The sequence below is a fragment of the Manis pentadactyla genome, chromosome 15 (genome assembly GCF_030020395.1).
Source record: "Manis pentadactyla isolate mManPen7 chromosome 15, mManPen7.hap1, whole genome shotgun sequence".
In the NCBI taxonomy this organism is placed as follows: domain Eukaryota; kingdom Metazoa; phylum Chordata; class Mammalia; order Pholidota; family Manidae; genus Manis; species Manis pentadactyla.
The window spans coordinates 61943041-62015129 of record NC_080033.1 but is presented as its reverse complement, the minus strand read 5'-3'; the positions used below and the strand labels follow the sequence as shown (position 1 = coordinate 62015129).

The window sequence follows — 72089 nt, the reverse complement described above, 5'->3', positions numbered from 1 at the left end:
TAGAAAAATGTCTATTATTTGAAAATCATTACAATTAAAAGCTGCCCACTTTGAGCCTGAGCCTAATAAAAATCAAAATCAAAAACATGTGAAAAGTGTGTTTTACAAGGTCATTATGAAAATTAACTCTGTGGGTACAGAGTATCCCCACAGAGAGCTGGCTGTGCATTTTCAGTGTGCCTCAGCGTGTCTACCTACAAAACTAGCACTTTCTGTCATATAACTTCTCTTAACTTAAGTGTAAAATAAACATCAATAAATAAAGATATAGAGGTATAAGTGTATGTGTGCTCATAATTTAACATTACAACAGTTAACACTGAAATAATTAAAAATATATTTCCTAAATCTAAAAAATGATTATAAATGAATGAACAAAGAAAATTAAAAACCAAATGATGACATATCAAACAAGGGAAATACTAAAACAGACATAAAATGCAGAATAAGTAATATATCACAGCAAATAGAAGTTCCCTATTAAAACTCTTACTGAGAAAAAGATAATAGAGTTCCTCTTCCCAACCAGACAGCTTAATACTAAAGTCTTTGTTTATGAAAACACCTTAAAGTCTTATCAAGAGTAACCCACATTAGCTCCAAAAGAACAATAACCCCTTTTTGCAAAGGGAAATTGTATAATACTAGAAAATGGGTATATTTTCAAGACACTCTCTATTTGAAGACCCCAAGACTCCAAGGATAGGTCACCTAGTTCAAAATAAACATATCAGAAACCAAGCAGCCACATGAAGAAAGCATGGGAAACATTTCAGAATTTTAGTTCCTGATTTAAAATATCCACTAGTCTCTCACTAACAATAAAACTAATTTCAAACTCACCATACACAGAAAAGCCTTATTCTTTCACACTGTCACCCACTCCTCCAAGTACATAAACTTGATGTCCAGGGCAAGGTAGTGTAACAATACCTTGCAATTTGCAATATTACCTAAGTCCTAGCTCTTGAGAAACCTGAAAAACTAGAAAATAGATGAGAGATTCAAATCAGAAACAACATCTTACAAAGAGTAAGAAGCAATGTGGCTCAAAATACTAAGTTGAACTGTTACAACTTGGAAAGATTTGTCAACCCTCCAATCTTCACTCATTTCACTGTAAACATAATTTTTTAAAAATTTTATTATCTTCTCAGCTTTCATCTCTTTAAAAAGTTACATTCTGTAAGCCACACACAGACACACACTCAATGGGATAGAAATAGGCAAAATCTATGATATCTGTTGCTTACTTCTTTATTTTTTTAAGATTGAAAGATTCTTTAAAAATCCATATATACATGCATATCTGGGAAATGGCACTAATAGTGCAGAACTCATAAAGTTGTTGGGCAGATGAAATGGGATCATAACATAAGACATTTAGCATTGTGCCTTGCACACTTAGTAAAAACTTGATAAATGGTGCTCGTTATTATCACCATTGGCTCCTGATGCTATGGACAGCCATGTGACACACTGAGGGTAAGGCTTGGGTGGTGCAAAAGAATGGTGTGATGTTGTCATTTGCAAATTTGACTTATACAAATTCGAAGTGAGCTGCCTGAGAAGAACAAGGAGTTGACAGTCTGTCTCTACTCCGCTCCGTGAACATATGCCACAGTGCAAGTGTGACCCCAGCAACAGATTCTGTTGTTTCCTCAGTCAACCCATCTGCCTCCAATGTTGTGAATATCTCAGCTCACTAAGTATGATTCTAGGGTTAAATATATGTATTTTCACATAGCATGAGGCCAAAACACAAGCCAAAATTCATCTGACACTCAGTTGAAGAAATGATTGAATCACTGCTGCAGGAAAAGGTGTCTTTGTTGGTCTTGCTGAGGTTATTCAGGTCCATGTACATTATGAGTGACCTGTGGGGGCTTTCAAGAGGAATGTTTTACTCTATTCCAGTTCCACTTCACAAAAAAGACTTTAGAAGCCTCCTATGGGTAGGATGTAGCTCCACTTCTCAAATATGAGAGGGAAAACACCCATGGGGAAAAGATAGGAAATATTTTTTCTGATCTCACTAAATCCAGGCTTTGCAACAAAACTCAAATCCAATCCAGAAACGTAAACACCAAAGATGGCTGATCAGAGTGAGTCAGATGAAAGCTTACCTAGTTCGTTGTTACAACAATAAGAATTCTGAGTGCAAGTATACCAAGCATCAAAAGCAAACCTGATTTCTAACCAGGAGGGTGATTCAGGGTAGAGGAGTCCTGGAAAATGCAAACAGCATCAACCCATGGACAGGAGACATGGCTAAAGACTCAGGAGACAGGAAAAACCTGAGGTGGTTTGCAGACAAATGCCTCTTCAGGTGTGCTCCTGGGGTGATGGGTGTAGGTACAGTGTATACACATGCACATGTTCCAAGCTCATTAGAAAGAGTAGTGGGAGTGGGGGTAGGAGGGAGACTTGAAAAGAATACTAGAAGCTGCTGCCAGATGATATAGCACTGAATATTTAGGGGTCTGCTACTTGGGGTGACAGCCTGGGCTATGTGCCTCCTGATGCAAGAAAGCAATCGCGAACGCCTCTTTGACTAGGCTCTCACTGGTTTTGGTTAGGGGTCAATTGTTAGATAATTATTGCAGACATTTAGGATGCATCAAGTGTTGTGACTAATAAGTTAACATTTGTTAAGTAGAGCCCTGGGATATCAGATGGTGAGCCGCCTGGCTCAGCAAAAGACCACAGGGGATTGAAATAGAGAAGTTTATTACTCACAGGTCCTGAAGGAAGCACACGGCATGCCTCAGGAACAACAGGGGGAGGTCAAGGTGGGATGCAGACAAAGGGCTGATGGACCAGGGCATATGCCTTTACTGGGGTCCACAGGTGGAGTGCTTTGGGGTTCCTGGGCTAAGATCAGTTTGGTCTATTCAAACCAAAAGGAGTAGGGCTTGGGTATACTTCTTGAAGGTCTTATCTAAGGGGCACACAAGGGGAAGGCCCTAGGAGGCAGGGGGAGAATGCTCATCACATAGCAGGAACTTAAATTGACTTGTGACTCTGCAGGCTGTTACCAAGGGCATGTGCTCAGGGAGAGACTAGAGTCAGTTCAAGGTCCCTGCATGCCACCCCACCACACAAAATAGGTGTGGGTGGTATCAGCGTCATGGAATAGTTTAAACTCTCAGTAATCAGGAAAAGACTAATCTGTCAAGAATGGGAAAGTAGGAAACCAAACAACACAATCCTTCTTACCAACCAGCTAGTTTAAAAGTTTGCCTTACTCCCAGAGACACACATGATGTCCAGGGCAATTTGCCAGCCAGACAGTCTGGAGAAGGAGTCCCCACACACTCTGGATGCCTGAGATGTTTCTTTATAGAAATCTGTGACACTGCAGGCCCTGGGCTATACTGTTAAATATAGATTTAGTCTCTTTCTGGAATATTCCTCTGCCTGATAATTGCTGTTGCTCTGTTGGGGGTAGGGTGGGAAAAGGTGGATGTGAGGCCCTCTGACCGGCACTCTATTTACAGGCACTCACTGTGAGGGTAAAGAATTTGGCTCAGAGGCCGAGATTTCTGATAAGTGTCCATTGATCCTTCCTCAACAAAGGCTTCAGGCTTAAAGCAAGAGAGAAAGAGTTACAAAATCAATTCCATGAAACTGGCGGCATCTTCCTGAAAGGGGCTAACTCTGTGTATTGAGGAAGCAACTTTTTGTATTCAAAAATCTTCAGATTTTGTAAATACACAGGAAGCAAACACTGCCAGTAGTCTTAATATTCCATTAAAGGGACAGCAATTATGTCAAAACAAAAATAGTCTATCCCCAACTAATACTGTCTACTTGCTATCATCCATTGCTGGCAGAAAGATACAGCCGAAATACTCAGTAGGACAGAAATGCTAAGCAGCTGGCTAATCATGGACTATGCAATTACTATATTTTCATTCTGGCTCTGAAAAGGGAAATACTTAAAATGGATGAAATATGCATCGGCGCCTCTAGCAATGAAATTAAGCCACCTTATTAACTGTGAGATTTTTACAAAGGTTTCAAGAAACACTCATTAGGCCTCTTGTTTGGATTGCACTTCATCTCCTACCTAATCTTAATTCCTAGAATATAAAGCAACTCGTATTTAAACACCTCGGTTTTTACTGAGAAATGGTAAATAAAATACTCAGATATTTGGGATAGGATACATGTTTTTTTTTAAAGGTCAATATTAACTGTTTCATTTCATATATAATTTATTCCTTATAGTGACTATCCTATTATTACTATTCACTCTTACCACTACACTCAAACCATTAGGTGAGGCACTTATACAGCATAACATTAATACTTTAAAAAACCAGGAAAGACAGAAATTACCATTGTCATTTACTAGGTAAGGAAAGAGTTTCAGAGTACAATTACCTTTCTGAAACTCTCACTGTTAATAAGTCCCAAAGCCTCTATTAAATCTCATATTGAAACAATTCCAAAGTTTACAGATATCCATCCCATCAGTCATGTTTCTATATAAAACTTGTCAAGGATCAATAAGAAATGCATAATTTATATTTTACTGTTAAATTAACCTAATAATACTAACGTAACAAGATATTTTCATTAAATGTTAGCTATAGTACCCGTAAAAGGTTTATAAATATTAATATCAAATTATTAAAGTCTCTAAATTCTTAATATTAAGTGCCCACACATTATTATTGCTTCTTCATCTCAAAATCATTCAAGGAAGTAGTCATAAAATAAGAACGTTTCTGGAAACTTTCATATCACCAGGTTTTTAATCACTCTGAAATGATATTTGGCATTCTCAACTAGGAGAATGGTATTATAAATTCAATTGAAGAGATTATAACTAAGAGGATTAACAGTAAATACACAGGAAGGAAGCAGCTACCTAGAAATTGTGTTTGATGTCAGGAATTTTTCTACCTCCCTCCCAAATCCTACAACCTACCAGGCAAAAATGGAACAGGTATAAAACACTTACCTGTAAATTAAACTGAAACCAAAAATCCTACTCTGAATAATAAAAGTATTAATTTGTCTACTTCACATTTTACATATCTTTATAAAATATTCTAAACTAGACATACTCCAAACCTATAAACAAAAAGTCTATAAGTAGAAAAACAGATCAAATCAAGGCTACTTAATTGCTCTAACACTAAACTGGTTGAACTCCAGGCAGCCAGCAGGTTGACAAACACCCTCAATGTGGATGTTATCACCTGTTCAAATAATCCTTTTGCTTGAAAGTCTCAAATCAACATAATCCAGTAAAGTTACTTACAAACCTCATACCAATTATAAAAATATTGAGCATATACTCCCTTCTTATAACTCTGGAGTGAATTAAATAGACAGTGTGAACCAGGTTCTTAGCTCACATTTACTTTGGATCAATTTTATTATTTGCATACTTTTGAAACTGAAAGATGTCCAGACTTCACAATTCAAAATAGGATAACAGAAGAGTTTCTGAACACAGTTTCAAAGGCTATATCTAACAGAGATGTATCGTTAGTAATTAAAAGTAATAGGAATCTGATATGTACTCCTTCAGGTCTGGGTGTTAACAAATCACTCCCACTCGAGCACAAGCTAATAAGCATGAGATAAGAGCTTGGAGGGAAGGCACTGCAGGTTCTGTAGAATGTGCATGATAGAATTTATTCTGTTCAGCATCATGACTTAGCTGGTGGAAAAGAGGGAATAGCAGGTGAGTCACCCAAGAAACAGGTGATCAGAAGTACCCAGGAAGAAATGGAAGACACTGTGGATTAGGAACTAGATTTTTATTATAGTCTTGGCTTTGACACAAACTACTTTTGTGATTTTAGGCAAGTTGTTTCCTTCTTTGGGCATCTATTCTCCTCTCTAAAGGGATATTTGGGGAAAGGAAGACTAATGAATTAGGTTTAGGGTTCCTTGAAGTTCAAGTTCTGAAGTTCCCAAGTGACAGAAATGCGGAACAGATTGTCTTCATGAACTGTTTCCTTCAGCCAAAGTTTCAATGGCCTGGTGCAAAGCATGGCGGGACATCACAGCACCACAGCTCATTACAGTCTGCTGGCCCGGTTCGGACCCTTCCTTCTTAACAAAGAAGCCAAGGTAGGGCTGCTGTTACCATTACACACTCCTTCACATTTGTGGACTGGTTTACTCAAAATAAAGATGGTGGGATTATACAGTTTATGAGGGCACAGCCACAACAGTCAGTTGTCTAGTTGATAACCTACAGGGCTGTATTCAGTTTTCCTGGGCTGGATATGACTGGAACGTGAAGTATACTAACCTAGATTGACTGTGGGGTGAATATTCATGAAATAAAAACATGTTGCATAAGAAAAAGCAGTACAAAGAAAGGCATCAGGTAGAATCACTGTTTATTTAACTATAAGCTGAATGCGATAGATAATTAACTGATGACTATTAACTCTCATTTTTGGAAATTTATGAATGACCATATGTTTAAGAGATAGATTAAAATTACAACTTTATATGTGCATTTTTGCCAAAATTCTTTTAAGATTAATCTAATATATAAGGAGAAAACTAAGGGTTGGTATCTAATAAGCATTTACTGTATTTCAAAAAATTAAATGCATAAATAACTCTATTTATTCATATACGAGTTGAAAGGCAGCTAAATCTCAGGTTTACCTCTCAGTATTAGTGACAATAATACAGTGTAAAAAGAAGAGTCTTCCATGTTCCAAATCAAATTTTAAAAACTTTCCAATGCATTTTAAATAACTATCTACATCTGCATATGCATATGAGTGTGCATGAATATTATGTGTGGATGTGTGCAGCTGAGTGTGAGTGTGTGAGTGGACTCAAGTGTGTGTTTGTGAAAGAAAGAGGAAAAAAATCATATGATTTACTGTGTAAGCATGTAATGTAAACGTCTCTGTATGTTTTTTTATACAGACGTAATTCACAAATAAACTATATAATATAGGCAAACAGTCAAAATAAAACAAAAGGCAAATGAGTTGTATCCCTTGCAAGGATTAAATGCTTTTAGAAATGAAGAAATTATTATGGCAAGTAATATGGTGGCAATGATGCAGCTCTAATTTTTCAATGGTTATTGGGAAATTAGGCAGTTAGATGTTAACGGTCATACTAAATCCATAATGAGGAGGCGAACAATCACATTAACACACACCATATGTTTACAATTGTTTTGCTATGGTTACTCTGCCATGTCTAAAGGGAAACAAAAAGTTCAATTTACAATGGGAGGGGAAATGAGAGTACACGCAATGTTGAAGCCACAGACAATAGCAATTCTACCTTCTCCCTTCAACCAGGAATCTGGAAGTCTCCCTATTTTGCTTCCTATTTTCTTTTTTTTTATTAAGGTATCGCTGATACACAATCTTATAAAGGTTTCACGTGAGCAACATTGTGGTTACTACATTCACCCATATTATCGAGTACCCCACACACTCGATTGCAGTCACTGTACATCACCATAGCAAGATGCCACAGAGTCAATACTTGTCTTATCTGTGCTACACTGTCTTCCCCAAGACCCCCCCATACTATGTGTGCCAATCATAATGCCCCTCAATCCCCTTCTCCTTCCCTCAACACCCACCCTCCCCCATCCCTCCCCATTGAAAACCGCTAGTCCCTTCTTGGGGTTTGAGTCTGCTACTGTTTTGTTCCTTCAGTTTCTAGTTGTTATACTCCACAGATGAGTGGAATCATTTGGTACTTGTCTTTCTCCACCTGGCTTATTTCACTGAGCATAATACTCTTTAGCTCCATCCGTGTTGTTGCAAATGGCAGGATTTGTTTTCTTCTTATGGCTGAATAACATGCCATTGCGTATATGTACCACATCTTCTTTATCCATTCATCTACTGATGGACACTTAGTTTGCTTCCAAATCTTGGCTATTGTAAATAGTGCTGTGATAAACATAGGGGTGCATCTGTCTTTTTGAATCAGGGATCTTCTTTTTGTTGGGTAATTCCTAGGAGTAGAACTCCTGGGTCAAATGGTATTATCATTTTTAGTTTTTTGAGGAACCTCCATATTGCTTCCCACAATGGATGATCTAATTTACATTCCCACCAGCAGTGTAGGAGGGTTTCCCTTTCTCCACATCCTCGCCAATATTTGATGTTGTTTGTTTTTTGGATGTTGGCCATCCTAACTGGTGTGAGGTGATATCTCATTGAGGTTTTAATTTGCATTTCTCCGATGATTAGCAATGTGGAGCATCTTTTCATGTGCCTGTTGGCCATCTGGACTTCTTCTTTGGAGAAGTGTCTGTTCAGATCCTCTGCCCATTTTTTAATTGGATTATTTGCTTTTTCTTTGTTGAGGTGTGTGAGTTCTTTATATATTTTGGATGTCAACCCTTTGTCAGATATGTCATTTATTAATATATTCTCCCATACTGTGGGGTGCCTTTTTGTTCTGTTGATGGTGTCCTTTGCTGTACAGAAGCTTTTCAGCTTGATATAGTCCCACTTATTCATTTTTGCTTTTGTTTCCCTTGCCTTCCCTTGCCCGGGGAGATATGTTCATGAAGAAATTGCTCATGTTTATGTCCAAGAGATTTTTGCCTATGTTTTTTTCTAAGAGCTCTGTGGTTTTATGACTCACATTCAGGTCTTTGATCCATTTTGAGTTTACTTTTTGTATGGCATTAGACAATGATCCAGTTTCATTCTCTTACATGTAGCTGTCCAGTTTTGCCAACACCAGTTGTTGAAGAGGCTGTCATTTCCCCATTTTATATCCATGGCTCCTTTATCATATATTAATTGACCATATATGTTTGGGTTAATATCTGGAAACTCTATTCTGTTCCACTGGTCTATGGGTCTATTCTTATGCCAATACCAAATTGTCTTGATTACTGTGGCTTTGTAGTAGAGCTTGAAGTTGGGAAGCGAGATACCCCCTACTTTATTCTTCCTTCTCAGGGTTGCTTTGTCTATTCAGAGACTTTTGTGGTTCCATATGAATTTTAGAACTATTTGTTCCTTCACTGAAGAATGCTGTTGGTATTTTGATAGGGATTGCATTGAATCTGTAGATTGCTTTGTGCAGGATGGCAATATTAATTCTTCCTACCCAAGAGCATGGGACGAATTTCCATTTGTTACTGTCCTCTTTAATTTCTCTTAAGAGTGTTTTGTAGTTTTCAGGGTATAGGTCTTTCACGTCCTTGGTTAGGTTTATTCCTAGGTATTTTATTCTTTTTGATGCAATTGTGAATGAAATTGTTTTCCTGATTTCTCTTTCTGCTTGTCGTTAGTGTATAGGAAAGCAACAGATTTCTGTGTACTAATTTTGTATCCTGCAACTTTGCTGAATTCAGATATTAGTTCTAGTAATTTTGGAGTGGAGTCTTTAGGGTTTTTTATGTACAGTATCATGTCATCTGCAAATAGTGACAGTTTAACTTCTTCTTTACCGATCTGGATGCCTTGTATTTCTTTGTTTTGTCTAATTGCCATGGCTAGGACCTCCAGTACTATGTTGAATAACAGTGGGGAGAGTGGGCATCCCTGTCTTGTTCCCAATCTTATGTGAAAAACTTCAGCTTCTCGCTGTTCAGTATGATGTTGGCTGTGGGTTTGTCATATATGGCCTTTTTTATGTAGAGGTACTTGTCCTCTATACCCATTTTGTTGAGAGTTTTTATCATGAATGGATGTTGAATTTTATCAAATGCTTTTTCAGCATCTATGGAGATGATCGTGTGATTTTTGTCCCTCTTTTTGTTGATGTGGGGGATGATGTTGATGGGTTTTCAAATGTTTTACTATCCTTGCATCCCTCAGATGAATCCCACTTGATCATGGTGTATGATCCTCTTGATGTATTTTTGAATTTGGTTTGCTAATATTTTGTTGAGTATTTTTGCATCTATGTTCATCAGGGATATTGGTCTGTAATTTTCTTTTTTGGTGGGGTCTTTGCCTGGTTTTGGTATTAGGGTGATGTTGGCTTCATAGAATGAGTTTGGGAGTATTCCCTCCTCTTCTATTTTTTGGAAAACTTAAAGGAGAATGGATATTATGTCTTCTCTGTATGTCTGATAAAATTCCAAGGTAAATCCATCTGGACTGGGGGTTTTGCTCTTGGGTAGTGTTTTGATTACCGCTTCAATTTCGTTGCTGGTAATTGGTTTGTTTAGATTTTCTGTTTCTTCCTTGGTCAATCTTAGAAGGTTGTATTTTTCTAGGAAGTTGTCCATTTGCTCTAGGTTTTCCAGCTTGTTTGCATATAGGTTTTCATAGTATTCTCTAATAATTCTTTGTATTTCTGTGGGGTCCGTTGGGATTTTCCTTCTCGTTTCTGATTCTGTTGATTTGTGTTGATTCTCTTTTTCTCTTAATAAGTCTGGCTAGAGGTTTATCTATTTTGTTTATTTTCTCAAAGAACCACCTCTTGGTTTCATTGATTTTTGCTATTGTTTTATTCTTCTCAATTTTATTTATTTCTTCTCTGATCTTTATTATGTCCCTCCTTCTGCTGACTTTAGGCCTCATTTGTTCTTCTTTTTCCAATTTCAATAATTGTGATGTTAGACTATTCATTTGGGATTGTTCTTCCTTCTTTAAATATGCCTGGATTGCTATATACTTTCCTCTTAAAACTGCTTTCACTGCATCCCACAGAAGTTGGGGCTTTGTGCGGTTGTTGTCATTTGTTTCCATATATTGCTGGATCTCTATTTTGATTTGGTCATTGATCCATTGATTATTTAGGAGCATGTTGTTAAGCCTCCATGTGTTTGTGAGCCTTTTTGTTTTATTTGTACAATTTACTTCTAGTTTTATACCTTTGTGGTCTGAGAAGTTGGTTGGTAGAATTTCAATCTTCTTGAATTTCCTGAGGCTCTTTCTGTGGCCTAGGATGTGGTCTATTCTTGGAGAATGTTCCATGTGCACTTGAGAAGAATGTGTATCTTGTTGCTTTTGGATGTAGAGTTCTATAGATGTCTATTAGGTCCATCTGTTCTAGTGTGATGTTCAGTGCTTCTGTGTCCTTACTTATTTTCTGTCTGGTGGTTCTATCCTTTGGAGTGAGTGGTGTGTTGAAGTCTCCTAAAATGAATACATTGCTTTCTATTTCCTCCTTTCTTTTAGTATTTGTTTCACATATGTCAGTGCTCCTGTGTTGGGCACATAGATATTTATAATGGTTATATCCTCTTGTTGGACTGACCCCTTTATCATTATGTAATGTCCTTCTTTATCTCTTGTTACTTTCTTTGCTTTTAAGTCTCTTTTGTCTGATACAAGTACTGCAACACCTGCTTTTTTCTCCCTATTGTTTGCCTGAAATATCTTTTTCCATTCCTTCACTTTTAGTCTGTGTATGTCTTTGGATTTGAGGTGAGTCTCTTGTAAGCAGCAAATAGATGGGTCTTGCTTTTTTATCCATTCTATTACTCTGTGTCTTTTGATTGATGTATTCAGACCATTTACATTTAGGGTGATTATCGATAGATAAGTACTTATTGCCATTGGAGGCTTTGGATTCATGGTTACCAAAGGTTCAAGGGTAGCTTCTTTACTATCTAACCATCTAACTTTAACTCACTTATTATGCTGTTATAAACAGAGTCTGATGATTCTTTATTTCTCTCCCTTCTTATTCTTCCTCCTCCGTTTTTTATATTTTAGGTGTTTTATTCTGTACTCTTTTGTGTTTCTCTTGACTGCTTTTATGGAGAGCTGATTTTATTTTTTGCCTTTAGTTAGTATTTGGTTGGTCTGCTTTCTTTGCTGTGATTTTATTTTCTCTGGTTACATCTATTTAGCCTTAGGAGTGCTTCCATCTAGAACAGTCCCTCTAAAATACCCTGTAGAGGTAGTTGGTGGGATACAAATTCCCTCAACTTTTGCTTATCTAGAAATTGTTTAATCCCTCCTTCAAATTTAAATGATAATCTTGCTGGATACAGTATTCTTGGTTCCAGGGCCTCTGTTTCATTGCATTAAATATATCATGCCATTCTCTTCTGGCCTGTAAGGTTTCTGTTGAGAAGTCTGATGAGAGCCTGATGGGTTTTCCTTTGTAGGTGATCTTTTTTCTCTCTCTGGCTGCCTTTATTACCCTGTCCTTATCTTTGATCTTTTCCATTTTAATTATTATATGTCTTGGTGTTGTCCTCCTTGAGTCCCTTGTGCTGGGAGATCTGTGGGCTTCCATGGTCTGAGAGACTATTTCCTCCCCCAGCTTGGGGAAGTTTTCAGCAATTATTTCTTCAAAGACACTTTCTATCCCTTTTTCTCTCTTCTTCTTCTCCTGGTACCCCTATAATGTGAATATTGTTCCATTTTGATTGGTCACACACTTCTCTTAATATTCTTTAATTCCTAGGGATCCATTTTTATCTCTGTGCCTCACTTCTTTGTATTCCTGTTCTCTAATTTCTATTTCATTTATTATCTCCTCTACCTCATCTAATCTGCTTTTAAATCCCTCCATTGTATGTTTCACTTCAGATACTGTATTTTTCAGTTTCTCTCTCTTTCTTGAAGTCCTCCCTGAGGTTTTGAATATTTTGCTGTAGCTTTCTGAGCATGTTTATGATTTTGATTTTGAAATCTGTATCAGAAAGATTGGTGATTTCAGTTTCACTTAACCCTCCCTCTGGTGTTTGTGGTATTTTGGTTTGCACCATGTTCTTTTGATGTCTCATATTTGTAATGATTACTATGGAATAATAACTTTGTGTAGGCAGCACCCCTTGCTGCCCACAAGCTCTACTCTCTGGAGCAGCCCAGCACCTGGAGGATGGCAGGGGTCACAGGTGAGTGGCGCCGGTGCCTGCTGGGAGGAAAGAGCTCTTTCCTGCTTCCCAGCTGCAGTGCCTGCCTCCGCTATCAGGGCCGGTGGGCTAAGTGCACAGGGAGGAGCCTCTATCCTATGCCCGTGTAGCTGCTGTAGACAGGGCCACCCTCTGGCTGACCTGGCATAATAGTGGGTGCAGCAGGTTTGCCAACCAATGCCAGCCAGGAGGAAGAAGCAACAGGCTGTGTATCACAGTGGGGGGCCTTGGCGCACATTGCCAGCCAGGGGGATGGATTGCATGAAGCTCCGGAAAGTCCCCAACCTGCTGGGCTGAGTATGCCAGGAAGATTTTGTCCACCTGTCCTTTCTCCTGAGCAGCAAGCTCTGTGTAATCTGCCACTTTAGCAGCCCTCTCATTGTTGGGAAGTCTGTCAAACTGCCTGCCTTTCTTTTGTCCCACAGTGGCCGTACCTGTTCTGCAAAAGCAGCTGGAATCTCAGTCTTTCTGAGTATTCCACCTGTCTTTGCCTTCCAACCCCTCTAATATCCAGGGCACCACATAATGTGGGTTTGTGCTCCCAGAGTAAATCTCCAGAGCTGCGCATTCAGCACTCCTGAGTTTCTACCCCCTCCCTGCTTCATTTCTCTTCCTCCTGCCAGTGAGCTGGGACAGGGGATGGACTTGAGTCCTGCTGGATTGTGGCTTTGCCAGTTTACCCTTTTCCGTGAGGTCTTCCCTTTTTCCTAGATGTAGGCAGTCTGTCACAGTCTTCTTCCTGTCACTCTTTCAGGATTCATTGTATTTGCTGTATTTTCTTATTATATATGGTTTTGGGAGGAGGTTTCTGTCTCACTTCTCATGCCGGCATCTTTAAGCATCTTATTTTCTTAATGAGCCATCAAATTCATTTTTCTTTAGTTTATCTGCTCTTCCATCTCTTCTCCTACATATGATCACTCTTTCCTCACCTTCTCATTCTTCTCCCTTCCTTGTCCTCAATTCTCCTATCCTATATCTGCCTTCTCCTCTTATAGCTTAGCTTAGCCATTTTAAATCCTTGGGTCCACCATGTATGCTGGGATGCATGGACTCATTCACAGTATCACTCTCAAGCCACACCTAGCCTCTTTATCTACCCCACACTCATATGATTAAATTCAAGACTGGTACATTCATGAAATTATTGTTTTCCATTTAATCACCACCCCCTCAACATGAACTCCCAGAAATCCATAGAATCTATACACATGTTTAAGGACAAAACTTGTAAGCATCTCTGAGTTAACTTAGTTTGGGAAAGTATGGTCAGCATGTCCCTATGAGGCATGACATATAAGTGACATAATAAAAATAGTTATTATTAAGTAGTATCCTTTCAATTGATGACAGCTGCTTTGGGCTGAACTGTCATGTGACACACTCAGATTTATGTTGTAGCTAATAAAACAATCCTGGGAGGCTTATAGCATCAATTTACAGGTAAGGAAACACAGAATCAGGCAAATGAAGCATCCCACAGACCTGGGATTCCCACTCAGGGTATTGATACCTGAGCTTTATTCACTATCCCATTTTAAAAAGTCAACAGACTAGCCATACTTGACTTTTAACTCTCCCCTTATTTTTGGTGGTTGCTATTGTTTGTTTTTTGCTTGTTTGTTTCATATGAATAACCATCATTAATATGGCACAAAGCTATCATGGGCATGGCCTTAGTGCAGAAGTTGTGTGGACTGTGCACATATTAGGGAGTGAACATGGGCAAAAACCTTCTTACCAACCTCTAATGGGTACACTTTTTTGCTATTGTTAATATATCCATCCCACTTGGATCAAAAAAAGAATGAAAGCAGGACTGAATAGATGACATCAGTGAAAAATGACAGTGTAGAACCTTCAAAAATCCTCTCCTCGGTAAAATACATGAAAAAACTTGTTGTAAAAATAAAAGGTCAGAATCAACACTTCAGAATTCTAGAATTAACCAATGGCTCACAGCAATCTGGAGAGCCTTTATTTAAGAAAAATTTCAAATCTCAGGAAGAACAGAGAGCTTTGTGGTGTTTTAATTTGCTCCATTCCCATTCCCTCCATACCAGCTCAGTGATAGCCTTGAAAACAACAGCTTCACAACCAATGAAAGCCAACAGCTTGGCAGCCACTGGAAAGAGAAGAACAGGATTGGAGTTCTTTCAAAGCTCCACTCAAGAGAATTTTCATTATTTAACCAGTCCGGTAGTTCCATGGAAGATTGCACTTGCAAAGCTGTCTTAGTCCATTCAGGCTGCTATAACAAAATACCACAGACTGGGTGGCTTAAACAACAAACATTTATTTCTCACAGTTTGGGAGACTGGGAAATCCAAGATCAAGGCACCAGTAGATTCAGTCTCTGGTGAGAGTTCAATTTCACCTCCTGGTTCACAGGTGGCAATCTTCTCACCATGTCTCCACATAGCAGGAGTGAGGAGTTCTCTAGAGTCTCTTTATAGGGGCAATAATCCTATTCCTGAAGGCTCTACTCTCATGGCCTAATCACCTCCAAAGACCCTACCTCCAAATACTGTCACATTGGGAATTAGGTTTCAACATATGAATCTGGTGGCTTCACAGACACTCAGTCTACAGCATTGACTCAGAGCTCACTGAAAGCAAACAGACTCTTTTGGAGAGAAGATTTGGAGTGGAGAGATTTGTTAAAAACAATTAGAGGCAACTGTTGAAAATCATGGATGCCTGAGGTAATGGATAACAGCTCAGACAAACAATTGACTAATCACTGAGTTTAAAAGGAAAAGCTGGGCAATGGGATGCCCATATAGGAGGTTGAAAAGCTCCAACATATTCCTGGAAATCTAGAAGGCCATACATGTGCCAAGGGCTGTGTACATGCTCAGGAAACAGGTATCTGAGAATATTTTAAGTTCTCACTTCTGGTTAACCTGAATGCTCTGCATAAGACAGCAGTAAAGGCTCATCATGAAATTCTTGCTGAGTACTGAAGGTTATGTCTTAAGACATTCCCTGATAAACAAAACTGAGAGAGTTCATTGCTAGTAGCTCTGTTTTATAATAAATACTAAACAGTGTTCTTCAGACTGAAATAAAAGGACACTAGACAGAACTCAAATATGTATGAAGACATAAAGAACAGCAGTAAAGGTAATTACCAGTGATGTTTTAAATCTATACAAGTGTCTCGATCACCTGACCTTTGACACCTCACAATTGAGATTATGTCATTTACACTATTTTTAAAAACAATTCAGATGCATATTCTCTTCATTTTCTATAAATAATTACACTACCTTTACAACATTCCACATGTGTACTTATGGAAGATCTTCTCAAGAAAATCGAAAATATATTCATAAAAATATTACAATAATTTTAGTAAAATTTATTGCATAATGAATGATTGCAATACATATGTATATATTTAAATATGTATACACATATAAAAGATATGATAAAATAAGTTGATGAGATGATTTTTAAATATTTAATTTTTTTCTAATTTCCATCTGATGGCAATCAATGTATTTCCATTTTATAAAAATATACTCAAGTAATGAAACATCTGGCACTTTAGAATATTTCCCTAGGCAATAATAATGAGGCACACAGTCTGTGGAACTATTTCGTTTGTCAATTCAGAAATAAGTTGACTTGTGCTCTATATTATTTGGTGATAGAAGCTTTACATGATACGTTTTATTTGTATCTTGTACCTCTTTTTAAAAGCATGTACTTTTCAAATTATTTGCTCCAAGATTATGTTAAAGATATGTCAAAGTTTAAGATAAGATACATTTCTATGTTTATGTCATGCTATTACCCAATACAGAAAAACAAGGAGCTCTGGGGCAATATCATCAGACAGGAAAGAGAGAAATACCATCCATAGTACTTCCATGATATAGCTCTTTTCCTTTGGTAAGGAAAGAAATTATGAATTAACAGATATTAACATCGGTGGCCAGCAGTGTTGCACAGCCTAGGTGTGGGTTTAAATAAGATGGGCAGTTAGATTAAAGTGTGGTTGAGACTTTGCCAGGCAAACAAGATGAAAGGATCATTGGATCACAAAGTGAACAGTGTTTCTAAGGACTAATGTTGAACTGAGATCAAGGTATAAAAGGAAGTGAAGCTATAGGGACCTGATAGCAATAACAAATATGCCCATATGTTCATAATTGCTCCTATGAGAGCTTATCTATTTTATCCATGAAAATATGAAATTATACCAGCTTTGTATCCTAAATCCCAAAGCAGTTCCTCAGAGTTTCCAGCTCTGTTAGTGGAGAGATAGATGTTCCTATCAAGTCATTAAATCAGAACAATAATCCTCAGGATTATGTGTACATGAAAGCATTTTGTAAACTATAATTGTTATTGCTTTGGAGGAAAAATACACTATTATTTGACAATTTTATAAAGATACTAAACAACCTAATTCCCTTTCCTAGAGAAATATCAAGATGAGGCAAGAACAGCTTAAAGAGTTACAAACCTGTCCACAGAGTTCAAGATTTAACTCATGGACTAGTGATGTAAAGTAGGAGTAAACTCTGTGGCATTATTGTATACTCATTATAAATTGCTTCTTGGATGATCAGACATTTGGGCTTAGTATTTATTTTTTATTTAAGCACCTGAAAATATATGTACTGGATTGTATGTTTTTCTTGCTTGATACATCATCTCCTAAGTAATAAATATCATTTTGTATCATCTCCATCCTGCATAGGAAAATGGAACTTTGTGATAAGTGCATTTTAGCAATTGAGATAAAATTTATCTGTTATAATTCAAGGTTTAAGTTACAGATTCAAGGATTTTCAACAGAGCAAAGCTTGTCTCTCAGTATCTAAGAATAAATACACAGACAATAATACAAAATTCAAGCACATAATTTAACTTAGAATATGACAAGATGAACTAAAATTGTACACCTTATCACTTATTCATCTTACCTAGGCTGTTTTAATTTCTTGCTTTGAAGGAACAGAAAAACAAAAAACACAAAGTAACATCCAGTGGACATATGTCTTGCAGAATATAAACATTAAAATTTATGATATTTCTCTGTTTTAAGGAAAATTTCGGCTCTTAGCTTGAGAAGCAAAAACAGTTTGTTATAATACTCTTTTTTAAAAAAATCAGGATTATAATCTTAATAATAAGATATTATGTTAGTCAAAATGTCAAGAGTAGTAGAAGTAAACCACACTTTAGTTAGAAAGTATTGAAGCTACTAGATATCTTCTCTCTCTTACCACAAAGCACTTATGAAACCTTGCTTTGGGAGTGCATATAAAGCTCTAAGCAGGCAAGCCAATGGAAAGGCCTCTATTTAAGATAAAAACTTCCAGCAATGGAAGCCTAAGTAGTTGTACTAGAAGGGAAAATATAGGGGAAAATGGGCTGGGGGGTGGGGAGCAGAGATTTCCCAATATACTAGAAGAGCAATTTTTAAATGATAATACCCAAAGTTGGGCATTTTTATCAGCAATTGTTTTGCCCAGTTTAATTTAAAGACTCTATGCTTTGACTCTAGAGACTTTCTATGTCAATTTTAAAACCACCCCCACCTGGAGCTACCATCACCATTTCCAATCATTTCCCAGGAGCTCAATGTTGAGACACTCTTTTCTATACTCAAGAGGTATTTTTCATATATTGTGATAATTTACACACTTGGTTTTTATTCTTATGCTGCTACATTTTCAGTGACCAAGTTGAAGACCCTTCAATATATTTGCATGGATAATACAAGAGTGTGATGAAATTTATTCCTTTTATAACAAAACACATTTCAACTAGCTCACTCAAGAAACCAGTCAATTCAGGGCAATAGTCTGAGAACTTGAACTGCCCACAATGCTGAGTTTTAGGAATAAAGTTATCAATAAAGAAGACACTGCCCTTCCTGTGTTTAGCTGGTACAGCAGAAGTCACAGGGGAGAATTCTGGCACATGCAGTGTTGGTTCAGGAAAACAAACAAACAGACTGCCTCTGCTAGGTGAATTCCTCCTTGAAGTATCAAGCTAGACACTGACTGTAGGAGTTCATGATAAACAACCTTCTTCTATTGCTAAAAAGCAGTGCTGTTTGACAGACAGAAGTGGGATGCACATGAGGTGCGTGCTTGGTACTATGAAGAACGTTGTCAGACCTAAATGGAAGTACCAACACTGATGGAGGTTAAATGACTGCAAAATAGGAAAGACTTGGTGAAACAAACATACTCATAATAAGCAAGAAACTAGTTACAAATGGAATATTATCCTCAGAAAAAATACAAGTCATATTCTCTTGTAAATTATTTTTTCAGTGTCTGTGGTATTATCAACTATGCTTTTCTAACTATTGTATATGTTTATCTTTTCAGATCTTCCATAATCAAACATGACAGGGTGTTTTGCTTTTTCTAACAGCCCAAGTTTTGGGGTATTTTTATATTTTTGATGATAAACTTTTCTTTAATTTTATCTTTAACATCACTAATTATTGCTACATTTATTCTTTCAGTATGTTGTTGCCATGCTTTTTCTACTTTCTTAAGTCAGTCATTATACTTATTAGGAGGTTTTCTTCTAATAATAATTTTCTCTGGATAAAGCAATGGCTGTCACATAAGTGATAATGTAAGCTTATCTTTTGTATTTGCTTATCAAGATAATTTGTGAAACTCTATAAATTTCTTTTTTGAGGGTTTGTTTTTAAATTACAAGTAGTTAATGTTTTACATTAATTATACTGTTGGTTTCTAGTTTTATTGTCCATAATTAGAAATGTGGCCTGCAGAATCTCTAAATTTTCAGTGTTATGGTCTTAACTCATTTCTGATAATTGTATACACCTATGAACCAAAACATAATGCTTGCACTTTGCTCATAAGCTAAAATGTTTCTTTAGTACATATTACTTTGAACTTTTAATTACATAAGGAAAATACAAGGCTCTTCTTTTGAATTTATCACTAATATTTTTCTGACAAGTTATATTGAAGCCCACTACTATAATTTTACTTGGTCCAAGACATTCTTATTTTTTAGAGCTTTGTCATTATGTTAGGTGCTTTTAAGTAATACTGTCTAAATAGTACTAATAGTTATTCTATCTTCTTTGTACACTTTACATTGTAAACTCCTATGAGAGTCTCTGACTTGTGCTATGGAAATCCAGTTAGTATTTTTCATATATTGTGATAATTTATGTACTTGGTTTTGTTCTTATACTTCAATCTCATGGGATCCTTTTATCATTGTTTGTTGTGTTCTTCTCATTTTTACTCTTTCTGGCAAGTTCATTTTTCTTTTTTACATTATTTCCCACACCCACCACCCACATGCCTGGTTACTTTGGAAAGATAAGCATACTCTTCAGTATTATTACTGGTTATATATCCATTCCTAATACTTATGATAAAACCTAAATTTCTTACTGAGGAATCTAGACTAAGTAGTCATGCAGCTGATCAAGACAGTTTACTTGCCCATTGTATTTCCCTGACACCAAATGAAAATATTTAAATGATTTCACTCCCAATCTGTCTCCACTTGACTAACTACCCACATCATATATTCATGTTATATTATCCTCACCCTTTTAGATGACTCAACCCATTTCTACTATACTTGAATAATTTCTTGTACAGGAGAGATGGGTGGCATGCCCATTGAATGTTGCATTCTCCAAAAAAATATTTTTTCTAAGAGAAGAATGATCCCTTGGCTATAAATAAATGTTCCAGAGTTCTGACCTTAAACTAATGAATCAATCTTATGTTGTTCTTACATCTCCCTCTTGATATTTGGGACCTTCAATTTCAATGCTACTTAGGAGCCATTAAGCCTGCTTAAATTTTAGATTTAAGTCATTCTTCCACCACCCAAGAGAAGATTCTGGTATTTCTTTCATTATGACCAATCCTCTATTTATTCTTTTTACCTCTTAGTCATTAGTTAACTAGCTTTCACTTCTGATTTCCCTTTCTTTTTATTTGTCTCTCCTGTAAACTACTTTATTCTTATGGTTTTCTAAGACAATGCTTGGGTTCTCACCAGGGACCTTTTTAGATTTTTCCTGAATTATGAAATATAGACATTTTTTCTCTCAGGAAGTAGTTTTGTTGCCCCATTTCATCAACTTGAAAGTTTTTATCTGTGTTAATGCTCCATGTTATTTCTCCACTGGTTTTTCCCTCAAAATTAATCACCTCTTTTAACTACTGAGCTTGTTCATCCTGAGTCATGTTAAATTAGCCCTTGGCAACTTTGTCCATACACTGGAAGCACATGGGAAGATTTTAAGATATACTGATACCTGGGTCCCCACAGCCCCAACTATTCTGGTGTATTAGAAGTTCTAATGTGCAACCAAAGACTGAGATCCACTGTCAAACAGTAACTGTGACCCCTGCATGCTTGTGCTCATAATTTCTCCAGCATCCACATAGGCTGCCAAGGTCTCTGGGCCACTGGCAAACCGGTGGTCAGTGAACAACTAAACAGCTTTTGCCGCAGAGTGAGACCAGCGAGCTGCTGCGCTATGCTGGATAACAGAGAGAAAGACTCACCGGAACTGTTAAGACGTAGACACCCCTTTCAGACAGGGGGAAATGCTGTAACTCAGCTCCCAGGCCTGCTGCTCTCTAGCTCTGCGCAGATTTAAACAGTGAGGAAGCCCATCCCAAGGACCGGAGGCCACAGGGAGCAGGCAGTGGCAGCTCTCTTCTGAGATGATCTGCCCATCTGCTCGCAAAGAGGCCTGGGCCGTCACTGCAGATAATCGCGTCCCCTGTACCTGCCCTCTTCCAGAGACATCGCGGGAAATCTCAGCACCAGAAACACACCTTCCAGGCTCCCTCTGTGTATGCTGAGTGGGTCCTGAGGTAAAGGGGGTCAGCTACGCCCATCCAGGCCACCATCTTTCAGATCCCTTTCCTAGGGTGGGGCTGTGTGCTCCATACGCTGCAGTACAATGTCTTGCCCAGGGTAGGGAGTGCGTATTCACCAAATCTTTTAAACAAAGTTTGAGTCATTCCTGCCTTTAATCCTTGAATCCCAGGATATCTTCCAATTTCAAAGTGGTAGAGTGACTGTTTTAAGAATGGCTATCTATACATCAATTATGCTCAGAAATCAGTGTGAATACTTCTTTATTATCGCTCCCCTACTTATAACAAACTATATTTTTTCCATTTGTATGTTGATGATCCCCATTCTCTGTGAGACTGCAGAAAGCAGACATCAAGTCTGAACTCTCAATGTTCTGCAGGATGCCTGGCACATAGTAAGTGGTCAGTAAATATTTGTTGATGAAAAAATAAGGTATTTTCCATTGAGCACCTCCTCACAGGTAAAATGCTTCAAGTAGTTTCTTGCACAGCTTAAATAATAATAAACTGTAGCCCTGTTTCACTTGAAATTCCTGCTTCTTTCAAAAAGACCTAAGCATTTCATACCATTTGCTCTTTGTCATTCCATCTTCTCTTTCACTAGTGTCAATAATGGAGAATTAATAACAAATATATATTAATCATTTTATTATTTGACAGTAGCCCCTTGTACTCTCTTCCCACCTCCTTCTTACATTGCAGAAATGTTATAATATTACTCCATAAGAAGAGAAAACACTGAGTTTCCATGCTCATTATTTTTACCATGGTCCCTAAATTCCCTCAAACACTAAGAATGACTATGTCAGATTAAACTACATTGTACACATGAACCGTTCTACTGATTGTGCAAAATGTCAATAGCACCAAGATTGAGTGTAGTTAGGTAATTCACAAAGCTCTTATTCTAAAAGCTAACAAACTTCTCTGAAATGCCCTTACAGTCACATCCTCCCAAGCTAAGCAATGTGGGATTTTTTTTTAAAGAAAAACAAATTTCATACAGTATTTTTACTAGTTTTCTGTCTGATAACATCTTGGTAGAAATCTTAAGGAGAACAAAATAACCGATTCTATTTATTTATTTTCCAAATATCCCTCCAGCACTTTGTGATAATTATGTGAAGTACTAATGGCATTTAAATTTTATTTAGTCATTAGACTTCTTGAGAGCTTTAGCTCCAGAATCCAAAGTGCTTTATGAAGAATTGATAAGCCCCATTATCCAGAAAGTAAGGAGCAAAAGAACTCATTTAATTGTGCATAACTGTGTACTGATGTTTTTGCCTATATTTGTGGAGGAAGGAAGTCAGAATTCCACTAACTTTAACGTCAAGAACAGCAGAAGGATTATAACCAGGAAATAATACTATTGTTTATTGAGCTCTTACAATATGCGTGACACCATTCTAGATATTTAACCTCACAATAACCCTGTAAGGCAATGATTATTAATTAAATTTTACAGATAACAAAACTGAAGCTCAGTGAGTTTTAGTAACTTGCCTAACAGTGCACAACTACTGAGAACTAAAGCCACTGTTAAAATTCAGGTCCGACTCCCACACTTGTTACACTAACAATGTCTATGTATATGAGACTTATTTGATGTCCCTACAATGATGACACCCAGGGAAAATCACAAAGTATATTCCCTTTCTATCAAAAGTTTTTGTGCAAGGCTGCCCAAGCTTATCTGGGCTGATGTGAAGAGGTGCCTCCTACCAGACATACCTGGAATAACAGGGAGGGAAGTGAGGAAGGGGCAGCTAATGAAAGGAAAAATAGGGAATGCTTTCAAAGAAAAATATTTTGTCGCAAGTTCACAATAACTTCAACTAGCCAAAATACTTTGCCCATCCACACATCAAAGGTTAATCAATACGCCAGCTTGTAGTAAGTGCTTCTAAAGGGTTGTAAACAATTTGTACTTTTAGGTCAATCAAAAGTTCTCATCGTAGGATTGACTCAATCAGTAATTTGCTCAAGAAAATCTCTTATATGACTGGTACAAAGAACACCTGTTTGCAAGCTGCTATCCAAAGGAGCACACAGTTCAAGTCACCAGACTGGAAATAATGCACTGGGGTGGGGGTTGGGGGCTGATCTATCAGTTCTGTCTTTGGGATCACCTGGGAGCTCCTAATGGCCCAGGTCCTAATGACTTACACTATTTATAAAGCTGGCTTTGAGGGACAAGGGCCGAGCCTCTTGAACCAGACCAGACTTAGACTTAACTTTGACCTGTTTAAGACAAATTGCCAGTACAGATGTTCCCTTGCTCCCAACCCAAGAAGTAGTAGCTATTCCAACTCTTCTGCCTTCTGTAACTGTTGATTATTTTCATCTGTTCTTGAACACATACATGGAATCATACAGTATGACTACATTTACAACTGGATTCTTGAGTTTTTCATTATATCTGCAAGACTGATACATATTGTCCTGTGTAGTGAAGTTTTTCTTTCTGTTGTATTCTCTTACATGAATATGCCTCAATGTCTCCATTCTCCTATTGATGGGCATTACACTGCTTTCTAGAATTGGGGTAGTATGAATAAAGTTACTGTGGACAATCTTGTATTTGTCTTTTGATGGATTCAGTTCTTCATGGGATACAGCTGTGAATAGGTTTGCTGGTCTATAGGATAGGCATAAATTTAGTTTAGTAGATATTTCCAAATGGTGGTATCAATTTACACTTCTTTACATTTGTTTTATGGCTCAGAATGTATCTTGAAAGTTCCAAGCCACCTGAAAAGAATATATATTCTAGTTATAGAATGCTGTGTTTTATGAACATCAATTAGATGAATAATGTTGATAGTGCTATTTATATCTCTTATTCTTTATTGATTTTTTTTGTCTAGTTATATTAATTATTGAGAGGACATGTTAGAATCTCCAACTATTGATTGTGCAATTGTCTATTTTCCTTTTAATTCTAGTTTTGCTTTGTGTAATTTGAAGCTCTATTATTAGGTACATATGCATTAATAATTGTTAGATCTCTGTAATGAGTTGGCATTGTATTCATTATAAAATGTCCCTTTTTCAATATTCTTGTCTTGAGGTGTACCTTGTCTAATATTAATATGCCACTGCACATTTCTCATGTTTACTTTTTGCATGGCATATCTTTTCTCATTCTTTTGCTGCCACTCTGTCTTTATAATTAAAGTATGTTTCTGTAGATAAGATTTAATTGAGTCTTGCTTTTTTCCTTTCCATCTGACAATCTCTGTTATTTAACTGGTATATTCATTCCACTTACATTGAATGTAACTTTAGAGATAGCTTGATTTTGGTTTACCATTTTTTATGTGATTTCTAATTGCCCCATCTGTTTCTCTTTTCTCTATCCTTTCTTTTCTGCCTCATTTTGAGTTAATGAAATATCCTTAGTATTTCATTTAAGTGCCTTCAATGACTTCTTTGCTATATATCTTTGCATCTTTTTCACGTTAACCAATGCTTGTTTTTATTAATAATAAAACTAGAACTATCGATTTATGTCAATAGTGTACCATCTTACATGAACTGTATGAATTTTCAACAGTATTAAGTCTATTAACCCCAAATTCCCACTCTTTGTGCTATTGTTGTGATACATAGTCTACTTTCATGTTATCAGCTGCACAATTAGAATATGTTATTAACAGCTACACAATTCAGAGTTGTCATTTTTGCTTTATACAATCAAATGTTGCAAAATGTCATTGTCCCTCACATGGACAAACATGGTAGCCTCTCAACTGACTTTCCACTTCTGTTCTTACCCTCCTTCTTATGTCACTTCCACTTCTGCTCTTGTTCTCCTTATTTTGACAAGACAGCCAGAGACAATTTGCTTTCAGATAGATGTAAAGGGGAAAATGCCACATGTCCCAAGCTTAATTTGCTTCAAGGATTTCCCAGAATGAAATTCAGAGTCCTGGACATGGTCTTGAATTAATCTGCTAGGGCTTCTATAACAATGTACCACAGACTGGGTGGCTTAAACAACACAAATTTATTTCCCCATAATTCTAGAGGCTAGAAGTCCATGACCAAGGTACGGGTAGATTTGGTTTCTGGTGACATGTCTCCTCCTGACTTGTAGACAGCCTCCTCTTTGCCATGTCCTCACATGGTCTTTCCTCTGTGAGTGCAGAAAAAGAGAGAGGTGTGGTATCTCTTCTTCTTACAAGGACACTAGTCCTACCATATAGGACCCCACTTTTACAAGCTCACTTAAACTTGATTACTTCATTCCAGGCCCTATCTCCAAATACAGCCAGACTGGGTGTTGGGCCTTCAACACATGACTTTAGGGAAGACACAATTCAGTCGATAACAGGACTGAAATGCTCTGCCTGGGCCTAAATTGGAAAAGATCTAGCTGGCTTGTACACAACCCGACACAACACACAGGAACAAACACGGCAGCTTGTGCCCAGGAAGGAGTCTGTATCACTGCAGGACGGACCTCACTGTGCCTGTCTGTGTACATATAACTTTTATGGACTCTTAGACCTTGCCTCTCAGAGCAATTTGAATTCTGGAAAAAGAAAAAAACAAACCATATTTTGAGCAAGAGAAGCTACAACACAATATAAACCTAGCAATGATCCAGGCACAACCTCTGTGCTCCACATTTCATCTCTACGTGAGTCCTGAGTACTTGGAGAAAGTTCTGTACACCAAGGTGGATCCCCATCACAAGGTCCCAGTGAGCAACTAGGTGATAACTCAGTAGCGCCAAGAAGAGGGCCAGGGAGAAAGAGAGACAGTGAACAAAAGTAAGTGAACTAAAAAGACCATACTCTAGCACTGATTTTGTAGAAGATTCAATTAACTGCAGAGGAAAAAGCAAAGAAATTGGTACAAAACATGATCTAATTGCTGGACACATCATCTTCCCACCACAAACAATTATTACAAGAAGTCTGAGAGATTACAATTGATGTATTTACATATAACATTTTCCCAGAAGAAGAGAAATAGTTCACAAAAATAATTTAGATATCATCTTTTTCAATACTTCAACAAAAAGGCTGTGTGTCTTATCTCCAAAGCCTGTCTGAAAATGAAAAGCTATATTCTACAATAACACATAACAAGTCTGACTCTGGTGTACCTGTGCCTTTTGTTCACTATTTTAACTGACCTGGATGTTTGACTGAGTCATCAATAACGGGTGTTTCAAAAATGTAAGAGAAAATACAGCTTTGCCTTATTTCACATGGCAGCTTGTACCAAGTGCTGAAGAAGGGACCTACCCAAATGAGGCTTCTCTCTTGGTCTTTTTCATTCATTCCGTAACATTGTATTCGTTTCCTGTAGCTGCTGTAACAAATCACCACAAACATAGTAGCTTACAGTTTTGTGGGTCAGATGTCCCCTGAGAGTCTCACCAGGTTGAAGTAGACTTATTGGAAGGACGGTGTTCCTTTCTGCAGGCTCTAGGGGAAGACCCTTTTCCTTGCTCCTATAGGTCACTTGGGGAATTCAGTCCCTGTAGTTGTAAAACTGAGATCTCTTTTTCCTTCCTGGCAATCAGCTGAGGGCCACTCACAGCCTCATTCCTTGGCTCATGGCCCCTTTCCTCCACCTTTAAAGGCAGCCATTGTGAGTCCCTCTCACATTTTGAATCTTTCCCTCTTCTTCCATCGCATCTCTCTCTATGACCAAGCCAAGTTCGACTGGGTCCACCTGGATAATCCAGGATGAATTCCCATCTCAGGTTCCTTAATCACATCTTCAAAGTTCCTTTTGCCATGGAAGACACCATATTCACAGGTTCTAGGGATTGAGTGTGATGCCTTTAGAAGAGCCATTATTCTGCCTCCCACAACATTGCAAGAAGATTTTTGGGTCGACATACTGGGCATCTCACTACTGCAGCATTTTCAGGCTCTCTGCTCTCTTTTCTCCCTTATCATGCAGAGAAAGTCACTGTCAAATGCACAAGGGCCATTGTTTCCACTTGCACTGGCTTTTTATCCTCTCAGATTTGATGGACAACTGATCGGTATGACTTGGGCCCATTTCCTCAATAAAGACTAGCCTTTGTCACCACGCCAGCTACAAATTCTCCACAAAGGGTCCAATGCTATAGTTCTATTTTCCAATATTCATACTCAATAACTGCAGAATATAGCCCTTTTGTAAACTGCTCATTTTATCATAAAATGAAAAAGAGAAAATGTAACAATAATTCTTCATGTGGATTACTTCCAGAAAAGGTGCTTCCAAAATGACTTCAATTAAGACCAAAAAAAAATGTAATACCTGAGTGAACATTAAAAAATAAAAACAAGGGAAAGAAAAAATTCCACTTTAAATAGACTTTAATTAAACAATTTGTTAATTGATCTACCACTTGAATCACTTTTATAATGATATACAAAAATATTGAAAAATAAAACTAACAGATACCCTTTCTTCTGTCTGGATTATTTCTACATACAAATAAAAATAAACATTATAATCCAGTTAAATTACAGAAAATGGGGTCTAGTACATGTTCATTTACTTTTGAGCAATCTGCACAAGACTAAGTGCATGTAAAAGAAGTAATGTCTTGTCTCCATGGTTGTGACCCCATTTCCTTATTGTAGTGGCTTTGCCCACCTCTGCTTCATACAGGGCTGCTGAGGATATCATCTGCAGACACGGAAAATGTACTTAAAATAACATATTCCTACAGCTGTCTGGGGTTGCCCACCTGTCATCACTTCTCCTCCTTCCCTTCCTTATTTTCTCTCTAACACTTAACTTACATTTAACATACCATGGGATACACTCATTTATTTATATAAATAAAATGACTATGTTGATATGTAACAATGGCTATGAGACTCCCCGCCCTTTGACGCAGCATCAGCAGTGTGGGCTACACAGACTGGGATGTTCTATAAATAAGAGGAGTGACATCACAGAGCCAAGGCAAAAGATATGACATTTACTGTGAATGAATCATTTCTTAGAAGGTTTTATTTGAATCCTTCTCTTTCCTTTTCACCTTAAGGAGGAAAATGTTTATTTGATTTTTTTTATTGTCCACATATCTTTTGTCATTCAGTTCAGTTTTCTTCCCCTTGGGTGAACTGAACACCTGCAAAGACCTGGGTGATGATGGGACAATTCTGAGTAACAATAGCCATAAGAAAGTGACTCAGCATGTGTTTTGCAGAAACCAGACCTATAGACTAATGTCCTGCCTGACCGTCTCCAGGGAGAGCATGCAGTCATCTCTGAAAAAGGATACAGGTTTGTTTAGAATGTTCTGCCTTAGATAAGTGCCCAGGAAATCAAATAACTACCTCCAAACCAAGCTCTGATATCATCATGGGGGAGCTCAGGAGCCATGAATTTCCTTCCCACATGAGCTAATGTATCTATGGCCAGGCATGTCCCTGAATTCTCAGTCCTCACTACTTATCTGTATAACTAACATTCTCTAGTAGAATTATAAGCTTCCTTCCAGCTAGAATGATCTATAATTTTAGTCATTAAAATGGAATGACCATCCTCCAATGACATAAAACATGCTTGGAATTCAAAGGCCCAAGGACTGTATCCTAATCCAGAAACAGGCTATTTTTTCTGTGTGGTATCTGGAGGTCCAATCCACACCTACTTTCAAGAACAAAGAGAATGGCTGATGAGGAAAACGATTTCAGCCTATCATTCATTCTATAGATAAAAGGAAGGCCTGAGAGCTACAGACTGTGAATGCCCCTTTGCACAGAGCCTCAAGAATTAATATTTAACTCACTTCAACCATCATTTGTTGAACTCCAACCATGCACTGTGATGTGCCAGTTGGTACAACCACAATGAGAAATAAGACAGCAGCTCTAATACTAAAATTAATCTGATCAGAATAATTGAAAAATATTTTTAAATACTCCTTGCAATATAATATGCTAAGAGTGATAATAAATAAGTGCCGACACAAGTGGTGTAAAGATCAAGTGTAATTTATTTTGACACAGTGGCTGCATGTCCAAAGAAATAGTATCTATGTACTAAAACCATGCAGTGAGAGAAGATAAAATTAACTGCCTCTGAAAGGCTGACATTGAAATGGGACCTATGATTTTGTGCTAAATAAAGACATCAATTTGTCCCTTTTCATAGATATGATAAAATCACAATGGAATGTAAAGGGAGATCAAAGTTAATGGTTTTGGAATGAAGCTGCATGATCCAAATGCTCCACTGGGAATAAACAGACAAGGAGTAAGTTGGAGCGTTCTGTGAGATGAAGGTCAGTTTCCAGTCCATTCTGTAGAATCAATACGGTGCCTTGGACTTCCAATAGGTCTCATAAGTCATAGACTGACTGGGCCATGTATCAGCCTCTATCCTGCACAGCTCTCAATGCATCGCATCGACAAGCACTGCGGAGCAAAACTGTGATCAGAATCTGCAATTGGAGTGGAATACTGCCCACACATAGACTGGCAGGGAAACGGAGTGGACAGTCAGCCGCAGAAAAGTACCATCCCTTTCAGGAGACCATATGTCAATTCCAGAATTGATTTCCAAAGTCAAAATTGAAACTGCTATCAGAGGCTTCCTCTGAAATTCCACTTCATAGATGAGGTTTGTCACAATGATATTAACATTCTGCACCAGTCAGAAAGGTCCACAGAATCATATTAATGTCCAACCTTTTTTATATGGTTTTCTCATGGGAAAATATTCGGAGAAATAGAATAAACAGACAAAGGGAACAATAAGAACTAGGAAATATCATCCATTCCTCCTATACTGACTGATCCAAGCATCTGAGGGGTTCACAGTGAACAAATAGTCAAAAATCCCTGCCCTCCTACAGCTTACAGTCTATCAAGAGGAAACAGAAAATAAACAAATAAATAATCATGTCATATATAGTACATGAGAAGGCAATAAACACAATGGAGAAAAACAGAGCAGAGAAGGCATGGAGGTAATTTGGGGGACTGGGGCTGCATCATACAAGCTAATGCTGCAACTGGCTATAAAAACACATGCTTTATTAAAGCAGTTTTCTGATGCCACATTTCAAAAGTGCTTGCTGTCCAGGCAAAGGGGAAACAAACACCTGTCTTCACCTAAATCCTGTGGGTAGTTTGATATCTCTGACCTAGCAATCAAAAACTATACAATGCAGATAGGCTTAGAAAACAGTCCAATCTAGCAATTTATTTGATGGGTCATAAAAACCAACTAGAATAATAGCTAACATTTATGTAACATTTTCTAGGATTATCCAGGAACATTCTAAGAGCTTATATATGTTGACTAATTTAATCCTTCAATGAGATATGTTTATTTTCAACCCATTTTTCAGACAAGAAGACCAAGACAGTGAGATTGACTTTGAAGAGTGCATTTGGAATTTGAATCCAGATGTTCCAGCTCCAAAGACTGTGCTCTTAACTACTACTGTACTGCGACAAGAGCCTGAATCTAACCATCTACCTGAAACTTCCATTAAGACAGCAAGTGGGCAATAAGAAATTAATGTGCTCAAAACAAAACTTTGGATCCTTAATGCATCTTCCTTCCCCTCCTTTTCCACCTCTGCACATCTGCTCCTCAACCAGGCTTCCAGAGCTGCCTTTATAAATAGCACACCATTCCCACAGCTGCTCAGCCCAAAATTTATGCTTTGATTTATTTTGTTTCTCTCTCACCCTTTATCTCATCTGATCTGTCTGAAAATCCTGCAAAATATTTCTCAAATCCAGTGACCTCCGATCACTTCCAAGCCACTATAAGGTCTCCCTAAAGGACCAAAACAGCCTTCCAGCTAGCCTCTCTGCTTCCCTCTTGCTGCCAGGAGTCAATTCCTTAATGCAGGAATGATCTTTTGAAATGTAAATCAGACCATAGAGTGCCCTTGCTCAACTCAGTCTGATGACTCCTGTATTAGTCAGGGTTCTCCAGAGAAACGGAACCAATAGGGTAGAGAGAGAGAGAGACAGAGATAAATTTATTTTAAGGAATTGGCTGATGCAAGTACGAGTTGGCAAATCCAAAATCTCCAGGGCAGGCTGGCAGGCTGGAAATTCCAGCAAGAATTGATGTTGTAATCAAGTCTGAAGGCTGGAAGTCCAGGTAGAATTTCTGTTTCAGTCTGGAAGAAGAATTGCTTCCTCTTCAGGGGACCGCAGGCTTTCTCTTAAGGCCTTCTGCTGGTTGGAGGAGGCCCACCCACATTACGGACAGCAATCTACTGTACTCAAAGTCTACTGATTTAAATGTTAGTCACATCTAAAAAAATACCTTCACAGCAACATGTACACTGGTGTTTGACCAAACAATTGGGCACCAGAGACTAGTGAATTTGGCACATAAAATTAACCATCACAGCTTCCCATTACATTCAGAACAAAACTCATGGCCTATAGGTTCCTTTCTATCCTGGGCTTCTTGCTGTTCTGGGTATATGACCTGTTCCTTCCTATCTGTGAAAAAAAAAAGCTTTTTTATTCTTTTTTGCTATTCCTCATACCTGTAATGCTCTTCCCCCAGAACACCGTGTGGCTCCTTCATTTAACTTAGGTCCCTGCTAATGTTACATCCTCAAGGAGGCCTTCCCTGGCCAGTTTATCTCAAAAAGACCAAAAAGACATCTCTCATCATTCTTTAGTGCCTCTGTATGCCTTCATGATACTTATGAGTGCCTAGAAGCATGTTATGTGCCTATTTACTGCCTCCCCTTGCCTCACCAGAATGTTTAAGTAACGTTTACATCTCTAGTTTCATTCCCTGTATGGTCGAATAGTTTCTGCTATACTGTAGGAGCTCAATGAAGGAAGCTGAGTGGAAGACTTGGTGAAAGTACACTTTTTTAATCCTTTGGTATAAAGGAACTGTGGAAATATCAAGAAACATATCACTTTTCAAATATTTACCATGTAAATCAAACTATAAATGATAATACTTTTTTGCTGTAATTTATATTCCGTGCAGCATTCTTTTTTTTGTTGTAGTGGTTGTTTTTTGCTTTCATCAAAGGTTCTTGCCCATCTTTTATATTTGTGATTTTTTTTAATTTGAGGTCATGACCCTAAAAGTTCCTTTTCTCCTAGAACTTTACCTTAGATCAACCCACATACTACCAAATATCAAAGCACACCACACTGAATAACCACCCTATGCTCTATGTAACATAACTCTAGAACTTACTCATCTTGTACAGAGATAGCTTTGAGGCCTTTAGTTAACAATACATTGTTGTGCACTTGAAAACTTGTTAATAGGATACATCTCATTTCTTATCACAAATAATACTAATAAAGCAAAGGAACATAAGAATGCTTTAGAAATGATGGATATGTTTATTACCTTGTTTGTGGTGATGGTTATCACAGGTGTATGTGTATGTCCAAACTCATCCAAATGTATACATACATTAAATACATACAAGTTTTTGCATATTAAGTATATCTCAACATAGAAAAAAAATTAGTAAGCTCTGCTCCTCCATGGAGCCTTGATCTCTATGCTGACTGTACTGCAGCTCTGCCATGCCTCTCCCATCCCTTTCTTCATCTGAGCATTGTGAATGGATGTAGCCCATTACATACTTAAAAACAGCATTTAAACCAGGATTGGTATTTAGACCAAAGGATGAGAAAATTAGTGGAGCCAATATTAAAACCTTATTTATATAGTGACTAATAGAGTGTGCTTTTTTCTCAAGGAAATCGCTCATCATCTCATTATATGAGTAGTCCAAGAGAATTCTGAGTGTTCTTATTTCCAAGTTTGCAAATTAGATAACCAAGAAAAAATTAATGTTATCAGATTCTGAACTTAGTCAAAGAAATATCTTCAGGAATTCACAGGGGAAGTAACACAAATCTACGTTGCCTCCTCTGTTTGGCCGAGACAGACATTAATGGGCATTTTATATATCGTATGTCCTTTTCCCTCACACTAAACAGAGATCCAGAAAGTTCCATGTCTGTTTATGGTCAAAAGGATGGTCTGTTTGCAGTCAAAATTCCAATGTTCTGACTCCCAGCCTGTGTCCTTCTCAGAGTGACCTGACTACCCTGGGGAAGAATCCCCAAGACTCCAGGAATTCAATACAAGTTCCACAAGTGGGTGCTGGTCAGAATCTGCAACGTCTGACTCTCCAGAATATTTTCAGATTCCACCACCGATCTGTACTGCAAGAATCTCCAGCCTCATGGGGAGGCCCTTAGATTCTATGTCTGTAAGTTGAGTGAGGAAAGAAAGAGTGAAATCTCTGGGGATCCCAGCAGTTCCACTTGTCCTCTGGTAGCAGCGCTGCGGCCACAGGACAGAGGCCTCCCCAGCAGGGACTAAGGCTTAGAGGCTCAGTGCCCACTAGAGAGCCCTCTTGTTACCCAAGGAAGACCTCTGACCTCCAGCATGCCTCCCTTCCAAAATCACTCGAACGTTTTGTGACTACTGTTCTTTCATCTTTCCTCCAGGAATGAAAAATAAAGTGGGCATTTTATTCATAAAGTGGGCATTTAGTTATAAAAGAAATGATAGTTCCCAAGAGAATTCTACAATCATGTGAATCATTTGAATTTCATGCATCAACCTCTCTAAGCTTTTCCTTAATTGTAAAACAACAAGATTAGGATTCTATAAAACCTATTCCAGCTCTAAAGTCTGTGAGCTAAAATCAATTAAAACCTTTTTGTTTTTTCCTCTCAAATTTCACTTCAGCTTATTCATTTTTCTCAATGAAACAGACTAATATTCCATTGAGAATACGCTCTTCCCCCACCTCTAAGAAACACATCTTGCCTTTCCATTTTGTGCCTCCTCTTTGTACATAGCAGCAGCAGTTGCTTCAAGTGCCACTCTGACGTGCGCTCTGTTTTATTTCCTTCAGCTTTCCTCTTTCCTTGAACAGCAGGTGCCAGAATAACAAAGCAGTGTGAAATTTACAGAAACAATGTGTTTATACAGTTGGCTACCTTATCTAAAATGTAATGCTCTTTGACTCTAAATCAGATGTCTTGCCATATGCTGCAAGGTACAAAGAACACTGCACAAGGCTAGCACCTATCATTTTTTGCACAAAGGTATGGGGTCTCAAAATTACTTAAGTGAAGTACAAAATTTTCTATGAATCCTTTTGTTATATCTTTATGGAAACTAAAACTCTTCAACTGAAATTATTCCCTATTTACAAGATAGAGTATTTAATAAGGTCCCAATTAAAAAACTAGTCACAGCATTGAGAACTCTTTCATTTATGCATATTAAAACACTTGAATCATACAGGAATTCCTCGCAGAGTTGGGCTATAACGTGTAATTCTTTTGTGAACAAATACATAGAAGACATTTCAACATGACCACCTTTCCTTATAAAATTTACTTTGTGATTGCTTCTGTGAGAGCTCTCTCTCTGATGAATTTATTTTATTTTAATTGAAGTAGAACAGAGGTTTTTTTGTTTTAAACCACATCTCTGACCATGTAGAAATCCCCTATTTGATTCTACTGAAAGATATGTTTGAATCTCTCCCTGATTTGGGATATTAGCCATTGCTTGCTACTGAGCCAGGAACAATACTAGGAAAGCTGATGAAGGAATTGTCTTTACCTGTTTTCCTCCTTATGACATTTCTACTTCTCTCTTCCCCTGTGAAACATTACCCAACCTGAATGGGTTTGGGTTTGTATATTCCAGTGAGGACATAATAGAAATAGCCATTCCCTGGGCTCAAATTCAAACAATGCTGTTATAGTTAAGAGGGATTTATTGTCAACCTAATTCCTGCATCATAGGCTTCTTATCAGCAGTGACAACTTCTAACAAATCAAGATCTTTGCTAGAATTTAGATTTGGGGGTATCCACAAAGCCTACATAATGCATCAAATTCAATGCATTTACTACCATGTACTCCACACTAGACACCTGGTGACTACCAGACGTAGAGTTGGAAAAGACACATTTCTTGTCCTCAATGAGTTTGCTATAATTTTAGGAGCCTAGGATGCCTCTCTGTTCCAAAATAATTCCCCAGATGGCTTGACCATAGGGTCTGAGATTCTCAGAGTTCAGGTCCTCATACTTTTGAAGTGAGGCATTGAAAACAATCATTTGGATGCCAGTATGCAATCTCATTAACACTTGATACAGGACCTTTACAGAGCAGGACCCAGAGGGTCAACCTGTCTTGGTGCTCTCCAGCCCAGTCATCCCCTGCTCTACTGATAATCAGAACCACCAAGAGACTTTTATCAATTCACCAGGCTGGATGTGGAGCCCAGGAATCTATATCTTTCAGCCAGATTTGAAACCTGCAACCGCGTATTTATTCCCTTGTTTTCTCTCATTCCCATTCCTTTCCCTCTCCTTCTTCTCCACCTCTGCCTGTTCTCCTCTGTTCTCCTCCATTGCCTCCTCCTCTTTCTCTCCCATCTTCAAATAAATAAACAATAGAAATTTTAAAAAAGTGTTCTCCTAAAATAATCTTATAAATAAATGTTCTGAATGTGATAGCCAGAACTACCATGTACTGTATACTTCAACGTTCATTCATACCTATCTCAGTAACTAGGAATATCAGATTAAATGTATAAAATGTCCATGGAAATATGGTTATTTTATAGAGACACTAAGCAAAAGCCTTGATTATTTCCAAGAGCACATTTTATCAAAAGCAGACAAAGGGGATCTTGGGATGCTTATGTAGTCCTACGTAGAGGAAATTTGAGATACTCCCTACATTTACATGCTAACAAATAGTTATAGCCCTTTAAATATTTTCTGTTTTTTCAGGCACACTTCATTTATATATGTGTATTTTTGAGAGGTCTAAAAGGGATTTCTAAGGTGTTTTTTTTTTAATTTCCACATAACTCTTTCAGCCTGGTTGGTTTTTAATAACATTTCTTAAGCCACATTTTATTAATGTTGATGGCCTTTCATCCAGATTTTAAGGGTTTAAGACTTGCATATATACTAAATGAAGGTGTTGGCAGTTTTGTTTTGTTTGCTTTATCTCTCGAGAAAGCAGTATATGCAGGTAATTATTTCAGGAAATGTTCCACTGTCATTGGTTTTATTGCTTATTTATTTTGGCTTTATCATATTGCTCCCATATCTTCAAGTCTAAATGCTAATTATCTTTCCTTCCAATTTCTTAGGATTAATTTAAAACAAAGTTGATATCTCATTCACTTCAATTTGATGTGGTTTATTTTACATAGAAAATATTTACTCCATCGATAAGTATTATACACAATATAAATCAAATTGCTATTACAAACTAAGTATACATGTCTACTGTCTTAAGGTTATGCTGAATTATTTGTTTTTCTCTTTTGTGCAAATATCTTTTCATCTCTCTAAAATTTGTCAAACCATGTTATTTTAACTTATTCTTAAGCACCCTGGAAGTTTTTTATATTTATTAGCACTTTGTAAGAATCCTAACATTAAAAGATCTCTCTCCTGATCTGGGAATATTTTTACTTAATTACTTTGATTAAAAGGTAACTTAATCAAGTTATGTTTTGTTTGGGGTTTTTTTCCTTGTAATTTCTTGCAAATATTTTTTCTCATCCAATTACTAGAAGTAATTTAGTATAAGGAAATGCAAACTATTTTGTCCAATTCTTTTGAGATCAATAACACCAGGATAGGCATAGCATTAGGTTCATATTCATTTTTATTAAGTAAAATGCTTTACTATACACACATACACATACACAAGTAAGTGTATTGATTAAAAAAACACAAATACAAAACAAGAAAAAATATAAAAATTAAATTAAAAAAACAGAAGATCTATTGGTTGACAAATTTTTATAAGGGACATCCCATGAACCACCTCTCAGATCACCATCCGGAGCACTACCAGCACCTCAGAAGCCCCCCTTCTCCTAGTCACTATTACATCCTCCCCTAGTTACCATATGCCCAAGTTAAGCACTTTCCTGACTTCTAGTCATAGATTAGTTTGCCTATCTTTTAACTTTTTTTAAGGTATATTTTCACCTGGCTTCTTTTACTCAGTATCATATGCTTGTTAGATTTATTTTGTTGTCTCCAACAATAGTTCATTCATTCTCATTATTGTAGGATATTCTATCTTATGAATATTTATTTATTTATTCAACTCTTGACAGACATTTGGGTGATTTCTTGTTTGAAGATAGTACAAATAACTGCTGCTACAAGCACTCTAGAAGGTATCTTTTGGTGAATAGGCACAGGCATTTCAGTTGTTTATATACTTAACAATTTAATTACTGGATTAATGGGTGTGTATATCTCTAGCTTAGCAGATATTGCCAATCAATTTTCCAAAGTGGTTTTATCAATTTATGCTCCTGCCCACAGAGTATAAGAATTCCAGTTGCTCTATATCTGCACCAATGCTAAATATTGTTATTATTTTTCTTTTGGGATATTCTTGTGGCTATGTCAAGATTTACTTTCCTTCTTTAAAATGTTTTTAAGAAAGTTTACTGATGGTTTAGAGAATAAAATATTTTATTTCCCAACACAAAGTGAAAATACATTTTAGTAGATAATTGTACCATACACATCATTTAACTGGCAAACACAGAGGTGTAATTGTTGAAGAAGGTGTAATATTCAGGAGAGTTTAACAAATATAATATCGTATTATGCCATCACTTCCTGGACTCCCATGTATATACACTCTTAAGGGATTTTCCCAACAAATAAAAGCATTTTATGAGACTCAAAATATTCTTTCCCAACTACATTGTGTGAATATTTTATTTTTTGAAATGTGTTACATGTGTGATTCAATGAGCTGTATAAATAAAATCTGCTTGTCCTTTTAAAGGGCAAATAACCTAAAGGTCTTCTAAGTCCAGTTCCCAGATAAGACAAAGATAATAGGAAGAAAATTATATAGTCATTTCAACACATTGACAATCAAACCTGAATTACCTCCCATGAGAAGTACAAAGACAGAATTTTTTCAGAGTAAGACACCAATTCTCACATGTTCAGACAGGTTACTCTCTTCAAACCACTCAGTGTTATAGAAACAGAGTAAGCTTAGATCTAAGATCGATATTTATATGCCCTAAAGTTTCCTATGAGGAAAGCAAAGAGGCTCAGACACCAACACCCAGCGTGGACAGTGACATATGTGCTGTGTAGAATGGCCAGCATCAAATCTTACCAGCTTTCAGCTGTTCTTTTTTTTAAAGAATGAATATGTCCAGATATTTGGGAACCTGTTGTTAGGCAATGTGCATGAATTAATAATAAATATAAAGAGGTAGCCATGGTAAGAGGGGAAAATACAAAGCTAGTACTCTAGGCTGTGGGGCTGGTACCTACAAACTGCTGAGATACCTAAAAGGCAGAAAATACAACTTAGGGCATAGATGCATAAATGCATTTCCTTCTCTCATCCACTAGCTTAAAGGCAGGAAATATGTTTTATGCATCCATCATAACAAATGCCTTCTACAGTTATCTACATCCAGTAGCTCACAGAGCAAGACAGAACACAGGCTAACTAGTTAAATGTTATGCTCTGCTCTCCTCCCCAGCACCACTCCTGCACATTCCCTTCTAAGAAGGGCCTCCCAGTCCTTTCTTCCAGAGAGTATAGCAATCAGCATGTTTCCCACCAACCCTTCCCATAAAACTTTGGTTCAAGGCTCCTTCCTTCTTTCATCCTAGCCTATTATACTCCCCAAAGAAGGTGGACAGAAAACAGGCTCACCAATATCCAAGGCAGAAAAACTCTTCTGCAGCATCTGGTCTCAAATCGTGTTCAGGACACCATCAGGTCCTCAACAAACACTGGCAATTTTCTGTCCTTTAGCCACATGTTTCCTCTGAACCTTACACTGACTCAGTGAAGACATGCTTTCCACTTAGGAGAGCCATGCACAGAGATGGGAAATGTGAGCGTTTTCCTGAGTCAGGTATCATGGTCACGGTTTGCCCAAATGTGAAAAGTACTTACAAACCCTTTTGCACATCTCCTGGCTCTTGAAAGACAACAGCTGTTAGAGCTGGAGTTGCAGGTCTATAATATTTCAGGAGTCGCTCCTGAAAATCAGTTGTGGTCAATAGAAGTGGTACTGGAGTACCTACTGGAAGCCAGGCCAGAGCTGGGTGCTTGAAATACATTCCCCTTGGGGCCCTTCTGGAGTCAGGAGGAATCCAAACCACACCGAGGGATCCTCCTCAGCAGTGACTGAGTTATGCTCAGAGTGCACAAGGAAAAGGGCATTTATCATTACCTGGAGAAATCAGGGAAGATTTGTGGGGTGAGGAGACTTGAGTGTGGCAGGGGACCCACAACGTCATCCACCCCACCAGTGATAACTCCTTAAAGGCTTGCAGCCCCACTACCTTGCTCATCAAACTGCAGTGAATTCCTAGATAATAAATGCAAATTCCTCTGATGGTGACAGAACACCCCAGTTAGCATTCAGCATGGTTCTCCCGATTTCCCTCCCAGCAACATTTCTACTTTTCTTCCCTTCTGCTTATTTTTTTCCCTTCTGCTTATTCTTTCTTCTCTGCCACTACCTAAAATATATTCCTTTCTACCTGCCCTTTACTCAAACCCTCTACTGTTCTTCATATCCAGCTCAAGATTTACTTCCTCCAAGAAGCATCTGTCTACATTCAAACACTTCCTTCCCTATGATTACCTTCTGTATTGCACTGTCATAAATGTGTTCAGATGTCTCTTGAAGCAGTACCTGTTTTTCAAGAGCACCTTGTCTCTTACAGAGATTAAATTACAAAAGGCAGTGAATGTAGGGTTAGCACACAGTTCCAAGAGCAGGACTGCCCCTCCCTGACCATCTCTCCCAGGCCCAACTGACCTCACAGTACAGGACAGCTACAGCCTTGGTTTCAGTGAGCATCTGCTTCCCCAGTCCCCAGAATCTGGGCTGAGCAGGAGCCCTCCAGCATGGAGTTGTAAGGCTTTTAAGAAGGAACATCCGGAGGCACAGCTCCACTTAACCTCCCAGGTTCCCCAGCTACAGGGAGGAAGGTCTGTAAGGGCACACGTCCAGAACTAAGGTGTGTTAGCGTCCTAAGGCAGTGGCAACAAATCACTAAAAACTCGATCAGTTTGTTGTCTCACAGTTCTAGTGCCCAAAAGTCTGAAATCAAGGTGGCAGCAGGCTGGATGCCCTTCAGACACTCCAGGCTGAAAAACTTCTCTGTCTCTCTCCCAGCTTCTGGAAGTTGCTCATGGTGTTGGTCCTTGACTTGTGGCTGCATCTCTCCAATCCCCACCTCCATGATCACACTGCCTCCCCCTCTTCTCTCTGTCAAACTTCCATTATGTGTCTCTTATAAGAAACTTATCATTGTATTTAGGGCCCACCCGAATAATCCAGGATAATCTCTTCTTCTCATAATCCTTAACTTAATTACATCTGTAAAGATTCTTTTTCCAAATAAGATCACATCCACAGTTTCTGGGAATTAAGACATGGATATATCTTTTTGCAGGTCGCCACTCTACCTACTGAGAGTATCACGATATCCTGATTACCTGAATTATTTCACTAACAACGGTGGTTTACAAAGCATACTCATCATTTAGCTCAAGTACAGCAAACCACCCAGTCACCTCCTGCTCCTGAGCTACTGAAATGTGTTCAGGAAGCACTGTTAGGTGCTTTGCGGGAGGAAAAAAAAGATGAATTAAGTCTTCTTTAAAGGGTATTACAATCTAGTAGGAAAAACAAACATATACACAAGTGCAGAGAAGTTAAATGAAGGTAAAAACACAATGCTTTACAAGGAAGGGTGGGGGGGAGTTAAGACTGTTGCTTATTTCTTCCCCTATTTCTTCCTCAGCATCACTCTTACTAGCAAGCACTCAAACACCTTGTGTGTATCATCAGCTGGTGTTTCAGTTCATTCCTTTCATGGACACTAAAGGCAAGTGGACATCCTTCGTTAAACATGATCTTAGGGAGTTCTCACAAGCCCAAACTCTAAATCTGTCATATTAAAAATAGAGATTACATAAAAAATATGGTAACTGCCCAGTAAATTCTCAAAAGAAAGGAAAATATATGAGTATTGTTATAGTATTGTTTCAAACTTATTCTCTTTAATAATGTGAAAGCCCATGGACAATATAAGACATATATACATATGAGGAAAAAACACCTACCCTTTCTAGTGATCCAGCTGCCTCTATTCCATATAGGACTGGAGTATACATAAAACATAATCTACTAATAATAATTTTAATAATGTTAACATCTGCTTTGTGAGACCCATCAGATTTCCATTTCTTTGTCTTTATCCATTATTCTGGGTCTTTATCCATGCAGAAGTGACACTAAATCACCTTCTCTGAAGGACTTCTACTGCCAACGCAGGGTCAGCCGTCAGGGCTGGGATGGAAAGAAGAGCTGATTAACAGAGCTTCAGAGACTGGTTCAGGTGTCTTAGAACAAAGACAAATATCCAAAAGGGTTCCACATCTTTCTAGTGGTTCAAAATTTCATTCACAATCACTCCATGTAGCCAAAGTATACGGGACTACAGTGTCCCGATGACAAGGGCTTGTTTTCCTTTTTTTGTGCTTCAAGGGCAGTCCAAGGGTATAGTCACAACATTATGTTATGGATATGCAGTTACAGAAAGGAAATCAGGAAATGGAGACAGGGATGGTGTGCTCAGAGGATGAGGCAGGACACAGTGGAATCCGCATCCGGTCACCATATTTAAGGGAGCAGGCACAGAAGAGCACAGCTAGAATGCCTTAATAAACACCCTGGGCTGCTTAAAAAGAAGGGAGCTTTGTCTAAACAGGGGTACTGTATTTTTCACAAAGTGCTCCTGTCCTTATAGCATTCATCTTTCTGACCCTCAAAACTTAGCACATGTTACATAAGAAAATATTTTTCATCAAAATTGAAAAGAGACTATCCATTCCATGCCTTGCCTCCCTGGTTCCCCATTTACAGAGAGTGCTGAAGTGGTAAGACATTTTATGGATTGTCCTCACTCAATTATAATGTAAGTGCACCATACTGTCAATTAATCAAACTATCAACACGGGTGGAGAAGCAGCTCACGGGCACGCTGGATTTGAGGTACTAGCTCAAAGCTGGTCGCCTAACAATGCCCGTAAAAGCGGAGCCGAGCAGCCGGAGATCCAGAGCCCGCTCTTCAGAAGAGACCAGCAGCTTGGCCTTGTGAGCTCACCGCGCTTCCTCAGCAATGCCACACTGAGCAAAGCTTTGCACAGCAGCTCACCGTCAACTACAGAGCGGTAATTCGGAGAGTATGTAATCAAAACTGCATTTGTATCCACCTATATTTTCTTAAAAATAAATTTACTATTTCCCCATTGAATTCTTCTAAAGGCTGAACCTCATGGTGCAAAGGGCTGGTTTGGTTTGGTTTTTAGGAAAACACCCACAATACAGCAAGTTCACATTTACAAAGTTATTTTCAATCAAATGCTAATTCACATAAAAAATTTTCCAAAAAATGTTCATCAACTTCTTTGTCCTTTGAACCAAAGTAAGGGGCATTCCACAGAGATTTGGAAGGTGGAAAAGAAACAACCAATAATTCTCACAAAGCAATGGTGGACAGTGAGAGGGTTTCAGCAAATGGCAGATGTGACAATTGGCCAGGCCTTTCAGAATGTCATCTTACATATCACCAACTTCAGGGATGTAGGCAAAAGGATTCATTGGCAGAGGTATCTTGAAATTCCTGAGCTTATTACAGACATCCCTCAGCCCTTCCTTCATCTGGAAAGCCTCCAATCCCTTGCATTAATTCCCTTCCAGTTTGAAATACCTAGGGCAATTTCCTTTCTCCTGACCAACTCGTGATGAATCCAGTAAGGAATATATATTACTCTCAGATCAATTAGTTTGATATTTAAAAAGTGGAAGAGTTAGTTTTATTTAGTCCAAACAACCAAAGCTTACTTTAAAATTGACATTTCTACTGAATCAGATAATAATGGCCACTTCCGACCATAGTTCTTCCTCTGACACAACCTGGGATCATGGATCATATGGTTTGTTGATTCACCAGCATTCATTTGCCAACTGAGCCCTGTACTTTAGTGAATTTGACAATGGCCCTGCAAATCATTAATATATTCAATTTATAGTTGAGGACATCAAGGCTTAGAGACATTGCATGACTTGTCCTAGGTCCCACATCTAGAATTAGGAGAACTGGAAATCAAACCAAGCACTGTCTATGCCTGAGCCCTTTCTGCCACAGTAAGTAACTTCTTATCATAGTAAGTAATGTTAGAGAGTGGTCATTATGAACATTTGTGGTAATAAATAAAAGGTACACCATTCATTGTTTTGAGACACCATCCACGTATTGAAATCTCTCCCTTTTGGCCGGATATTGTGGAAATTTTCCTCATGGTAGTAAAAGTGTGGCTTCTGAGATGCCATGAGAACACTACCACATGGGTCCCAATGGAAGAGGCTCTTATGAGTCAGAAAAGCTCTAACAAAGACTGGCTACAGGAAATAGATTTAACACAATGACAATAACAACATCACAAAAACACTATTCCCAGATGTCATGTCACTAGAAGACATGCTAGCTATATTCTCCCCTGGGACTTTTGTGAAACATATATCCTGACATATTTCACCCAAGAATCATCACTTTTTTCAACTTCCTTAACCCAATTCTCGAAATTTTGAGGCTTGTACAGAGAAGGTTTACTTTTTGCTGGGAACAATACAACAGCTGAGTCCTCTCTTTGGCAGACAGCCTACTCAGAATATGCCCACTGGACTTCACAGTGAGAGGTTTGGCTTCACCTGGGAACAAGAAATTGTACCACCAGCAATTTTCCCTGCCAATCCTTCTACATGACAAAGCACATATGGATGCAAATAAGCTAATCCTTCTCTGGAAGAGTAACTGCACCTGGCAGTCAGCTTATAAGAGGACCAGACAGAGAAGATGAGATTGTGAAGTACCTGGGGATTGCCACAAAGCAAACTGGGAAAAATCCCCACCTGGAATGACTGAGAAAAAACTTAATCAGCTGTGGGATAATTGGCCTCTGAAAGGAATACATTCTAATAATAGCATCAAGTCATAAGGTTATTAAACTGCTGAAAGGTTAGGAATATTTACCTATTGATGAGAGAATTCTTTAAGAAAGCAAAGCCAACAAAGTTCAAATAAACAAATCAAATGAAACTACAGGATGAGACTGTTCATCCTGCTAAGTGATAAAGAACATATTCAGGGGCAGGTCATCCCCTGACATAATAGAACCCAATGGATCTCTGTAAAAACTGGGAACAACCCACCCCACCACCATTACCAACAAACCATCAAAATCATGATGTTGATACAGAATATAATCAGGAGCAGGAAATTATTCTTTAAAGGATTTGTATATACATGGCCCCATTTTCCAGAACATGTCCCTTTAACCTTTCTCTTCACCCTAAATTTTCTGACAACAGTGGGTTTTAAAACATGCCTGTGATATCACTGATACTCCTCCCACAGAGAGATAGGGAGTCTATTCCCCATCCTCAAATATCAGTGACTTGCTTGCCACCAATAGGATTCACAGGAAGCGATGCTGCATGAATTCCAAAGCTAGGTAAGGAAAGACAATGCAGCTCCCATCTGGGTCTCTTCAGACACTCACTCTATGGGAATTCAGCCTTCAGTTAACAAATGCCCACCCTGAGACCATCACACTAGAGAAGGTGAATAAACAAACTCTCACCCATGGCCCCAGCTATAGTCTTAGTTTCCCACCAGCTTCAACTCCCAGACATGTGAGAGAGCTATCTTGGGCATCTTGTCAGTCATGCCTTTAGATGACTACAGCCACAGCCAACATCTGATCACAACAGATGCCCAGGAAGAGCTGCCTGTCAAGCCATTTCCAAATTCCTGAGCCACAAAGGTACAAGCAAACAAAATGGTAGTTTCTCACACCACTAAGTTTTGGAGTAATTTGTTATGCAAAATATTGCTGACTATTCCTTAAACTTCCAACAAAATTGACAAAGTGCAATCATATGATTTCTTTTAGTTTTTATAAATATCATGTGAAACAGGTATGATTATCATGACTTGCAGAGACTGAGACAAACGCTGAATATAACAATCAGGACTTGGATCCATGTCATTTTCTTCCAATGGCCTGCAACACTGTGTTCTCAAGTGTGGTGAAAGGTTGTAGCTAAAAATTTTATCTATTCAAAAATGCTAGATGATAATGAAAAAACTAACAGCATTGGTTCTTTGGTTGGTATTTCCAGATAGAGTGTTTCTTCATACATTTAAATGTTCTTATAAAATTTCTAAAATAATAATAAAGCAATTCCTGGAGAGTCCAGATGGTAGCCAATTCTTGCATTTCTTTGTATTTCTAAACCACACCATGATTTCTCCGTACTTTTACCCTTAACATTACAAGAAACAGACCAGGTTTTAGGAAATTAAATAAAACTGAATTTTAATCAGGCAAGAAGAGACTTGTATTTCAAACAACTCTCTTGGATTTCACATCTATAAATGCACCTTGGGAATTGATTTATTGGGGTCCTTAAAATTTACAATTTGCTTAATCCTAAAAAGAGTTTGCCAAATCTGGCACATCAACTAGGTATTTTGAGTTCCCCTGTATTTAATTTTTACAATGGATAAATCAACAAAAACACACCTACTTTTTCCTATTAAGGGCCGATGTGATGCAAAGAAATATAAAATGTTCTTCCAGCCTTACAAAAGCTTACTGTCCAGTTGGAGTTATTCAGAGATAAATTTGTATAATGTAATAGAAAGCATACTAGATTAGGGATATATTTCCCTGCATATCTTAAAAGGATACTATGAAAATGTTTTATAAATCAGAAACACTAAGCAAATGTAATATAAAATATATGTGCAAATTAAAACAGAAAGGTTTTATCCAAAATGGTGGTTGCATCCCATGGTATTTCTGCTAGAAAGTGTTAAACTGTATCTTCCTGGCTGATTTCACATGAGGGTGCTGTTGGGGAAGAAGAAATTGCCTCTCCCCCTCAAGGTTATTCTATCTGATATAAGAATCAAATTGACATGAGACAGATTAACTGTAGGAAAAATCAAAGTTCAATTACATATGTACAGGGAAGCCATAGACATGGATGCCAAAGACAGTCAGGGAGAATGAGGTATATGTGTCATCCTGAACCAAGCAAAAGGGGGTAGAGGTCTGAGACCTCAAAGGAAAAGGGAAGTAAGTCACAGGAATATGAAAAGAGTAAATGTTTGATAAATGAAATACTCGATGGGCCACACAGAAACATGGCGCAGAGAGGAATTTTAACAGACTTAGCCACATCCCTCCCTGTCTACCACCCCTAGTTTACATTATATTGCAGTTACCTAAGATAATAGCTTTCCTCTGGAGCGTGTCCTCTATCTAAGTTCTTTCCATGCAGGTAGCGGGGTGGAGGTCAAAGTTTCTGAGTCTTTTGGACCTTGACGGTTTTCAGCTCAAAATAATCTGCCTGTCACCATGGCATATCTTGGGGTGGCCTGCCCTTGGTCCCTACAGTGCTAAGTTGCACCTTATTGGCTCATTCCAAAAGTGATGGCCCATTACTGTTTACCCCTTCTGATTACATGTATCACATGGGAAGAAAAGCAATGTTTTCTAGGAGTTGTAATCAAGAAAGACATCAGTGAGATTCCAGAAATTTACCAGGAAGTATGGGTCACCAGAAGTCAGTCAAGCTGAGGTTTATTAGCATAGATGATGCCTAATAAGATGTAAAAGACAAAAAGGACTTATAAGAATTTCTAAAAATTTCTTAGAGCAATTTATCTAGAGTCTATGAGAATAAATAATTATGTACTTTATGGCTGTTATGAATCCTGATTTTCCTGGAGTTATTTTTTTCTATCACCACTAAAAGGACATGACATGTTCCAGGGAAATGAACTGGAGAATGGGGTATCGTTCCTTTGTACTAGGCATCTAATTTAATGGTATCAGGAAAATATTGCTAAGAAATATGAGTCTCTTGAAACACTAGAAATACAGAAGAAATGTCTGTTTCCCTTAATTTGTATATTTAAAAACAAACTAGTCGACAAAATTGCCCTGCTTTAAAGTGATTCAAACCACGACCAGGAGGGGACACTGACTCGTAAACAAGACACCAGTATCTTGACACTAACTGCCACAACGTTATACTGTAATTTTTTGGCCCGCTTTTGGCCTCAGTTTCCCCTTCCTCTTAAACCACCGCAGTGGGACACAGAACGTTCGAGAACATCGAGGAGGCTCCAGTTCAAAACGGCATAGCAGTCGAATCCTGAACTCACCTCCTCCCACAAACACACTGAATCTACAGCTACGCAAGGAACAACTTCCTCTGGGGAAAAAAAAAAAAACCTAAACATTGGCCGAGCGACCCTTATGCCTCAAAGGCCCACGTCTACGCGGGCGGGGAGCCTGAGGCACGAGATCGCCAGGCGAGGGAACTCAGGCCGAGCACTTCTCCGAGGAGGGAGGGCTTTGCACCCCACACGGGCACCCCCAGCTTCTAAGGCCTGTGCCTGGGAGACGAGCCTCTGAAAGCCGACGGGGCCACCCCAGCAGGGCCCTGGGCGAGCTCTCCGAAGGGCCCCCCGCGTTCAGACTCACCGCCCCGGGTCCGGGTCCGGCGCCGGCGCCGCGGGAGGCTCTGCTGGGCCCGGAGCAGGGCTGGGCGGCCCGCGTCCGACCCAACGCGCCCTGGGAGCTGCTGGGGCTCCGGCCGGAGACAGGCAGGCGCCCGGCGCCACCTCCGAGCTCCGCTCCAGCGTGCAGGTCGCTCGCAGCGGGCCCCATGCCCGCTTTACGGCTGGTGCCCGGCTTTGCGCCCAGTGCCCGCTTTACGGCTGGTGCCCGGCTTTACGCCCAGTGCCCGCTTTACACCAGTTGCCCAACTTTATGCCCGGTGCCTGGCTGTTCGCCTGGTGCGAGGTTTACCCCTGGTTGCAGGCTTTACGCCTGGCGCTCAGTTTCCGTCTGGTGCCTGGTTTCTGAGGCTGCTGCCTAGGGACACTTCTACACCACCTCACTCTGGTAAACACTACTGTCTAGACCCTCTTGACAGTTTGGGGCTTAAACTCCCGCACTGCACAGACCACAGGACTGTGTGTATCCGCTTACTTTAACAGCTGCTGCCTGAGGGTCTGGCTTCCAATCAGCCTGAATCTAGGTGCTGACTCAGATCCCTCCTTTGGGACACTCACAGGTCTGGGCACACCCGTAACTACTGGCAGGCGTTAAAAATAAAATAGTCTGTTTGGACAATCACAGAGGTTTGAGAAAACCAAGAGGTAGGGCAGGGTTGAACTATAGGTTCCTCTCCCGCACTGGGCCACTCTTAAGACTGGGAGAGGTGGCTGTTTTATCTAAAGCGTAGAATCCAACACAGTCAAGGAAAATGAAGAAATAGAAGTATGTTCCAAATAAAAGAATATACAGCCTCAGGAAAAAATTAAAAATACAAAAAAACTGATGAAACAAAGATGAGTAATTTACCTGATAAGGGAAATCTTATAGAGCTTTGATTATGTGATGAAGAAATGGAGGCGCCAACATAGGCAAGATGGAGAAACACACACACAGAGATAAATTAACATGAAAAATATCAAGTTACTGAAAAGTACTATGAAGAGTACTACTTATAATGTAAAAAAATAGTAGTATTAAAATAGAGCTGATATGCAGGGTTTCTCAACCTTGACGCTTGAATTCTGGACTGGAAAATTCTGTTGTGGGGAGCTTTCTTGTGCATGGGCAGATGTTTTCCAGCATCCCTGGTCTCAACCCACTAGATGCCATATGCCCCCTCCAATTGTGACAATCAAAAATGTCTCAAGACATTGCCAAATGTCCTGGAGAAAGAGAGAAGAATCACCTCGAGTTGAGAATCAGTGCATCGGAGTCACTAGATAATACCTGTCAGCTCTAAATTTTTATCATCATAGTGATGCCACACTATACAATGAACCTGCCCCATCCTCCCTTTTCAACAGACCTTTGTAATTACAGATGCCATCCTCTTCTGTATCCAGTTGTAAAACTTGCTAAGCTGTTTGCCTCACCGTTCCAAACCTGTATTGCAGGAATTGAAAACACCATCAGACCCTGTAAAAACGATGACAAGGTAGGTGTCCTGAACTATTGACATAGTTATGAAACTCAGTGAGGAGTGCTTCTGAGCTATTCTTGGGAGACTGACAGGAATGCTGTAGAATTTCTCCAAATGCAATCACTCATCTGCATAAAAGAGAACCCATTACCACGGCAGGAAATAAACCACAATAAATTTCAAAAAAGAAGAATGGTGGGGAGGAGGCATAAAGGACTGATAAGAAATCTCAAGTGAGAACATGCCCAGTTCCCAACAGGGAGGAGAGCTGGGCGGGCCATGGTGGGGCTGCACAGGGAGCTACCGGACGCTGCTGGAGACACTTAGAGACCTGGTGCAAATATGTCACGAGGGTCTAGCCAGGAGTGTTTAGACAAGCCCTTCTCTCCATCATCCAAATCCTTTTCAAAATTAAAATCATGACAAAGAAAACCTTTGTGTTTGATTCTGGCTAAAGAGAACTTCCTTTTGGAAGCTGTTAAATAATAGCCCATGAAATTAAAACTCACACCTGAACAAAAGTCTCCATCTTCTGTTATTTGTGCTAAAATTTTAGGGCCTATTCCATAGGAGATTTCTGAGCAAAAAACTTCCAAACTCCAGGAAATACGTTTTGCGATCATGCTGTTGGGCAATCCAATCCAGGGAGACCTCCCTGAATGCTAGATGAGACCTTAACTCGGGAGAGGGTTCCTGACTCTCTTTGAGAAAGAATTCATGAACAGGTCAGACAAGTGTAGGTAAGAAGGGAACTCATTAAAGAGAGAGTGGCAGTGAAGGGCAGCAGCCATGCAGGCAGTAGAGAGCAAGAAGAACAGAGGCAGGAAAGGGAAGTCCATTGGAGCTCCTGCTCTAATTGGGAAAGTCCCTTGCCAACTCCTAAAGCCAGGGTCACCTGGCATCCCGTGTCCACTTGATGTGTATGGTGTGGGAACTAAGCCCCTACCACCCCAAAATTTGGGGGAACTGCAGAGCACTGGAAGGAGTGAGATTATGTTCTGAGAACCTCCCAAAGCAAAGAAAGGAGATTTTGTGGGGCAGGCTGCTAAAGAACATGATCGTACAGCCACAGTCCTGTCTTGGTCACCCAGGCAATGGGAACATACAAGCCCAAATCAAGATATCTTAGTAGCCCTTCCCTACTTGTCTGAAATAGAACAGAGAGAGAGAAGACTTGTGCTTAAGACTAGAAAATTGAGTGAAATACCAAAGTGACAAAGACATTTACCACTGAAAGTGGAGGTCTGTGAGTTCTTGTCTTTATCATGAAAAAGAGTTCAGAGACGATGGGCAATAGGCTTATGCAACAAGAAAGCTTATTTGATAAGACAGTACACATGGGAGTGCGGGCAACCTCAGAGAGGAGATGTATTTAAAGTCTTAGGATTTGGGTTTTTAAGGATTTCGAGAATGGGGTAAAGGGCCAAGGGAGCATAGGCTGACGTGTGGTCTCATGCTGCCTATCTCCAGTGAGAGACATTATGTCACCATCCAAAGTCAGCCTTCTAGATATTCTGTAAAATAAATTTAACACAAGGAATTATTTGTCCTATTCTTGTCCAAGATGATGGTTATCCTCAAGCATTGGGAACGTATCATTTTGGACTACTTGCCCTGCCTAAAGATAGAGTAGGTTGTTGGCTAATCACCATAAAATATGTTAGGAATCTTACCTCCTAACTCCCTGGTTTTTAAAATGGAATCTTAGCCTTAGAATGGAGTCCCTTCTGTTCCTAATATACTAACTATTTATATCTTGGCATTTTTCATCATAGGCAGAAAAAATCAATCATGATGCTTGCCACATGTCTCTGCTCCACCTCAGTCATAAGAAGAAATAATTTAGCTACTATACATTCATAGCAAATAAAAATTGGCTTTCATGAGTTACCTTTGTACTGTTGGGAAGGAAGAAATTTCCTCTACCCCTTGAGCTTCTTCTAGTTGGTCTAAGAACCAAGTTGACATGAGACAGATTAAGAGGAGGAAAAACCAAAGTTCAATTACATACATGTGGGGAAGCCACAGACATGGGTTCCAAAGACAGTCCGGGAGAGGGAGGTATATATGTCGCCCTGGAGCAAGGAAAGGGGGGTGGGGTAGATGTCTGAGACTTCAAAGGAAAAGGGTAGCAGTTCACCAGAATATGAAAAGAGTGAATGTTTGAGAAAAAAAAATACTTGATAGGCCACAGAGAAACGATGGGACACAGAAATTTTAACAGACTTACTCACATCCCTCTATCACATGTGGTTTACATTATAATATAGCTGTCTATGGTGATAGCTCACCCCTTGGAGTAGTTTCTCCACCTAAATTCTTTTTATTCAGGTTGTGGGATGGAGGTCAAAGTATCCTTCCGAGTCTTTGGTCCGTGATGACTTTTCAGCTCAAAATAATCTGCATGTCACAGGGGCACATCTTGGGGCAGCCTACCCTTGGTCCCTACACTGCATAATGCTCTCCCAGATTCGCCACCCTCATTTTTAATAGGGAATTGAACTGACCCTCCACTTACCATCTTCCAAATGTTATCTGTTTTGCTTAGCTACATATTAATACAACTTAAACAAAACACAAAACCTTGAATCAAAAAATATGTTAGAGGAATTGTTTTCCTCTGTTTTTCTAAAGAATTTGTCACAAATTTCCCTTAAATAAGAAGTACAGATTGGAAAGGGCACTGGAATCCGATGCCTTAAAACAGTTCCTCTACCATTTAGCAGCTACATGATTCTGTTAATTCATTCAACATTTCTGAGAATCAAGTTTCTCATATACAGATTGGGTATAATAATTATATACTGATGTAGGGCAGGGACATGGGACAAGCATCATGATTAATTTTCCTGCCTATGATGAAAATGCCAAGATATAAATAGTATAGTAAGAACAGAAGGGACTCCATCTTGTGGCTAAGATTCCATTTAAAAAAACAGGGAGTGAGGAGGTAAGATTCCTAACATATTTTATGGTGATTAGCCAACAACCTACCTTATCTTAAGGCAGGGAAAGTAGTCCTAAATGATATGTTCCCAAAGCTTGAGTGTAATCACTAACTTTAAGAAGAATAGGATCAATAAATTCCTTGTGTTAAGTTTATCTACAGAATATCTAGATGACAGACCATGGATGGTGACACATCTCAGACATCATGAGACCACATGTCAAGCCTACACTCCCCCCAGCCCTTTAACCCTATTCTTAAAAGCCTTAAAAGACAGAACCCTACGCCCTTAAGTGTGCCTCCTCTCTGAAGTCGCCTGCACTCCCCTTTCTTCGAGTGTGCACTTTGCCTTAGATAAAGACTTCTCACTGCTCAACTTAAGGCGTTTTGTCTCAGTACTCTTCCGGCAGTGTTTTGTTACTTTGCCATTTCATTCAGTTTCTTAGACATAAGTCTCTCTCTCTCTCTCTCTCTCTCTCTCTCTCTCTCTCTCTCTCTCTCTCTCTCTCTCTCTCTCTCTCTCTCTCTCTCTCTCTCTCTCCTACTTCAGACATGTAGGGAAGGGCTACTGAAATCTCTGGTTTGAGCTTGCAAGTTACTATCGCTTGGGTGACCCAGACAGGACTGCAGCTATATGATCATGCTCTTTAGCAGCCTTCCCAAAAATCTCATTTCTTTGCCTTTAGGAAGTTCTCAAAACATAATCTCACTCCATTCAGTGCTCTGCGGCTCCCCCAGACCCTGGTGTGGTAGGGGCTTAGTTCCCACGCCATGCAGATTCAAGGGGACGCTGGATGCCAGGTGACCCTGGCTTTAGGAGTTGGTAAGGGATATGCCCAATGCCAAGCAGGAGTTCAGTGAGCTTCCCTTTCCTGCCTCTGTTCTTCCTTGTTCTTCCTTGCTCTCCGCTGCCTGCACACCTGCTGACATTCACTACTACTCTCACTTTACTGAATTCCTTCCTTACCTACACTTGTCCAACCTGGTTGAGAATTCTTTCTCAGTCAGAGTCAAAAAGAACCCTCTACATTCCAAGATGAGGTTTCACCTTAGTGCACAGGGAGAGACCTCCCCAGATGCAGCTGTCCAACAGCAATATTATTCATAGGGTGGCTGCAAAGATAAAAAGAAATGCCATACGAGAAATGGTTTGCCAAGTGTAAAGTTCTATCAGGTGCTGTTTTGTTGTCATATTTTTATTCAATTAACATGAATATGACCACAATATGGTTTATGTACAACTTTCAAACATGCAGATGACCAGGAGGGCCTGACGGTTCACCTGAGCTTGATTAAACTTCAGACAGGCCTCCCTGACTCTAGGCCCTGACTTCCCTTTCCTGGGAGGATTTTCTGTAGAAAACTTGTAAATTCTTTCTCTGCCCCTTTGATAAGTAAATCCTTTTAAAGGCCTCTTGCTCCTTTTATAATCCAGGAATGTCTTTACAAGGAGCTGGGAGCTATCTCTTTGAAATGTTAACATCAAGGGAGAAAGCATCCTATTCTCCCCAGTTTCCTGGGAAGGTTGGAGCCTACCTTCCCTGGCACTTTGTTCCAAGTTGTAAAACTACCTTCTATCATGAAAGTAAGGGAAAGTTTACTTTTCCTTTGGGGAAGGCCAATTAGCAAACACAATTGGCCTATGATCCCTTCAGCCCCAGCTATTAAAAACCCTCCCAGCTGTTGTTTCGCAGAAATTAGTTCAGACTTTAATTCTGGCCTGTCTCCTCTGTTGCAACAGCCTTGAATAAAGTCTTTCTTGGCTGTTAAACTTTGTCTTGTACAATTTTTGCTTTGACACATCTTTGCAAAAGAACGGAGATATCCTGGGATTCATTTGCAGCAAAATTTAACACTTGGCATCCCTTGTGACTCACCCTGGTCACACCTCACATTAGTCTCTTATATATAGATAGTAACATCCTGGAGGAGAAGAACTAATCTTAAAACTGACCACATCTAACAATGGTCTCTCTATATCAGCAAGTATTCATATGTACGAATCAACATATGGATATTACTGTTTTCAGGACCTGAATCTATTTCATATAAATATCAGACTGTAACTTATTAAAAACTGGAGCACTTGAAATACTTCTACAAGTGGTTGTTAGGTAGATGCTACAAGGCACATTGCAAAATAAACACATTTCTTGTTTTTTTTAACCACTTTACGGAGGTATGAGTGACACACCAAAAGCTGTACATATTTAATTCATACAAATTCACGAGTCTGGAGATTAGTATACACCCATGAAACCGTCACCACAGTCTATGCCATAAACATATCCATCACCTCTTAAAGTGCACTTCCTATTATTTTGTGTGTGTATGATAAGAACACTTAACATAAGATCTAGCCTTCTAGCAGATGTTTCAGTATACAATACAGTATTCTTAACTACAGGCACTATATTGTACTGTAGATCTCTAGGACTTTTTCTTCTTGTATAAATGAAGTTTTATTCTCTTTGACTAATACCTCCCTCTTTCCTCTCACCTAAGCCCCTGGCAACTACCATTCCATTCACTGCTTCTGTAATTACATTCCTCGTTCCAAGTGGTATCATGCAGTATTCAGCTTTTTGTGCCTGGCTTATTTCACTTAGCATAATGTCCACCAGGTTCGTCCGTGCTGTCACATATGGCAGTATGTCCTTCTTTTTTAAGGCTGAATAAAATTCCACGTTAGATATATACCACATTTTCTTCATCCATTCATCTGTTGATGGACATTTAGTCTGCTTCCCTGTCTCAATTTTTGTGAATAACGTTGCAGTGAACATAGGGGTACAGATATCTATTTCAAATAGTGATTTAATTTCCTTTGGGTATATATACCCAGACTGTAACTGCTAGATCATATGGTAGTTCTATTTTAATTGTTTGAGGAATTGCATACTGTTTTCTATAGTGGCTGCACCAATTACATTTCTACCTGCTGTGTACAAAGGTTCCCTCTTCTCCACATCCTCCCAATTCTTGTTATCTTTTGTTTTTTGGTTCTTTTGGTTTGGTTTGGCTTTATTATTATTATTTTTAACATTATTATTATTATTATTATTATTATTATACCATCTTTACAGGCGTGAGGTGATATCTCACTGTGGTTTTGATTTGCATTTCCCTGATGATTAGTGGTGTTGAGCCCCTTTCCATATAACTGTTGGCTATTTGTATGTCTTCTGTCAAAATAAATGCTTTTCAATGCAACTTTACAAAATAATTACTTTTGGAGATGTATTATAGATGGGTAAATGTACAAATCTCAAAAAATAGCAATAGTAAACATCTGTCAAATTAAATATACTTTAAACATAATTCATTTAGCTCTAAAATATTTTTACTGAAAGATGCAGAAATAGATGTGGCACCGAAACAAGAAGAATTAGAACAGTACTATGTCTTTGGAAAAAAGCTGGAGAGTATAAAACTTCTCTCTTACAAGTTCCAGTTACTTAAAGTATAAAGTGAAACACCTTACCATACTAAAAACTTCAGCTAAATCTGGACCACATCAAATTTTTCCCATTTCTCTCTTTACTCCTACATCGCTTATACTCAGCGTCTACATCTAAGAGCCTGAAGTAGCCAAACCTATTAATAAAATTACCCAAAGTTTTGTTTACATAATAGGATTTGCAAATGGGTAATGCTATCATTATGTCACATCCAAAGCCAAAAGCCCTATGAAATCTTACACCTCAGTAGGATTAGTACACTGTTTACATTTTTCAAATCAAGTTCTCCTTTATTATCTTTACTATCACTAGCAGTGAGTTAGGTATTATTATTAAGTCCACCTTATTTGTGAGAAACTTAACGCTGATGGAGTTTATCTTTTACAGCTTTACGAGGTATAATTAATATGCAAACCCTGCACATATTTAATATATGCAATCAGATGCTGATAGAATTTAAATATCTTACTTATGTGTCAAGGTAGGACTTGAGAAAGGCCTGAAGCCCATTTCTGTGTGGGATGACCAGTTCCCAGGAATGACAGAAGCAATCTTTGATTCCACACACTCCACTGTATGTTCCCAGAAGCACTTTAGGACCAACGTGCACCCAAAGTGATGAAAGATGGATCTAACATCCCCAGGACACCTGAGAGGGTTAGTTTAAGGTTTCATCTGGATTCCCCAGAGCAGCAGGGTGAGTACATAACACAGATTTAGAATGCCGGGTGCTTCTCCATATAAGGAAAGCGGCAAAACGGCCTTTATGGACCCAGGTTGAGCTTCCTGAAAAACCTGACTAAAGAGAGCCTCTCCATTGGCAGGTTGTTATTGGCTGACAAGCCTTGTTCCAGGCACTCTAAGGGCATGGAAATTGCTCCTCCAAAAGGAAGAATGCTGCTTGGTATACCCCTCACCATGCAGTTAAATCCTTTATCCTTTACTTACATTAAAGGGATTCATGTCCTCTGCCTGTGTCTGTTGATATCTCACTGTCAACCATTTCTCCCTTGCAAAAATCACGCAGAGAATTGCAAAAACTAGTGAGTGGTAGATCTGGTGGTTCAGAAATTTCAACTGCCTATCCAGTACCCTTCTACTGTCTGCTTAATATTTAAAGGAATTCTGTGATACAAACCTTGTAAATGGCAGAACTGATTCCAAAGTTTATAATCAGAAAAGAATAACCACTCTAAAGTTGTTGGGGGAGCTCTGTTTCTGATTAGGATATGGAATGGTGGAAAAGACCATCATTCCCATGGTAACAACAAGGGGGAAAAAATCACTTTTCTATAAAGCTATCAAAGAGCAGCAAATGCAAAGAAGCCTTAATGAGCTAAATTCCAGAGAGAGATGAGCAAGAGCTGCAGATGCTTCCGCACCTAGCAGCAAACTCCCAGCTATCTGTGGATATGTGGAAGAGCAGTCATAGACGGAAGGGGAGGCGGGGGAAAAACTAGCCGTGCTGCAACAGCAGTGAGGCAGGCAAAAGGAAGTGGGATCCGTACGAGCTCAAACAGAATGATAGTTCAGGCCAGCATATCTCCACCTCTTCACCCCCTAGGAATTTTTCTGAAAGTAGCAGAAATAGTTATGAGGATAGGGTTAATAGACAAGGAATTTTGGCCATTTTGTGGTGTTCAGATCCCAGGACACTGCAAAATTTGAATGTATAAGTGAATCATAACCAACTAAGCTGAAAAATCAACCCCCTTCAAGTTCAAATCCTGGGAGGATCAACAGGATTTATTTGGCCCTCAGGTGTAGCAACAGTAGCAAAGAAATTAAGGGTTGAGCTGAAGGGCAAAGTGAAATCTCCAAATCAAACGTGAAATCAGACATAAGCTCAAACTAAACTGCTGCCGAAGTCCAGCCCTGACCCAACACAAGTAAGTGGAATCTAAAATAAACCTGCATTGGCTTCCAGACTGAAGAAAGTTCTCATGCCACCCACCCCCAGGAGAAAAGAAAAGAGAGGAAAAGCATAATATTTCTCTATTCTTTAATGACCGGTATAGAAACAAACTTAAGTGTAAAGAAGTAGGCAAACTAACCCATAACCAATAGAAGGAGATTCAATAAAGGCAGACCTGCTGATGATTCTGATATAGAAATCTGCAAAGACTTTATAACAGCTGTTGTAAATATGTTAACTAATTGGAAAAAAAAGATAAATTGGACAAGTTAAGAGATGGTGGATTTTATGAGGGACCTGTAAACTAAAAAATAAAATTCAAATTTTTAAACAGTAAAAAAAATGAATTAAAAAAAAATTGAATACTGCTGGGGGCTGCAGACCCTCTCTGCCTGGGCCTCTTCATGGGGCATCACCACAGCACTGCATGGGCTTCCCTCCAGTATGGCAGCTGTGTTCCAAAGACAAGTGTCCCAAGAGACAGAAGCAGAAATTACCAGTTTCTATCGTCAAGTAGCCACAGAACCCAAATTCAAGTGTGGAGACATATTCAGTGGGAGGAGTGTCTAGGATTTGGTACCACTATTAAACCAAAAAAAGAGAATGGATAAACATGGTATATTGATACAATGTAATTCTACTTAGCAATAAAAAGTATGGACTATTAATACACACAAATTGGATATATTTCAAAAACAGTGTTTTGTGAAAAAAGCCAGACACATAGGAGGAGTAAATATTGAATCATTCCATTTAGATATAGTACGAGAAAGGTCAAAGCTAATTTATGATGATGGAAATCAGGGAGTGGTGGTCTCTGGAGGAGCAATGGGCTGAAACTGGACACACAGAAGCTTTGGAAATAATGAAGTAGTCTAAACCTTCATTTTCATGTTGATTTCATAGGATTATACACGTGTCAAAACTCAATGAACTGTAAAGTTAAGATTTTTGCATTTTACTGTGTATAAATTAGACCAAAATAGAACTGATCAAAGCACAAATAAAAAATTATTGAAACACAAGCACTTGTGTAGTTCTGAATTGGATACTGATTTGGACAAATCAGCTATGAAAAACAAAATCAGGACATTTGGAAATATTTTATTGAGTCTCGATTATTAGGTGAAATAAAATTTATTGATCTGTAAAGACCCAAGACAGTCAACTGAAAAAAGCAAAAATAAAATAATGTCTACAGTGTGGTCTTATATTGTCAAAAATATATTACAGAGGATTTTTAGGGCAGTGAAAAGACTCTGTATGATACTATCATAGTGGATCCATGTCATTATATATGGACCAAATCCACAGAATGTACACCAACAGTGAACCCTAATGTAAACTATGGACTTTGGGTGGTAATGATGTGTCAATACAGGTTCATCAATTGTAACGCATGTTCACGCTCTGGGGAGCAACATTGTTAATGGGGGAAGCTATGCATGTGTGGGGGCAGGGAGTAGATGGGAAATCTTTTTATCTTCCTCTCAATTTTTCTATGAACATAAAAGTGCTCTAAAATTGCTCCAAAAAAAGTCTTTATATAATATATATATGTGTGTGTGTGTGTGTGTGTGTGTATATATATTATATATATATATATATATATATATATAATGTATATACAGTATTACCCTCATTTATTCACAGGAAAAGTGTAAGTGAATATGTGCTAGGGTGTTACTGTGATAATCTCTGTACTGTGGGAATGTTTGGTTTTATTTGGTATTTTTGCTTGCATGGCATTTTCTAATCTTGAACAATGCACAAGTACTGCTTCTATAATAGAAGTTTATGTGAATAACTTGCATTTTGTTTCTTAAAACATTGCTGAAAACTTTACCCAAAAAAATACGTCCCCAAAATATGCCATTTCTACTAAGTGCTAATTCAATTAAAATGAATTGTTACAGTACTTAAAAGGCATTTGAAAAAGCTTAATAACAAGTAACCTTTATTAAACACATAACATGTGTTAATCACTATGTTTCATGCTTGTATTTAATCCTTGCAGCAATCTTATAAGAAAGGTGCCCCTGCTACCCCTATGGCAGAGCCTGAAGCTCAGCACAGTCACTAAAAGTCAGAGTCCCCATGTGACATCACTGCTGACTAAGTAATCACTCATGGTGTTAATGCAACGTGGATCATCTCCTTCATCCTTAAAAGCCCTGTTTTGAGATTGCAGAGGTTCAGAGGGTGAAATTCAGGGTCCAAAGAAGTGAAGTAAGTTGCCCAAGGTCACACAGTCAGCTGTGGCATAGTTAGTAATGGGAGAGCATGTGTGTCTGCTACTGGCCAGCAAATGCTGCACTGAATCCCAGGCTTTATCAGCAGGATGCAGCATTTTCATGTGAAGCCCTAGCAGAGACTATCCCCCCATGCTTCCACTACACAACTTATAAAATGCCCAGATAAGAGAAGTGATATTTATGAAGGGTTAGTTGAAGGAAGTGAGCCCACCCATTTCTTTACAACCCAGAAATAAAGCCTGATCGTCAGACATTGCAAGTTCGGAACATATTATCTCGGCCTGCTGCAAAATTGCTTTCCCTGAGTTCAACATTCTGTCCTTGGTGCTTATTGAGGAATGGGCCAAGAAAACATTCCACAAATTCTGTAAGTGCATTTGCAATAGAGAAGTCATGAGTGAACATTTTTACCTTGCCTCTCACCGTCCTGTTGATAAGGTAATGCTCCCAATGAGAACTATCCTTTAAAATTAGGTACTGGGTGAAACTTGACATTCCCTGAGAAATTTCCTCAGCAATTATTTTACATTTTTTTTTTAAAAACACTTAAACTGTGCTTCCTTTGTGCCAGCCACTGTTCTACATGTTTTACTAACAACTAACACTGGCATATTTGATTTAATCCTCATAACATGGCTATATAAAGAAGTTAACTCCCATCATTCTCATCTAACTTATGAGGAAACCAAGGCACAGAAGAATGATTTAATTTGTCCAAGGTCATACAGTTAATAAAGATCTTCTTTTTCTTTCTTACAACATACTTTTTACAAATGTGTTTTTTTCTTACTGGGCCATAGCTAGGAGATTCAGAGGCAGGGATTTTTACCCAACTCTGGCAGCTCTTAAAGATACGTTCACCTGTAAATATGTACTTCATTTTCCTTTGTAGTTCTGACATCACATTATATTTTGCATTTCTTTGTTCCTGGATGGGTAGACAGGAGTAAAATAAGGGTGGAGCCAATGGCTGAGGTCTGGATAAAACAACAATTATGTACGGAATTCCTATGTGCTAAGATAAGTACTTTGCAGTGTTAAATCAAGAGAAAAGAATGGTTTCTGTATTTGACTTGATAATGCAAGTTCAAATTAAATCAAATTTTGAAACACAGATATGAATGAAGTTGATTTAAATAAGAGATCAAATATGCTTTTAGACAAAAGGAAGGAGAATGATGTTTTTTTTTTAATCTGCTGAGAAAATTCAATGGATTTTAAAGAAAAGGTAAACATACATAGAGGAATCAGTCATTATACTGCCCAGAACTTATCTTTTTAAAGCAATATTTCTCCTATACAGTTCAGATAAACAATACATTTAACAAAGTACAGGAAAGCATTCAGGAACCCAAGTATATAAACCACTTGCTAGCACATGATAATACTAAGAAATACCTGTTCTTGCCTTTTGTTGCAGAAGAGATCCTTCAGCAATGACAGATTTTCATTTGTAATCATTCACAGACAATTCTAACTTAGTACCGAGATGAGTTTAGATCTGCAGCTGCACCAAAGTTACTTCACACACGGTGAGGTATTTTTCAACTTTGTCTCTAAAATATTCTTTTGTCAGATAAATGATGAGAAGGACTGCTCCCCTGGGCAATGGATGGCTTCTGTGAAAATAAACATCCATTTATTTGGATACTATTTCTTTATAAAGATGCTTATGGCGGTCATTCTCTTAGAAATCATGCTAAAGATACTGCCAACATTATCACATAAACTGAGGAGTTGAGAAGACAGGAGCATTGCTGGCCGGAAGTATGACAGGGGCAATGTCTCACCTTCGTGTGGAAAGGTGGTGGGAGTCTGCTCCCGGGATACCTGGATGTTTTAGTTTGCTTGGGCTGCCATGATAAACACCGCAGATACTGGGTGACTTAAGCAATTGAAATTGTTTCTCACAATTCTGGAGGCTGGAAGTCCCAGACCCAAGTGTTGATAGGGTTGATTTCTTGGGAGGCCTCTCTCCTTGGCTTCAGATGACCAGCTTCTCCCTGTGTCTTCATTGGGTCTTCCCTCCTTACTCGCCCTTGTCTTCATTTCCTCTTCTTATAAGGACACGAGTCATACTGGATCAGGGTCCACCCTAATGACCTCATTGTAACTTTCTCACCTTTTTAAAGACCCTATTTCCAAACAAACACAGCCACATTCTGAGGTACTGGGAGTTAGGACTTTAACACAGAAATCTGGGGGGACATAAGCTCAGAGCACTGTATCTGGGTACTCATGATCCTCCCATCTCTCCACCTTGTTCTGAGCAGACTGCATATTCGGGAGCCACACTATCAATCTCAGTAGCCCCATTTCTCAGACACCACATCAACGACTTCAAAAGCTGATTTTCTGCCTAAAGCCATTTGAACAGACTTATGGAGAGAAGGATTTCAACTACAAAATAAATGAGGATCTCAGTTTTTTAAACTCTTGTGTGACATAAATGTGAATCAAGAAAACACCCCAAGCTAGAATCAGAATAATAGGAACAAAAGTGACATTTTAATTTCTGAATCTGCAGCTAGGCATTTAGAAAGAGCTCGAAGAACAGAGCAGGCACTGAGAAGTGAAGAAAAAAAGCCACCATTCCTGAGAAAACTTAAAATAGAGCGAGAACACAATGTAACACAAAACTTCCCATTGCAACACCCTCATCAAAACAAAGAATCAAAATGAAATTGGAAAGGGCAGATTACATCAATCGATGCAGCCTTCCTAATAATCAAAGACGATAATGCTGACAGTGTTGATGCTGCCTATGAATAAAACAAAAGGCTGCTCATTAGTCTCTCTACCTCCTTGTGTACTCTGAACATTTCAGGTTTTCTCATTGTTTTGCAGTTTGACCCAAAGTAGCTCAGCCTCCTAAAAAATGAGCCGTTGCTGCATTTCACCAAAGCCAGGTCTTTCTAAGGATCCCCACAGCATGTTAGAGCTGGAGAAGACATTACACTCCTCAAACTGCATGTCCATGCAGTGTCAACAGACTTCTCAGGACAGGACTTGCAGTCCAGAAGTTTGGGGCATGCCACCTTCACATTGTCTATTGTCTGCTGTGGCTGTTTTTGTTTTGCCCCCAACAGACTTCTCAGGGCCTCGTGGTTGCTACAGTGTAGTTATAGTCTGAATACCCCAAAAGAGTCTGCAGCTTTTTGTAATTCCCTTGGCCCCTAAAGTATTGTTTACAACACACGTGAGAAATGCAGAGGTAGTTCAATTGCCTTGTTTTCCACATTAAAAAAAGAGAGAAATAAGCCTGATACCACTTTCCCAGGGGCCAAGATTAGGACATAAACATCCTAACTTCCAGTGTCCTTTCTTCCATGCCATTGAAATTCTTCCTAATGAAGACGGTCTCTGAACTTGGACAAGGGGGCCTGTGCAGAGATTCATTCAGGAAACCTGAATCTTCAAAGTTGGAACATAACTTTTGACATAAATGAGGTAACTAATCCTCATAAAATAGGCACCAAATATTAGTAAAAATATGGATTTGGCTTATAATTGGGGTATTCAGAATTTTTTTTAAAGATGTTTTACAATTGAACAAGTTTAAATTCTTTGAAAAAACACTTCACAGATTAACACAGTCTAGTTTCTATGTATTAGCATAGCTAGCTGTTCACAGAAACAGGAGGAGGAACATGAATAAAGAAAACCTATGGAAAACACAAAAGTCTCAGACAGAATATCTCCTTGTTTTCTGACTGCTTATGAAAAGGGCAATTTCAATTTCATTTTTCCTTCCATGAAGAATAGGATTCCCAGGTAAAAGACAGGTTGCCCAGTTAAATTTGAATCTTAGATAAACAATGAACTGATTTTTAATATAGGTAGCTCTGAAATACTGCATAAGATAAATTTACACTGTATTTTAATTTTCTAAATCTGGCAATTCTGCCCACAAAGGATTCTCACACTTAGCAAAAGGCCTTAAGATAAGCAATAGATGGAAAAGTTATTAGAAAGTGAAAGATAACAGTAAGGAAAAGGCAAGAAAAGGGTGGTCATCATTCATTAACTGAAGCTCAATTCTAAGATTTAAACTCAAGTATAGGAGATGAGAGACTAAGGGATAATTATGTGGATTAAATTACATTTCCTACATTCTGAACTTGAATCTCAGTGAAAACTACCAGATGTAAGCCTGTGTTTTAAAGTGTACGTTTGTAGCAAAAAGGAACTATTCCAGGTATAACCCATTCGTGATTAGTTTCCTCATGCCTAATTAAAACTGTTTACTATATGTCTACTCCAAGCTAGGGTATCAGCATTGAGCCCCCAACCTGGCACATGTTGGCATCTAGTAAACACTATTGAACCAATGAATGAACAAAGACAATTCCCATTCATTTTCACATTGGCATCTCTGGCTAAAATCAGGGAAAGAGAACTAAAATGTTTTCATGACCCAGACAGGTACATAAGAAGAGGCCAACTGGAAGACATTAAGGAAGGGTTGAGTGTTTGGGGAACTGTATAGTGCTTGCCTCTCACACATCTGTGAACACTGGTCAAGATGAGGCATATGCAGGAGAGAGAAGACATGGAGCTGAACAACACAATTAATAAGCACTTACCAAGTATACTAGGTATCCAGAATTGAAAAAATCTTGTTGTCACAGAAGCATATGACTGAGAAAATTGTATAGATATCAGAACCTAAAATAGGAAGGTTTTGCTTAAAAACTCAGCCAATTTCCAAGGAAAACATGAGGTCCAGACCAGAGTCCCAGGTGACGGGGTTTGCACCATGGAGAAGCCGCCACACAGATACAGCATGCCTGATGCCCCTTAATTGAGGCAAGCATGTCACACCCATTTCCTCAGATACTGAGATCGCGGTTCACTCCATCCCTTCTATCTCCTCTCACACTCTGTAGCTTTACATGTTAATTATCTGTCCACTGGAAAAATCTTTCCCAATATGGAATCATATAGTAAGTATATACATTTCTTCCTAATTGCTACTGATTCTATTAACAACATTTAATATACAACATACTTCCAAACAGGCAAGCCACAATATTGCTCCCATGCATTCAACTTAACCTTATAATTTTTCCTATTTTTAACAAAAAATGCTTTTCTTCCAACACATTACTCCACCATTTCTTGACCATTCTTCCCTCATTAACTTTCACCACCATCCCCCTATATAAAACTAATACTCCCTATTTTTATCTTAATTAAAATATATTCAAAAATAGCATCCCTTTCAATATACACTGTTGTGATAGTTAATATGGTGTTGATCAAATGTGACTGTAGGATATAACAAAAGTCATACGCTCAATATACGACACCAGACAGCACTAGAAATTTGCATGTATATGGCCACAGCCTTTTCTATTTTGGTGTAACCATATACTCCTGGATTTTTTTGACGGATACACCATGTTCTTAATTGACTGTGATCATTAATTTTCATGTTCAACTTGTCACTACTGGGTTATTAAGATAACTCCAAAGTCTAACTCTATTTTCTTTTCAATACCACAATAGGTATTCTTAAAATTCTCCTAACAGTATGAAAACGGTAAAATTATCTAGGTTATTCTGTTTCTTGCTCTCTCAAGATCTAAAGCCAGCTACCTTTGAAGAAACCCTATCACTGAAAAATCACATAAGGGTCCTCGGCGCTAGCTATGCCCGTGAAATTGTTTCACTCGAATAGTGTCTGTAGTGAAGGTGACAGCAGGTATCTTGACCTTTCTTGGTGACAAAAGCAGGAGTCTTTTTAGTTGTGGGATCAAGTTTGTGGTCCCACTTTAATTCCAACTCTGCTAACTCTTCTTACCTGTTTTATTACTGGTTTAAAAAATCAACCTCTTTCACTCTTTGAGCTAGTTTTTTTCTAATGGCATCCCAGTAATGATGATGCACTATACCACATGTTGTCATACCAAACGTGCATTTAAATTACCATGGTGACCAAAGTGTTGAAAACTGTAATTTCTGATTTTTTTATATAATTGTCACATGTTCTCTTTTTCGTCCTTCAACGCAAGACATGTGGCTTTTGCATAAGGTTTTGATGGAGCTTGTCTCTATTTAAAGAAAATATATTTATTCTTAACCCAAAGAAAACACTGAGAATTTGAGGGCATAAGTGACTCTATATAATTCCCATATACTTAGGGCTCATGACAACAGGAAAAATAAAGCTAAATTAGAATACCCTGATAAGATCACTAGGGATATTAATTTTATTAAAATAATTATATTAAAAAATACCTACATAGAAAATTCACATTAGCAAAATCTCTACACATATGCATGAACATTTGGACATAGTTGGTATGATTTTTTACTTTGTAAAAATAAAGCATAATGGGAGAATTAGACACAGTTCCATATAACTCATAGAGATGCAGACATGAAAAAGAGGAAGACAATATGTGGTTCTGGCAATCTGGACACCCAAAAAAGAGGGAAGACATGGGGTGAAGTTTAGAAAGTGTTTGTTAGAGGATAAAGACTAGAGCCAGATGAGGAAAGTTTTGGCTCCAAGAAGAGAGAAGGTGTTCAGGCAGAGAACTTGAGAATAGTGTGTCTCAAACTCGGTACCAGACTGCCATTTCTCCTGCAGGTGAAGATTTAATCACTATCCGAGAGTCAGGGTATATTAAAATGTGTGTTGTCTCACCCAGTTCCTGCTGGCCAGCATTGTTGCATGGGGAGAAATATGAGCCTTGAGAAGGAGTGGAGCTCCTTCTCCAGGAAGCTTTCCTACATTGGCTTGTGTTGTGGCAAGGGGCACAAACCACTCTCCCGGCCCCTTACCCACCACCATTGAGGACTAGACCCACCTCAAATGGGGCAAAATAAATTGGAAGGGATGAACAACAGTCAAAAAGCATATTACTAAAATAAATTGAAAACTTGTAGCAATCCTCATTCTAGAAATAGATACCTGAAGTACTTATCTGCTTTTGAACTATTTTATTATCTGCTTTCTCTGCAGAGTAACTAGATGTGAAACTTATAGGTATTACAGAACAATATCATTAGAATGGACATTTTCACCCCAAAGAAACATACTGCCAATAAGAAAGTAATAAATTCCAAATACTATACTCATGAGCCTCACAAGGAAAGTTAACTGCATGCATAAATCCAAAATCAGGTTTCCACGTACCTTGGCTAGCTTCATCAAGAATCAGGCCTTCTTGACATGTGGAGAGGCTTAAAGATGGCAGCATGAGAGGAGAGACAGAAACCTCCTCCCAAAACCACAAGTAATAAGAAAATATAGCAGATTCAACTAATCCTGAAAGAGCAACAGGAAAGAAAGCTGCAACAGACTGCCTACTGGGGAAGAGAACAGACCTAACAGAAAAGGGTAAAGTACCAATGCAAGTATTTTGGAGGGACCGCTACAGATGGAAGTGCTCCTAAGGCTGAATAGCTATCACCAGAGAAATAAAACCCACAGTAAAGGAAGCAGACCAATTAATTACTAAGCAAATGCAAAATTATATCAACTACCCCAAAAGTCAGGCAAGGGATACACAAAGAGTATAGAATATGACACCTAAAATATAAAGGATGGAGGAGGAAGAAAAAGAGGGGAGGAAAAAAGAAAGAACCTTTAGATTGTATTTGCAATAGCTTACAAAGTGAGATAAGGTAGACTGTTAGATAGTCAAGAAGCTACCCTTGAACCTTTGGTAACCACGAATCTAAAGCCTGTGATGGCAATAAGTAAATACCTATCGATAATCACCCTAAATGAAAATGGCCTGAATGCACCAATCAAAACATAGTCACTGAGTGAATAAAAAAGCAAGACCCATCGATATGCTGCCTAGAAGAGACTCACTTCAAACCCAAAGACATACACAGACTAAATGTGAAAGAATGGGAAAAAAAATTTCACGCAAATAATAGGGGGAAAAAAAAGGAGTTGCAGTACTTGTATCAGACAAAATAGACTTCAAAACACAGAAAGTAACAAGAGACAAAGAAGGACATTACATAATGATAAAGGGGACAGTCCAACAAGAGTATATAACCATTATAAATATCTACGCACCCAACATAGGAGCACCTACATATGTGAAACAAACATTAACAGAATTAAAGGGGGAAATAGAATGCAGTGCATTCCTTTTAGGAGACTTCAACACACCACTCACTCCAAAGAGACAGATCAACCAGAGAGAAAATAAATAAGGAGACAGAGGAACTGAACAACACATTAGAACAGTTAGACCTAATAGATAGCTACAGAACACTCCACCCAAAAGCAGCAGGATACACATTCTTCTCAAGTATACATGGAGTATTTTCAAGAATAGATTATATATTAGGCCACAAAAAGAGTCTCACTAAATTCAGAAGGATTGAAATTTTACCAATCAGCTTCTCAGACCACAAAGGTATGAAAACATAAATGAATTATGCAAAGAAAACAAAAATGCCTACAAACATATGGAGGCTTAACAACATGCTCCTAAATAATCAATGGATCAATGACCAAATAAAAACAGGGATCAAGCAATATATGGAGACAAATGAAAACAATAACTCAACACTGCAAAAATCTGTGGGACACAGCGAAGGCCATGCTAAGAGGGAAGCATATTGCAATACAGGCTTACTTCAGGAAAGAAGAACAATCCCATATGAACAGTCTAAACTCACAATTAATGAAACTGGAAAAAGAAGAGCAAATGAGGCCCAAAGTCAGTAGAAAGAAGACATAATAAAGATTAGAGCAGATATAAATAAAATCAAGAAGAATAAAACAATAGAAAGAATCAATGAAAGCAGGATCTGGTTCTTTGAGAAAATTAACAAAATAGATAAACACCGAGCCAGATTTATCAAGAAAAAAAGAGAACCTACATACATAAACAGAATCAGAAATGAGAAAGGAAAAATCACTACAGACACCACAGAAATACAAAGAATTATTAGAGAATACTATGAAAAATTGTAGTGCTCACAAATTGGATAACCTAGAAGAAATGGACAACTTTCTAGAAAAATACAACCTTCCAAGTCTGACCCAAAAGAAACAGAAAACCTGAACAGACCAATTACCAGCAATGAAATTGAATTGGTAATCAAAAAACTACCTAAGAACAAAACTCCTGGACCAGATGGCTTCACTGCTGCATTTTACCAAACATTTAGTGAAGACATAATACCCATCCTCCTTAAAGTTTTCCAAAAAATAGAAGGGGAGGGAATACTTCCAAACTCATTCTACAAGGCAAGCATCACTCTAACACCAAAACCAGGCAAAGACACAACAAAAAAAGAAAATTACAGACCAATATCCCTGATGAACATAGATGTAAAAATATTCAACAAAATATTAGCAAACTGAATTCAAAAATACCTCAAAAAGATCATCCATCATCATCAAGTAGGATTTATTTCAGGGATGCAAGGATGGTACACTATCCTTGAAAATCCATCCACATCATCCACCACATCAACAAAAAGAAGGACAAAAACCACATGCTCATCTCCATAGATACTGAAAAAACATTTGACAAAATTCAACATCCATTCATGATAAAAACTCTCAACAAAATGGGTATAGAGGGCAAGTACCTCAACATAATAAAAGCCATTTATGAAAAACCCACAGCCAACATCTGTGAAAATCTGAAAGCTTTTCCTTTAAGATCAGGAACAAGACAAGGATGCCCACTCTCCCTACTTTTATTCAACATAGTATTAGAGGTCCTAGCCATGGCAACCAGACAACAAAAAGAAATAAAAGGCATCCAGATTGGATAAAGAAGAAGTTAAACTGTCACACTGTTTGCACATGACATGATATTGTACATAAAAAACCCTAAAGAATCCACCCCAAAACTACTAGAACTAATAACTCAATTCAGCAAAGTTGCAAGATCCAAAATCAATAGACAGAAATCTGTTTCATTCCTATATACTAATGATGAGCTAGCAGAAAGAGAAATCAGGAAAACAATTCCATTTACAATTGCATCAAAAAGAATAAAATACCTAGGAATAAACCTAACCAAGGACATGAAAGACCTATACCCTGAAAACTACAAAACACTCTTGAGAGAAATTAAAGAAGACACCAATAAATGGAAATACATCCTGTGCTCATGGACAGGAAGAATTAATATTGTCAAAATGGCCATCCTGCCTAAAGCAATCTACAGATTCAATGCAATCCCTATCAAAATACCAACAGCATTCTTCAATGAAGTAAAACAAATAGTACTAAAATTTATATTGAACCATAAAAGACCCTGAATAGCCAAAGAAATCCTGAGAAGGAAGAATAAAGCTGCAGGGATTATGCTCCCCCACTTCAAGCTCTACTACAAACCCACAGTAATCAAGACAATTTGGTACTGGCACAAGAACAGACCCATAGATCAGCAGAACAGAATAGAGGGCCCAGATATAAACCCACACATATACGGTCAATTAATACACAATGAAGGAGCCATGGACATACAATGGGGAAATGACAGCCTCTTCAACAATTGGTGTTGACAACACTGGACAGATACATGTAAGAGAATGAACTGGATTATTGTCTAACTCCATACACAAAGTAAAATCAAAATGGATCAAAGACCTGAATGTAAGTTAGAAAACCAGAAAGAAGAAAACATAGGCAAAAATCTCTTGAATGTAAACATGAGCAACGTTTTCCTGAACACAATTCCTCAGGCGAGGGAAACAAAAGCAAAAATGAACAAATGGGACTACTTCAAACTAAAAAGCCCCTGTACAACAAAGGATACCATCAGTAGAATAAAAAGGCACCCTACAGTATGGGAGAATATATTTGCAAATGACATATCCAACAAGGGGTTAGCATCCAAAATTTATAAAGAATGCACATGCCTTAACACCCAAAAAACAAATAACCCAATTAAAAAATGGGCAGAGGATCTGAACAGACACTTCTCCAAAGAAGAAATTCAGATGGCCAACAGGCATATGAAAAGATGCTCCACACTGCTATTTATCAGGGAAATGCAAATTAAAACCACAATGAGATATCACTTCACACCAGTTAGGATGGCCAACATCCAAAAGACAAGGAACAACAAACTCTGGAGAAGATGCAGAGAAAGGGGAACCCTCCTACACTGCTGGTGGGAATGTAAATTAGTTCAACCATTGTGGAAAGCAGAATGGAGGTCCTTCAAAAAATTAAAAATAGAAATACCATTTAACCCAGGAATTCCACTCCTAGGAATTAACCCAAAGCAAACAAGATCCCAAATTCAAAAAGACATATGCACCCCTATGTTTATCACAGCACTATTTATGATGGATGAATGGATAAAGAAGGTGTGGTACATATACACAATGGAATATTATTCAGCCATAAGAAAAAAACAAATCCTACCATTAGCAACAACATGGATGGAGCTGGAAGACATTATGCTCAGTGAAAGAAGCCAAGCAGAGAAAAACAAGTACCAAATGATTTCACTCATTTGTGGAGTATACCAACTAAGCAAAACTGAAGGAACAAAACAGCAGCAGACTCACAGACTCCAACAAGGGACTAGTGGTTACCAAAGGGGAGGGGTGGGGGAGAGTGGGTGTGGAGGGAGAGAGAAGGGGATTGAGGGGCATTATGATTGGCACACATGGTGTGGGCCACGGGGAAGACAGTGTAGCACAGAGAAGACAGGTAGTGACTCTCTGGCATCTTACTATGCTGATGGACAGTGACT

The 72089-nt window shown here is 38.5% G+C and overlaps 1 long non-coding RNA gene across 1 annotated transcript; it reads right to left on the bottom strand.

Moving 5' to 3' along the window:
* Window positions 1–48059: 48059 nt before the first annotated feature.
* LOC130680932 (uncharacterized) lies at window positions 48060–62264 on the bottom strand. Its single transcript, XR_008993977.1, has 3 exons — window positions 62175–62264; window positions 61246–62003; window positions 48060–49769 (listed from the first exon to the last, which is right to left on the bottom strand). It is a non-coding gene; the product is annotated as an uncharacterized LOC130680932 (long non-coding RNA).
* Between the last annotated feature and the right edge of the window lie 9825 nt (window positions 62265–72089).